Source organism: Juglans regia, chromosome 4, assembly GCF_001411555.2.
Source record: "Juglans regia cultivar Chandler chromosome 4, Walnut 2.0, whole genome shotgun sequence".
Lineage (NCBI taxonomy): Eukaryota > Viridiplantae > Streptophyta > Magnoliopsida > Fagales > Juglandaceae > Juglans > Juglans regia.
This window is the reverse complement of record NC_049904.1, coordinates 30,040,232-30,110,923: the sequence shown is the minus strand read 5'-3', so window position 1 is coordinate 30,110,923 and position 70,692 is coordinate 30,040,232. Positions and strand designations below refer to the sequence as shown.

Below are 70,692 nucleotides of genomic sequence, written 5' to 3'. Positions count from 1 at the left end.
TTTTTAAAAAATAAAATAAATTTAAAATATCATTAAAAAACACTTCCTTAATCAGAAAGTAAAAAAAAAAATCATTAAAAAACACTTCCTTAATCAGAAAGTAAAAAAAAATCATTAAAAAACACTTCCTTAATCAGAAAGTAAAATACAAATCATTAAATATTAATTTTTATTCTACTTCATAATTAAGAAAATATTTTTAAATAATATTATAATTTTTATTTTATTTTTTAAAATATTTAAAATTATTAAAAATATCTATATAAAAATAAATTTAAAAAATATACATAAAAAAATGCTACAGGCCCCAGCGGGAGCCCCCAGCGGGGCATGTAGCATTTTCCTTCAGAAAATTGAGTAAAGCCTCACTGACCTCCTCTCCCACAATGTGCCTGTAGGCTTGAAAAAAACAAGCCCCATACCCATCGGGTCCAAGGGATTTCAAAGGAGCCATCTGTTTTAAGGCAACCTCAATTTCCTCTCTAGTAAACTCCTTTTGTAACTCTACATTCATATCACATGTGACCCTTGGCACCACATTTCTCAAACACTCATCTATATTCTCCTCAGTAGAGGCCCCAATGATTCAATCAGCTGCTGGAAATGGCTATGAAATACCTGCTCAATCTTCTCATGCTCAGTCACCATCCTTCCTTCCTCAGTGAAAATCCCCTTCACCATATTCTTGCTTCTTCTCTGGCTAGCACAAGAGTGAAGTTTTTTTGTATTTTTATCCCCCAACTGGTACCAATTCCTCTTGGCCCTTTGCTTCCATTTCATATCTTCTTACTCAAGTAAAAGCCCCAGCTCCTTATGTAGCCTTTTAACAATATCAGCATTATGAGGACCTTCATCATCCTGCTCCTCTTTCAGTCTTTCTGTTTTTTCCTTGATAAGGAGCTCATCACTCTTCCTTTTCTATCTACTCCACAATAACAACTCCCTTTTGCAATTACAGAGCTTATTCTATACCACCCTTAAACGGCCCTGCCCACCAGGCCTTCTTGACCACACTCCAACTACAGCTCCCCCTTCCTCATCCCTGGCCCATTTAGCTTCAAATCTAAAGATTCTTTGACCTCTCCTTTTTCCCATACTCCCTTTCTCTATGCTCAACAACAGAGCTTTATGATCTGATTGTGAAGCTGTTAAAACCTCCACCTCATGACATCTAAAGAAATCTGTCCAGCTGCAATTAGCTACAGCCCTATCAAGCCTTTCCTTGGTGAAGGAATTATCCTCGTGCCGATTACTCCATGTGAATCTACACCCCTTCCATCCTAAATCAAAAACAGAATTCTCTTCCAAAGCTTGTCGAAAATCATTCATCTGCCCCTCAGGTCGAGGCCTTCCTCCACTCTTCTCCCCTTGACAGACCACCTCATTGAAATCACCTATCAAGCACCATGCCATCTGCTCTTGGGGTCTGAGCAGTGACATCAACCTCCAAGTCTCCCTCCTTCTACTCACCTCAGGATGGCCATAGAACCCCGTTAACAACCACCTAATCTCCCCTTCAATATACGCACTAATATGATGCTGTGAGAAGTTCAGAATTTCTAACCTCACTTCCTTCCTCCACAACAACACCAATCCTCCCTTCCTCCTTACTGGCTCCACTACAAAACAACCTTCCCATCCCATTCTTTTTTTAACTCCTTCAAATTTTTTAGCTACTAGATGTTCCAACCATTGTTAGTCTTTAGTTTTTTAAGGCTTTGAGAAAATACTTAACATAACATGCAGGCATAAAAATTTCTATATTCAATAATGTGCATGCACGTTGTTAGTTACTTTTTGGATAGTAGTATTGTTACAGAAGTCTGCTACAAATACTTATTGTATGTAGATACTTCCAGTTTTACAGATAATGCAGGTCTTTGCGGCATACATGGACTACCTACCTGTGGGCACCACCTTTCTGCAGGTGCAAAGGTTGGCACTGCTTTAGGTGCATTGCTGTCATTACTTCTAACTGTTATCTGTTCGCTGTGTTGGTGGAAAAGGCGGCAAAATATCCTCCGAGCACAACAGCTTGCCGGTAAGGATATTCATATTATAGTAGAGAAGATTGTTAGCGGAATGTTCTTCAGATACATACATATACTCTTCGTATTCATTTTTATGCATATAATGGAGGATAATCTGCCATGTCGATGCATTAATAAGTTTTGTATCGCTTTTTTCATCTTATAATGGCTTGGCATTGTATGGCCAAAATAACAGAAAGGAAAAGAATTTAATATCCAAAAATAATGCATCCTTATACTTTACCCCCTCGCCCCCAAATCCTGGTTTTTTACTAACAATATAGAGATTATTTTGTTTGGCATTCTTATATTGTTGGTTATTTATTTGGCCCTCTCTAAAAAGAGTTCCTGGTTTTCTCTGTGATGTCAAAACTTTCTGTACGAATTCCATGCATTCGCAAGCATGCTTTGTAGGTATTTTGTTCATCTCCCAGGGAAATTTACACTCTGCCTCCTTTAATTTTTGTACAGCACGAGATGCTCCCTACGCTAAGGCAAGGACAAATGTAACACGTGATATTCAGATGACAAGGCATAACAATAATGGCCATGCTCGGACTGCTGCTGAAACTGGGCCGATTTTGCTATCATGATGAGACAACACTCACCTTGGGTGGGTTCTATAATGCAGTCAAGATGCGCTCCCTGGAACCTTTACTTCGCTTCTAAAATTTCACTGACCGGTTAGTCGATTCAGCCTTGCAGATCTTGCTCGATTCATGACACTACCTTATGCTACTCTTGTCCTTTCAAACTCACCTTGCAGATCAGAGAATCCAGATATCACCTTGGTGGCAACAAACTCCCTAATATGAAAAATCTTGTAAATCTCTCCCATTATTTTTGTTCCCAGCTGTGAAAGAAAAACGTTGTAACTAATAGAGAATAGACACTGAACTTCACAATGTTTTCAAATAATTTCCCTTCCGTTTTTATGTCTTTTGTGGTTTGAAAGTAACCATCTGATCTAAGTGAAAGTCTGAGATGGTACTGAGCTATTGTGAACCTTTCTTCTCATTGGATGTGTTGTAAAATCATTATTCCTCCTAATAATATAAGAAAAGAAAAGGTCATTATTCCTCTTCCCCCAATTTCATTGCTGGTTTTGAACACGATACTACTTATTCTTAAATCTATGGGATGTTTAATTCACAATATGCCTGATCTGTATAATCAAGTCCACATCTCATAAATTTTCCCCCTCTCTCTCTTGATAACTCTCTCTCTCTCTCAATCTAGTCTACTGCCCTGCTCAAAATGAAAAAAAAAAAAAAAAAATCTGGGATACCCTTAACTCAATCAAAGAAGCATTTCCTGGACCTATGATAGCTATAGGGGACTTCAATTCGGTTCTACATCAATCTGAAAAATCTGGAGGTAAGCCAGTATAGCCAATACATCAACTCCTAAGGGATTGCACCTTTTCATAGAAAAACATGGGTTGATAGAGTTGGGGTATTTAGGCCCCAAATTCACATGGTCCAACAATAGACATTGTCCTAATAACATGTGAGAAAGTTTGGACAGAGGTGTGGTGAACTTGTAATGGAACACTCTTCCCCGATGCCTCAATCAAAAATCTCCCTAGAATTTCCTCTGACCACTATCCAATGACACAATGAATTCTTGTAACTCAAAAAAATCCTTCAAGTTCGAGGAATTCTGGACTAGAGACCCCACTAGTGTTGAGGTGGTCAGAAAAGTTTGAAACTCTCAATTCATGGGGACTCCTACTTATATTCTAACCAGGAAATTGAAAACTACAAAAAAATGCATTAAAACAGTGGAACATCAATTGCTTTGGTCACATCCAATCCAACATCAAAAGTCTTAGCAACTCCCTCAATGAAATTCAATCTTAGCCTCTTACTCCAAGTTCCATCTTATTGGAAGAGAACCTTTGAGAAAATCTAGATGAGCAACTTCGGAGAGAGGAATCCCTCTGGCACTAGAAATTCAGAATTACTTGGCTTACAACCACAGATCTCAACACCAAATACTGTCATGTCTCCACTGCAATAAAATGTAGAAATAATAACATTGAGAGTCTCAAAACAAGCACCAGACAATGGACAACTGACCCATCAACCATCAAGTTTAAGTTTCAAGAGCATTTCCACAATATCTACAAAACTACTAATCTTGAAATTTCTATCAACATGGAAAATCTATTTCCCAATAAAATTACTAACACTGACAATGAATACCTTTGTAGGATCCCTTCTGAGGAGGAGATCATGAGCACAATTAGTCAAATCCCCTCTACAAAGGCTCCTAGTCCTAATGGCTTTACTGGTCTCTTCTATAAATTCTATTGGGACTTAATTAAAGAAGATCTTCTTGTTGCTATAAACAGTTTCTTCACTAATGGAAAACTTTTAAAGGAACTGAACCACACAAACAATGCTCTTGTCCCCAAGACTGATGCCCCAATATTGTCCATCAATTTTGACCTATTAGTCTTGCCAATGTTTGTTACAAAATTATAGCAAAAATCCTTACCAATAGACTTAAGAGTGTTCTTTCTCATATTATCTCTCCATACCAAACAACTTTTCTACCCAGGAGATTAATACAAGAAAACACAATTCTGGCCCAAGAAGTCTTCCACCAGCTAAAAAAAAGGGGGGTAAGAAAGGTCTGATGGCCATCAAAATTGATATGGAAAAAACTTTTGACTATATGGAATGGTCCTTCCTCCTTTCTATTTTTCATAATCTTGGCTTTAATCAAACTTGGACAAATTGGATTGGGGAATGTATCACCTCTGTGACTTATTCCATCATTATCAATGGCTTACCAACCGGATTCCTACATCCATCTCGTGGTATAAGACAAGGTGACCCACTGTCTCCATTCCTCTTTATTATGGGAAGTGAAGTTCTTTCTAGGTTGAATCTCAGGGAGGAATTAAACAACAAAATATAAGGTATAAGTATCTCAAGAAGAGGGCCCTCCCTTACACATCAGTTGTTTGTAGATGATCTCATCCTATTTAGCAAAGCCACATCCTAAAATGCTCAAGCCTTTGCACAATGCTTAGATACTTATACCTCATGGTCTCGACAAAAATTGACTCTGCAAAGTCCTCCATACATTTCAGCAGCAATACCCCCACCAACATTATCAGAGAGGTAAGGGAATGCTTGAACTTTAAACTCTCTCTCCAGGAAAAGCTTAGATATCTAGTATTGACTCTCTCTATATAGGTGTGGCCAAGAAAAATCTTTGAAAATAAGTTTTGGAAAAAATCCATAATAGATTGCAGAGTTGGAAATCAAAAATTCTATCCCAAACTAGTAGAACCACTCAATAATTAGGGTTGTTGCCAATGCAATCCCTTCATATATCATGTCCACTCCCTGTGTCCCTAATTTAGTAACAAAGCAAATGGATAACTCCTTTTGTATATTTTGGTGGGGAATTGATACTCATGATATTCACAAATATGCCCCAAAATCCTGACACTCAATTTGTATGCCCAAATCTCTAGGGGTCTTAGTCTTAATAAACTTTCTTGGTTCAATAAGGCACTCATCTCTAAGTTTGCTTGGCACCTTATTAATGACACAAACAGTTTTTGAAAATATTTCTTAACTTCCAAATGCCTCAGGAATGCACATTTTTTCTAGGTTAGTGCAAAACCTACAAATTCCTGATTTTGGAAAAGTATCTTGAAGCAAAGAAACTTTATAAACTAGTATTTGTATCCAAATTAATAATGGTACCTCACTAGAGCTTGGGTTGACCCCTCGGTTCCAATCTTATCATCTTTAAGGCCACAACCCAACCTAAGCAACCCTTTCATTGATCACAACTTGAGAGTGTCGGAATTAACTCTGGAAGAACCAAAAAGATAGAATACCCTACTCCTTCAGACACTGTTCAATTTTGAATCAATCAATGGAATCCTAAAGATCCCTCTTTCAAATCACAATTATTCTTCCATCGAAGATAAGATCAATTGGATACATCACAATAGTGGCAATTTCTTGGTCAAATATGCTTATGTTGCACTGACCAACACTCCTAATTCCACAACAATGCAGTATAATGCAGATACTTGGAAGAAACTTTGGAAACTTAAAATGCAAGACAAACTTAAACTCTTTCTTTGAAAAGTCATGCATAATATCCTCCCCACCAGATCCTTTCTAAAAAGAGTAACACCCATAAAGGAAGATCAAATTTTATGCCCCCTATGCAACACTAAAGAAGAAAATCTCTCACATCTATTCTTCAATTGTCTCTTCTCTAAGATTTTATGGAGACAGTCCAAATGGCCCATCAATATCTCCTTTTTTGCCAATCATCCAATCTCAACTGGATCTCAATCATCCTCAATCCTTCGTCTGGAATAAAAATACCTGAAGAAGATAATCATTCTTTTCAACTCTTTACCACATTAGCCATGGATAATCTTTGGTTCCTGAGGAATCAAGTAATCCACAATTTTCCCTAGCCAACTCCAGAATGGTTTGTGTCAAAAGTTTCAAAACTCCATAATGAGCACAACAAAGCATGGAACACAAACTCAACAACAAGAGATCAGATGCAACTTCCACCGTAAGGTTTCTACTCACTCTCATTTGATGTGGCAGACAGAGATAATGACAACACTATTGTATCTATATGCAAATCAGGTAGGGGAGTCCCAATATTTGTTCAAACATATTTCATTCACAGCATCAATCTAAATATTGGGGAAGCATCAGTTGCATTAATGGAAATTCAAGAAGCAACAAACAAAAAATTAAAAAAGATTATCATTGAAGAAGACTCCAAATAGGTAGTGTAAGCAATTTTCAATTTAAAGTCAATATCAGGTTGGACAATACAATCAATTACACGAGACATACTCTATCATCTACACGACTTTGAAGAATGGAAAGTATAAAAAATTCATTGATCACAAAATCGCTGTGCGCATAATTTGGCACAATGGGCAGCTTCCAAACTAGCATTTGGAAGTATCCCTTTTATATGTATCCCACAATATCTTTTAGATTTCCATAGTGGGAAAGACCCTCCCACGAGTTTTGTATAATTAAAACTCTCTTAGACTTTGTGTTGGGTTCTTTGAATGAAACTTGCTTAGGAAAAAAAAAAAAAGTCCACAACTCAAAAGTCTAGGTTATCAGCTTCCATGTTGGTGGCATTTTGTAAATAAATGGAGATTAGATGTACTTTTACGTACAAAGATAAGAGCTTTTTTTTTATTGCTTCACAATTCATCCTTATTGCATCATCGATACTTTGTTAAGTGTTGTACAAATCTCATAGTCCATGTGTTAGACTGTATCCCAAACCAATGAAATATACGGAAGCGAGCATATTTTTCTTGGTAATGAATGCAGCCTCAAAGCTAAGAAATCATCATATCAAATTAGATCAGGATCACTGTTGTGGTCTATTTTCCCTCTCTTTTAATCCCATTAATCATTTTCTTTCTAATTGCACTGCACTGCACTATTTTATTTTTGTGTAATTGTTGAAGTCACACTCCTACTTTTGTATCTGGTTGATTATCAATACATCTTTGCTTACAAGAAAAACTCTTGTTTGTTACCTTTATATTTCTTTAAAAAAAATACAAATACAAATAAGACTTGTTCTGAAAACAGTATTACTCTCTATCGGACTTAGTTAGTTGGGGATGTTTTTTATTCATGAGGTAGTCTTTCAATCACGTGTAAGAAGACAGACAAACAATAAACCTCATCCATCAACAACAAGCTTCGTAAATGGACCTTGCAGGAAGACATGATCACAAGAAAATGTCACTCTTTAAGAAGGTGCTCGTCCTTTATGCTCTCCTTCCTTCTTTGTCTTACTGGGCAAAAAAAAATATACAAATTTTAATGGGATGGTGAAACTACTTACACTTTTTTTTTCTTCCTGAATGTAAAAGCATACAAAAGTCTTTGTGTATACACAGTTTTAGAGTGGGTAAAGTTTGCTTGAAAAACCTTTTTTTAATCAAACACAACTTTGATTATCATTAGATCTATTGTTTAGAAAACAACCTTTGTTCAAGATTGTAGAAAAATAGAGTTTTGGGGAATAATTTGGTGTGGACTAGGCTTGGACCAAGTGAGCTGAAAAAAATAAAAATAAAAATAAATGGGAGAAGCTTACTTGGGCTGGGAAAAAATGGGCTTGGATTGGGCTGGAGCAAACCAGGTTGAAGGAATGAGTCTGGTGCGTGTGGCACGTGCTGCGAGTGAGAAAACTCATCGACTGAAGGGATTGCACGTGCAGGGCTGGAATGAGGATTTGTTTGCACATAAAAGCTGAGAAAATTCTCAGGACTCCCTTGATGATCTGATTTGATGAAAATTTGGGCGATAAACGGACATAAATACATGAGAAGTCCACTCTCAAGTGCAGAGGAAGCTGATGTTGTTGTAGAACAAGGAATGCCAAAAGCAAGCTTGCACGGACAAGAAATATCAGAAACACCAAAGCTTTGATGCCATGTAGAAAAATATAGAGTTTTGGAGAATAATTTTTATATTTTATGTGCATCTAAAACTGTACAAAGTAGGCTTATATAGTTGAATATGACCAAAGTAAATAAGGTAATACAATGAAGAAATATTCTAACCTAGAGTAATTACAGAAAATTAATAATATTACCATAATATTTTAAGAATATCAGGTATAATCTAACACACACACACACACACACACTAACAAAGATCATATGAAAGCTAAGCAGCCGGTAAAACATATTGAAAACCCTAGCCAAAAGCTCTCTCTCCCATTTCCCTCCAAAAACTCCCCTAGCAAAAACCCAACCCAGGGGGGTGGAGCTTCAACTCCTCCCTCCCTCCTCCCATCTGATTAGACCAAAGACTGTGTAACCCTTTATTTTTTAATATTTTGGTTATTTTTCAGTCCAAAGTATGGCGAAACGCCAATCTGCTGTTTTTCGAAGCCCAACGACCACCACATGCTCTTCCGTAGGATTGCTAAGATGTCGATCATTTGGACGACCAAAGGTTTTCGTCGAACAGAGCAGCGAGTGAGTCACACATGCGAGTCATAGCAACGCATGAGATACACGCGCCACCGCACCAGGAAACTTCTACTGCCACCACGCACGATGTTTCTGGAACTAGGGACCTCGATTTCTTCATACTCAACTGGCCGCCACACTCCTAGCGTGGTGCGTGTCCCTCATGCGCCACCACAGTCTCTTTGTTTCTTGTATTTTATTTTCCTTCAAGCTGAAAATTCGGAACTACAGTTGTAATCTGTCAGTTTTACATCTATCTTTATGTTTATTATTATTTCCTTTTATTTAGGAAAAAATAAAAAAGATATAGTCTCTTGGACATTTTGTCCATAGAATGAAAGTCATCTCCTCCTCTGGAGGTAGGGTTTGAAATATCTGTTTTAGGCATGGTGTGGTCTTTCAGGCGGTTTGTCTGTAAAGAGTTATAGAAGTTAAGACCATATCAGTCACAAAGGAATTTGTGTATTGGTGAAGCTCTAACCGTGAGTAGTTGGCTTGTAATTTAAGATTTTTCCTGTAGGTATCAGGTCACGACTGTAACTTTATTTTCATGAATGAATGAAATTTATTTTCCATAAAAAACAAAAAAAAGAAAAACAAAGATTGTATTAAATGTAATTTTGGAGTTGAAAATGGGGGCGAAATTGAAGGAATGAAAATGCTTTCACATATGATGTTAAACCAATAGAAAAATGCTATATATAGCCATAGAATGTGCAAGCAATGTGCACTAGCATTGAAAAAAGCATATAAATATTGGACCTAAAAATTTTTTTTTTTTCATGATGGACTTCATTCTTTTTCAAATAGAATATGGACGGCGTGACGCTTACACACTTTATAGCTATATCCAATATTACTCTTACCATAAACATACTTTTAAATAGGCAAATTAGAACAGATGATAGCTCGTTATTGTACTCCTCATATTCACACTCCAATCTCAGAGGTTTTAGCCCAATGAATTGGCCTCGTTTATTTTCAGAGATGAGATGAGTTGAGATTAAAGTTAAAAAGTTGAATAAAATATTTTTAGAATATTTTTTTAATATTTTTTTTGTTTTAAGATTTGAAAAAATTGAATTGTTTATTTTATTTTGTGTGAGAATTTGAAAAAATTGTTATGATGAGATAAAATGTTTTTAAAATTTAAAATTTTAATCTTAAAAGCAAACTAATATCCAAAATATAAAAATTTGAGAGAAGGAAAAATGGATCATGCTAGTTGCCGGCCTACTCTTACCACGGGCCATGAAAACTAGTTCATTCTTTTTTTAAAAAATTAAAACAAAGTTTAGATAAATTTTTTTAAAATACACAAATTCTTTAATAAATTTTAATAATTATTTTAAACATTTTAAAAAAATTGAAAACAATTAGAATGCAGACAAGTAAGGACACTAGCATGGTTCAAATAAAATAAAAATAATGATAGACTTACAATTTATTTATAAGTTATATACAATTTTAAATATAATAATATATTTTATTAAATTTAAACCCTACAAATTAAAATTAAAATAATATTATTTTATTATAAACAAGTTGTTATACAGGTTAATCCTATCATTTTTCATTTAAAAAAAAAAAGTAGAAACAATCACGTGAAGAATGGGGCGTGGCAGCTGCAGCCTGCAGCACAGTGTTCAGTCATTAAACTACGTCACCACCCACAAACATCCCAGAAACAACCGTACGGATTTTGACATTTTAAACTTCCGAGTACCAAAACCCAGAACTTGGATTGGACCACCACCACCTCTACCCACTATTCCCCGTAAAATTAATTTCAGTCATTCCCAGGTACTCTTCCCTGATCAGTAGTCCCTAGCTGCATCCAACCGAGTCAAACACGCCAACTATAACTCAGCTTCCCCCATAACTCGCCCTGTCCCCTGCAACTCAGACACCTACTATCTACCTTCCACGTGGCGACTCTCTGACACGCCCTCCCATCTCTAAATTATAATCCCCCAACACATCCCCCCAAATCTCATCCAGGATCATCCCCTATTGACTTCAGCTCCACCGCTTATTTCTTTTAATAAAGAAAAGTAACGAATGCATGCGCCGTACAAAATCGGATAGGGCTGACGTCAATGCTCAAAACCCTCTCTCTCTTTCACACAAATTTCCATCAGGATCTTCTCATGGCCCTACTCCCACCCGGCCCCTTCCTGCCTAGCGCACACGTCTTATCAGGCGGCGGCTCTGTGCTTTCATGGTCCCACGCCCTTTTCCCCCTCTTTTCTTTTCTCTCCCTGTTTTCCACGAGTTCCTTCTCCCACCTTCTCAGCCGTCCGATCATTCTCTTGTCAAGGTGTGCGAGTCGAGTTACTATCCGACGGCGCATATATAATACCAGGTTATACATTACCCATCATAATTTTTTTTAATATTTCTTTTAATTTTATTTTTTTAAAATAATTAAACTTTTTTATTTATAATCCATATAATATATATTTGATAAGAGAAAAAAATTATAAAAAAAAATGATGTGTAATATATAAGGATTAAGAAAAGAATTTTTCTATATAAATTATATATACAGAACGGGGGAGATTATCAATGCGAGTAACGCAAGAGCAGGGCCGATTCTTTGCTTATATAAGCGAGAGGTCATGTTGTCCAGCCGACGATTACGGGAGACTTAAGTGGGTCCCTCTCCGTTTAATCTCCTAAAACACCAAAACCCACCCCCCCTCTCTCTCTCTCTCCCCTCTTCCTTCTCGTGTCTCTGTGTGTTTGTGTGAAGCTTTTATCCGTTTCTCATGGCGTCCGCTCGTGAGGGACATTATAGAGGGGTACGCAAGAGGCCATGGGGTCGCTACGCTGCTGAGATACGTGATCCGTGGAAGAAGACCAGGGTTTGGTTGGGTACATTCGACACCCCCGTAGAAGCTGCTCTCGCATATGATGGCGCCGCTCGCTCCCTCCGTGGAGCCAAGGCCAAGACCAACTTCCCTGCTCCGGTCACCGCGGGCCTCCCCCTCGACCTCAACCTCCCCTCCCCTGGCCACTGGAACTCCCAATCCGGTCGTCTCGCCCTCGGTGAGTTCTTGCAGCCCGGCCATGTCCTCAACGACATGAGCGGCGGCGTACAGTTGGACTCTTCATCTCCGCATAGGCGAGAAGCTCTTGTTACTGTCGCCGCGGGCGTAGCTCCGTTGCCGGAGAGCTCTGCCACGGCGTCTTTTCTTGGACTCGTACGCCGCGGTTTGCCCGTTGATTTGAACGAGCCTCCTCCGTTGTGGCTTTGAAGGAATGCGCGAGAGCTGTCTAGGGCCCTAGGTTTCTTTTTCTTCTTCAGTACTCAAGAGGACTGTTGTGCTTCTCTCATGCATGACTTAGATATCTCCGAGTTTTTTCATTCCTAGCTTCTGGTTTTCCTCTGATCCATACAATACCAGCGACTAGTCCCCCTTTTCTAGCTCTGTGTTTAGACTTTGAGAGGTAGCAACCGAAAGGAAAATTTACGAAGAAATGAAAAGGGATATGTGAATATATGATCAGTAAGTATATGTTTTTTTGTTTTTGTTTCCAAGAAACACGACGTTCCACTTCTGTTTTGTTCCGATTATCTTCTTATTCTAGAAAGTTGGTCTTTTTTTTGTTTTTTGTTTTTAACGCTAATATGTCATCGGCGAAACGTTTGTCGGTCCGATGGTTGATACGTTCGGTTTTTCCCACCGACCGCAAACCGAATCAAACGATGATAATGAAGGATTCTCGTTCAGGCATTCCTATATGATCTCGTAATAAACTACCAGAGCAGTTGACCCATGCTCTCGTACGTATATTAGCACGCGCCAGCTAAATGATTGTAGGATTAGAAAAATACTACCAAAAAAAAAAAATCGATTTTGTATGGGAGATTACGGGCATACTGCTACTTAGGTCGGGCCCTACGATAATATTTTATTATTTTTACTTTTTTTTTAAGAAAGTTTTGGGATAAGTTTGGTGGTTGTTTCGACGACGTTATTCCTTGTCCTTGATAGGAAATAGGGCGCATTGTTCATGTTTCGGGCTTTCTGCCGGCTTTTACTTCCTGTTTTTTTGCCCCTCCGGTCCTCTTTTCCGTCTTCTTGGAATCTGTAGTCCCAATTTAGGTATACTTCCTCAAACATGTACGTCCAATTTCATTAGAAAGAAAGGGGAGACTCTTATATTTCATCCTTAATTTGTATGTAAGTTTCAGTCCAACTTCCAATCAAAGGGAATCTCAAAGTCCAAAAACTCATGATGTTGCCTATTCTAATTGCCATATTTTCATGTCTTTTAAATCGTTAAGGGAATTTGTTTTTAAATAAATATAGTAATCATAATACAAAAATGGACTTATCATATGTTAAAATGAAACAAAAAAGTGCAAGAAACTGGATCCAAGAAAATGACACGAAAATTTAAAGTGAAATTTTGTTCTTTATTTAATTCACTCAATGACTTAAAGTACAAGACAATACCTACTTCTAAAATATCAACCTAATTTATCATTTCATCTTTGTTAACTTCTATATTACCCCAATCTAGACATGTTTTGTTTTGTTGTACATTGTACTATTTTTTTAATGGACTATCAAATTAAAAATAATGGTAGATCACATGTAGTAACTACTTATATATAATATATATTCTCTATTTTTCTACATAGTATAACCCTTAGGCCAGCACGGCCAACCACCACCTACCACTCGTAAGAATATATAAATCTTAGTACTATTCATCTGGGCTCCGGCTCGAGAATTCCGCGAGTATACTGAGACCGAAACTTTAGTTTCAAATCTGGACCGAAATCCAGTCTCGATAAGACCTGGATCAAAATTTGGATGAAACTGAGTTTAAAAATTCGGAACCAGAGTTTCCGGGTTGTACCTTTTTTCAATTAATTTTTACATTAGAATTCACAAAAAAATGATTAATCAAGATTTGGATCATTAATTGCATGAGAGATGGGTCAGCTTTAATACATACCGAGGCATGCAAGAATCTGTCAATTTTAGTATTCTTCTTATAAGTTAGATAACTACTACAGATACAAAAAGATTACACAAAAGAAAACTCATAAACTGATGCAGCTTCACATGATGCATTAGATCTACTTTACATTAAAGTAACTTTACAATCTGACTTACTGCATTAATCCATATCAGTTTGTAAATTTATTTTTGTGTAATTATTTTGTGGTTAAAGTAGTATTTCTCTATAAGTTAATTACACCCATCAGTCTATGTTAATGAAAGTTGGGTACTGTAGATCTTACATGCCAGTTGTATGTCTATATATGTAAATATACATAAACTTCGGTAGGATGGTAATTATTTTGTTAGGTGCATCAGAAGGATGGATCGAACCATTGATAATATAATTTATTTGACACCTATAATATAATTTGCGTACATATTTTTAACTTTTACTAGTCATTCATTGTTTCTAATTAAAATGTACCTTTCATATCTCATGTGTACTATCTACTATGAGCTAGAAATCCTAACTCTTGAATATATATATATATATATATATATTTGTGTATGTATGTACTATACGCACAACTACATTATATTAATGTTAATTATGTCTAGATAATTTAGATATGGATGGAAAAACGGATTAGGCAATTGCAAAGAGTGTCAACTCTCGGATCGTTGTTAAATGCCATGTTTTCAAAACATTCAAAAAAATATATATCAAAACATTAAAAAAAAAACTAGGCCTAATAAATCCTATTCACCTCTTAATTACCATTCACTCACCTATGACATCAAATGGTCAATGATAAATAATAAATAATTTTTGAACTTTTTAATATCCTATTAGAAGAGGCCAGCTGAAAGGATAATGATAAAAGAAATAATGTAATAGCATGTAATAGCACGTTTTGACACACACGCATACCGTACCCTTAAACCTCTCAATAAAAATTCAACTTAAATCTCCGAACATGATGATATCTTGATAATGATTCATTACTAATTATATAAATTACTATTATTTTTTTTATGCCATTTTTAACATTTTTCTCGATCTAGTAATCTCAAACTAGCTAGTTATGAAGGATATATAAATATATATATATATATATTTATATATATATGACGAACCTAAGAAGTCATGAAACACGAATTTTAGGAAGTTGAATTAGTGTAGGCGGCTAACATATGAAAGTAAACAAAGGAACAAACTTTGGGTAATATTATATATTATATATCTTTATATGGCTTATGTCATCCGTTTGATGTTAATTTATTAGCTTAATCAATCAGCAACGTTCTTTTGGATAAAGATAACAGTGGATGAGATGGGTGAAGATGGAAATAAATATTAATGTTTCCTGTTAAGACGGCGGCTGTTACAAATACAAAATACAGAATTATATAAAATCAGAATCCCAATATTCTAAACTTAATTTAGTGTCGTTTTCAAATAAAGCAAAAGCAAATGTTCATTCTTTCATTTAGATTTGTTTATTCTTATATATATATATATATATATATATATATATATATATATAGTGCTAGTACTCTAGTATTCTATTATATTCTATATGTGATGTCAAGGACATTGCCTTGATTTAATGTTTGGACTTTGGACGTAAACATGTCTTTTATTAAAACGACAAGCGAAAGTCTCCCCTCCCATCATGACTCCTTAGCTTAAATATAAACTTTCATTTCAAATAATTATATCTATAGCATACATGTGTGTATATATATATATATGAAAAATGTTAGTATGCTACTTAAGTTTGCCCTCTCATTTTAACCGCTCATGTATTTAAGTTTATTTTTAATTTTTTTTTACTTTATGATTAAAAAAGTGATTACAACAACAAACAAAAATGACTGATGGTGGCCAGCGAATAATCTATTTATTTTTATTTTCATATATTTTTTTATATCTTTAAATATTTTAAAAAAATCACAACATTTAAAAATACTTCCTTAATCACTAAATAAATAAATAAAACACATAATCGGTGGCTACCAATATCGGTGGCGTTTGTATGTGGGATAGGATTTTCATATTAATATATATATATATATATATATATATATATATATATGCGCTTATATTCCATTTTAGCCTGCGCCCACTGCGGATTTTATTTTTAAGCGTTGTCAACAACATCTGCCATTGAGAAATATCTTGGAAGCATACCATGCAAGTGAGATTATAATATTTATTTTATTTTTAAGCGTTGTCAACCAGATCTGCCATTGAGAAATCTCTTGGAAGTCTGCCGTTGAGAAATCTCTTGGAAGCGTACCAGCAAGCTGTGAGATTATAATATTTATTAAAAAATTAATACTATATATCATAAAAGGTAATTGAGATCATTATAGATAGCATGGTCATTACGTTTTCTTTTTTTAAAGGACGTCGCTACTCTAATTCCCTACTTTTATTAATAATCTTCACTTAAAACATATGAATACCATATTACAAACAAATTTAGGAATTAAAGAAGTCCCTAACCAAGATTTTCAAAACAATTATATACTAAACAATATATGAGCAATGAAAGCAATAATTATTTATAAAAATCAAGTCTATATATATTACGTTACGAAACCAGATTTATCAATAATAAAAATTCTATAAAAGTTTTCGAGGGGGTTTATGCAGAGCAGGAAGAGAGATATAACGTAATATTGTTGCTGAATATCGAAACTCAAGAATTTGTTAAAATAAAGTATATATATATCTCAAGTGAATCTTATCTTTCATGTTGCTATTATATTTATTTATTTATATATGATAGATATTTATTGTTGTAAAGTGTATAAGTGTTACACATTTTTTTTAAAAATAAATATAAAAATTATATAAAAATTAATTTTTTAATAATAAATCTTAATTTTTTTTTAAAAAATATGCTACATTTGTATGATTTTGACTTTGTTATGATCGAAAAATAAGATGAATTGAAATAGTTTATAAATAATTAAATTAAATTTTGTTAATAATAATTAATAATAAAATCAACTTAATTCAACTATCAATCTAAATCTGCTCTATATCTCACCTTATTCTTTATATATCTTATTTTAGCGAGGGAAGCTCGCATGCAGTCATTTTAATTTTTATGTAAAAAACGTGGAGGGTGAGGGAATAAAAGCAGTGAATAAATTATAATATAAAAATAGAGATAGAAAGAAGCAGAACGAACACCCACACACGTAAACTGCCTCTCTGGCCTGTTTTCTTACAACTTCACCTAATACTTGCGTCACTGCTGCTTCTGCTCGCATCATTAGGGCTGCTGGCACCTGCAACTTGCCGGTCGTCTGTTCACCTCTCACAACGATCGATTTGACCCTGTGGTCCCACTCTCCCTCTCCATTTTGTTTATAGATTTATAAAAGTCGGTGGATGTTTGGATTGCACTGAAAAATTTAGGTCTAGTTTAAGTAATAAGCTGTACCATTAAAAAATATTTATTGTTTGAAAACGATGTATTTAAAGTAGTTTTAAATATATTATATTTATTTAAAAATAAATTTAAAAAAATACTTTCTAAAAGCCGAACATTTGATTATTTTTTAAATTATAATCATATTCTTAAAAATTTTAAAATTATAATTATCTTAAAATTATATAGATATTTTTTACTATTTTTAATATTTTTAAAATTTAAATTACGTTTTACATTATTCGAAAAAAATACAAGTGAAGAACATACTTTTTAATTTATTTAAAATTATAAAATATTTTAATATATAACACTTAAATAATTTAATTTTTTTTCGTTAAAGAGATTTTAAAGCTAATTAAATACTTTTTAAAACTCTTAATGCAAGAGCAATTATGCCCTCAATGCGTGACATTTTACATTGCTCTTTAATTAATTTAAATTTGTCGTGCGATGCTGGACTGGGACCCATGGGTTGCACGTGGCGAAACTGTGCTGCTGGTCAGGCTTTGGAGTGGGGCCCACCCACGATCGATTCTTGTCGGCAGCAGAGGCGTCACGGCGGTCTAACGTTACACGACAACATTACGGAGGAAAAAAAAACGAAAAAGAAAATTACGTGGTGGTTGCATGTTGGTGTCGTTTTTGGTACAGATACTTGCCGTCACACTTGTCGGTGACGGCGGCTACGCTCCGACGTCGTTCTCGAAGTCGTGTTGGTCCAATCAAGCTCTTTAAGGTTAGAGAAATTCTATTTACAGTCTTAAAGTAGAGACTGTATATGCAGGCACATATTTAAATAAAAAAAAATATTATTTTAAAAAAAATAATTTTATAATTTTATAAAATTTTAAAGTTAAAATAACCTAAACCTACATATACAGTCTCTACTTAAAAAATTATACCTAGCATTGCTCTTAAAGTTAAACAGCACCGTTAAGTTCGGTGACGAATGTGTATACGGGACCAGTACTTTTATGGCGCATGCATTGGACATGGTGTCGTGACAATCAATCATCATGGTGCATGGATGTATCTTACAGCCATCATCATCGTGCATAATGAATGTGTGAAAGCACTGCAGACTGCAGGATATACGTGGCAGAAGCAGCAGTCTCATTATTGAGGGGTCTCTCTCTCTTCCCAAGTCTTGCTTGTCACCATCTGCTTTTTTATTTTTTTGGCCTCTCTACAAAATGAATAATAATAATACGTAGAATAATGAAGTGCGTAAGTCAATCGTTTAAAAAAAATATATTATTATTAAAAAACTAATTTTTTTCACATATATTTATATTTATTTTTTTTAAATAATTACACAACACTTACACATTATATATATCTGTCTATTATTTAAAAACGCCTATAACATTATTGTTCATTACTGTTCATCATGAACAGTAAATCTAAATCAATTTTTTTTTTCATATCTTATTACTATTCATCGACAGTATGATAAACGGTAATTTTTTTTTTTTTTTTTGTCCGTATGAATGTCAATGTGCGACGTAATACCACAATCGTGCGTAGGGAATGAGAGAGAGGAAGAAAGAAAAAGTGAAAAAAATATTAATTTTTAAGTTTTAAATGATCAATAAAGAAGCTGTTTTTTTTTTTTTTCGCATGTTTTTTTCGCATATCCTATTACTGTTTATTATATCATACACTAAAAATCAACTTTAATTTATAAAATACTAATTTTTTATCATTAAATAAATGATAAAATTTTACTGTACATTTTTAAAAGAAAAAAACTATCTAATTAATTTGAATTTTTAATATAATTTAAATTTCATAATAAATGATGAACATAAATAAATAATAATTTTATTCTTATACATTAGACTATTTTAATATTTGAAATTACACTTTATTTTTTTGTTCAATTTGACAGATGTGGCAAACATGCTTTTTTTTATCAATTAGAAAATCTTACGCCATACTGGATTTTACACAAGTACCACTAATTTCAAAATAACCAAACCATTTATAAAATACTAATATTTCATCATTAACTAAATAATGAAATTTTGTTAAATATTTTTTAAAAAGTATAACTATATAAATAATTAGAGTTTTAATATAATTTAAATATAATAATATTTTTAATTAACTAAAGAGAACTGCTACAACTAATAAAAAAGTAACCTGAAAATATGTCATGAATGTGTATTTTATTTTTTTATTTTTCTTTTCTTTTTTTCATGTATTTTTTTAATCATCATAAACATTTTTAAAAAAATAAAAAATTTACAACATCATTGGGTCAGGAAGGAATTGACAATCTATCTCTTCCCCAACAAAATTATTGAGTTCGAGGAAGAGATTAATAGATTCTTAGGTTTTCAGAAACTTTTATATATTTTTTAAAATATTTTTTAAATATAAAATATTTTTTAATTTGTTAATCTAATCATTACAATTTTCTTAAATATAAATTTTTTAAATTTTAAAACAATAACTACATTAAAAAATTATATTCTAATAATATTTTAACTTTTATAATATTTTTATTTTAACTTTTTTTCTCTCATTTTCTAAAATCAAATAAAACATCTTAATCCAAATAATTTTATATATTACTATTCACAAACCATGTCACTACTATTAATACATCGATCCAAATCATATCTAAAGATATGATGTCTACGTGTGTTGTTTTTTGAAGGACGAGACTGCTGCTGGTGCATTAAAATTTTTAAGATTTAAATTCAACCCTTCATTTTACCACTTCTCATTTTTTTTTCTTCGGTTGGATTGCTTCGATTTATGCAGTGAAGTACTATCACTATCACAAAAATTTTCCACATCTCTTTTCACTTGTTAGGTGCAGAAATTGAGTTCATAAAAAATTCTCTATATATTATTTATTTTACTTATGATTACGTTTTTTTTTTTTTTAACCCAAAACATATTTATATTTTATAAAATAAGTTATTTTTCAACCGGGCACATTGCCCAACCGCTAGTATATATAAACGCATCGAATTCTTATGTTCATTTTAAGAAAAAAAAAAACTGTAACTGTATTAATAAGAACTGGTTGGAGACAGCCAGACAGATACAAAGCTTCTGGTATTGGATAAATTTCAATTGGATCCAAACAAAGTTAATAAAAATAAATAATGAAGCCCCAGAAAAGAAAACCAAGTTCTGAAGAAGTTCTTAAGCTCCACAAGTACAATTCGTCAAACTCAATTATTATTTGTGAATAAAAATAAAGAGAACGAAAAATACTACGATCACGAAGAAGAGATTATATAAAAATAAAATTCAGAAAACGAGAGGTGATATGGCATCCGTCCACATACTTTTTTTGGTTAGGATAGTACTGAAATAAACTGTGGTCCAGACCGTCCCATATATAGGCTAGATAGGATATTCGTGTGCATATATGATGGGGTTGGGATTAAGGAAAATTCATCAAATCCCATTATTCTTACATCTACGAATCCTATGGAATAAACTGTACTCAAAGGTCCGGTCTTTTAATAACCACCCATTTGGTATTAACTTCGTACAATAAATATTATTATCAAGGGTGGTGGGTCAATAGTCTTCAGATTATTGTCAAGTGGTTCAACAAGTACTAGATCTTGGAGTCGAATCTAAATATGAATTCACCTTAAATTATTGGTATTAGCCGCCTAATGACTTGAGAGAGTACCTAAGATTTCCCATTGTTTACTGCTCAAATAATAAATATGGTAGGATAAGTTTTGGTGACCCAAAAGAATGGTACCGTGGTACGTTAGGGTGCGTAGGCCTAATAATTTGACCTTTAGACTGTGTTTGGATGTTAAAATGAATTGAATTAAACTGTGAATAATAGTATTTTATTGGTTCCATTGAGATGAATTTAACTTTTTTAAGTTGAAATGAGTTTAACTTTTTTAGGAAAAATTGAAAAAGCAGTGAGTCTCATCAATAATTTGTTTGAAATGAGTTTAGTTGGATTCATCTTCCAAACACATAATAAGTGGGATAACAAGAAAAGGTCCCTAGTGATCGAGATTTGAACATTAGGACCTGTGTTTGAAGATATGTTGTCTATAACTCTTAAGATAAAATCATTAAAATAACTAGCTAGGACATAAATACAAGAAGATCTAGCATTGTCATGACTTGAATCTAGCAATGAGACTCTGGCAATATCTACTCTATAGTTTAATTATTTGGTTTTTTTTAGTAGTAGTAATAATAATAATAATATTAATAATAAAATAACTTTCTAAGGATTTTCTGGGTCACTTGAAACAGGGCGGGCATCCGAATTGAATCCCTCGGTGGCCTCTTCAATGATCCTCCATCTGTTAAATGTATGAGCAGGTATTTTGTTTATATGTAGAACTTGATAGATATGCAAAGAAATTTAGAAATTCTACCTTTCAAGAACAAACTTTCCTTCCTTGTATTTTTGGTTCTTGTCACTTACTTCCACCTAAATGGAATTTAACATCAGTATCCATCCCACCATTTCGCATCTAAGCTTTTAATATTAAAAAAAATAATACTTTTCAGCTTGTGAAGTTGGAAAACTTCCATTGAAAAGCTTGAAAAAAAAGGGGACACACACACACACACACACAATGTATGGTGAAACAATCCAAATGTTCCATGGTGGTTGACTTTGAAGAAGAAGGTCATTTAGTTCTATTAAAAAGACCATATAGCTTGAAAGAGGGAAGCTTATATATTTCCAACCAACATATTGCCCACAGCAGCAGCAAAAGATATCTTCTACAGTATGCATACCAGAAGTCATCAGCCTCTCTTCTTGGGATCCAAGTGTTATATTTACCCTGAATGAAACTTCCAAAGGTCAGAAATTTTGAAGGACTATATATGCATTCAGATTTCCTCAATTCCCATGAAAGATTTGCATCTGCAAAATTACCACAGTTGCATGCAACTTGGGGTAGAGTTGGAGAGCCATGCTAACTTGAAGGTAGAATCATGTTTGGATAATGAGACTGGATTTGGAAGCATTTATAGAAGGGTAAAATTTGGTGAGGAAAAAAACGACCCCCCTTTAGCAATGGCAGATGTCAACGGTAACCTAATGTGGTGTTATTCTGATCATCATAATAGAAAGACTGCTCAGGAACTGGCTCATGAAAATCAAGTCTAAGGTAGATAAAGAACAAACACTAAATAACTTACACATTGCTGATAAGGTATGCCCTCCCATGATTGCAATTGAAAGACTGATTACATAACAGAGCAACAAGCTAGAGTCAGTCAGATTGCTGAACAGCAAGGCATATCAAATTAACTTGCTTTCCAGAAATAAAATAGCAGAGACTATATGCAAAAAAGAAAAAATCAGACTTATTCCATGAACAAAAGGTAATTTGCATCCATCATTAGCACTAAAGTCCCATATTGTTACATATTTCCGTTCTTTATGTAGCTAGTCATTCAAACTGGAGAATTTGTTTCTAACAATATCGTTTGAACTTCAGGTAGCCTCATTGCAGAAGGGAGCAGAGATAAATGTATGGAGCACATTTTCAATTCTATGAAAATATAGCGAACTGAGCAAACAGTTGGACTGGGTCACTGGAGAAGCATCCGGAGTAAAATTTAATGTCTCTGCCTCTCTTTTTTTCTCGAGTAATTCTACATACAGTCGTGAAGTACGTAAGCGCATTTCACGACTATAAATATTATTTCTCTTTTTTTTCGGAGGGCGCTAACACTTCTACTACTTGCCAAGGAAAACTACCACTCCATTTATTTCTACATGCCTGGGAAAATGTCAGGTAGAATATATATCTTTTCTTATTAGTCACTACAATGTAAAATGCCAAATAAAAACTACAATCTGGAGAAAGGAGACAGATATGGAGATTAGAAGTGGCAAAAAATAGGAAAGAATGTTGGCACTAATCAGGTCTGATACAACCTGCATTCCAATCCCAAAGCAGGTTTGATTGTCTTAACCCTCTTTATAGTGTCAGAAACATTATACCCTTCTGTGCATTTTATTTCAAAAACAATATGTTCATTAGCATTTAAATATACATCAATAAGAAATTAAAAATATACCTAAAAAAACTCAAACATTGAGAGGCAAAATGAAAGAGAAACTCTTTTAGCTCTGATGCTCAAACGAGGCTTCAAAATTTCTCCCTCAGTCCCAACTACCCTTAATTACCTGTCCTGACTCATAACCTTGTCCTATAAAGGAAAATTGGGAGTATAATTAAAACTAGAATCTCTGCTAAACAGTCCCAAGGGGCTTAGTCTCTCTGCTATCTCTGCTTTGTGTCTGTGGATAGGACAAACCACAAAAGCTATGTATCTAATAACTATGAATTACTAATAACTCAACAACTGTTCCAAGAGCAGAAGCAGAAAAAATGGGAATAAAACAAGCCGATTGCATAGGGAAATAGGCCGACCAAGGGGGATCCTCAAGTCCAGCTCCAATGAAAACATAGTATATTGATTTTATGACAGTAACCACTTAATTTTGTCCCATTTTTCCATTCTTATTATTAAACTACTCAAATACTTTTTTTTAATATATCAGTAACCACTACTCAAGTCTCAAACACTTGCGAGCAAACAACAATGCATTGGTAATCCAGAATAATTTAAGATTACATTTGAATGTTGAGATGAGTTGAGTCGTGGAGAGTAGTATTTTGTGAGTCTCATTGAGATAGGTTTAACTTTTTAAGTTGAAATATATGAAGTATGTTAAGATGAGTTTAACTTTTTTATAAAAAATTGAATAAGTAGTAAGTCTCATGAATGACTGGTTTGAGATTAGTTAAGTTTGGTTTAACAACAGAAGACAACTTAAACTAGTCGTTTCAAAACAACTTAAACTAGTCGTTTCAAAACAATTTTTTTTTTTTTAATTTCTCAGCTCCACATAAACATAATTCAAACTCAAAATTAAAATTAAAAAATTTCAACAAAATATAAAACATGTAATTAATCCAATACTATCCCATTTTCAACCAAGTTTCAGAGACCCAATTAGCACCTAGTAAGGCTCTACAAACCCTTCAGTCTAAAACTACCAAAACAAAATCAAATGGTTTGACAGTATGCCTCTGTTCAGGTTTTGATCTATTGTAAGATATTTAACACAGATCAAAGGTACAAACTTCTGTGCATGTGTTTAATAAGTAGAGAGAGAGAGAGAGAGAGAGTAGTACCCTAGAGAGGACGTGGTCGACGAGAGCAAGAGCGCTCTCACAGAATTTGCATCGGTAAGCCCTGCCATCAAGGTCCACCAGAAACACCCTCCCCATCGCCACCGGCACCCTAAGTCCGCTCTCTCATACAACAACCCAACTCCGAATTATAATTTCTGTACCAAAACGAAAACAGACCGCTAATCTTTCGCAAGTTTGGCGGTTGACGTTTCTACAACCGGAACCGGGAAATTCATGTGCCTACCCTTTGTGCCTTGGAAAATGTTAAATGTAATTAATAAAAAATTATAAAATAAAAAATTATTTTTCTACGTGTCAATAGCCGCCGCAAATCATAAAATTTAACAAAAATTAATCAAATAAATATGTACAATTGTAAATGCATATCACACTACTCGTACGTGTTCTTTTCGGCAGCGATCGAGTGCATTTCGTTGCCCATCTTATTGGGACAGTCTATACATGTTTGGTCCTCAATAAAAGATAAATGATAATACAATTTTTTTTTTTAATTATTGTATGAGAGGAGTTTGTAGGTTATATTAATCAAGCCACGTGCTTTTGACGATATATATAAGTCTTATATGCACAAAATTTGAGCTAATATTTTATAAAAAAAAAAAAGTGAATTACACCATACAAAATATAAAAAATTCATTTTTCTTGATGAGAGTTATATTTTTATAAAAAAATTATACATTTTAAAATTATATCTAATATTACTTATCGTAAAATTAACGTTGAAATGACATGCCTCAAAAAATATTTACTTGTCAATAAATTTATTATCCCTAACCATTTGCTTTTCATTTAATTAAAAAAATTCAGAATTTTGAAAAAGAGACTAGAAAATAAGCTTTTTATTCAAAAGTAAATTTTAACTTACTGATTTAATTGTCTTTATGAACATATAATCTAAATGGTGGCACAGCGACATAAAAAGTAAAAATCCTTTATTTTTACCTTACAATGTTGACAACTTTAAACTCATCTATATTTGGGAAAATCCCAACTTTACTCCTTTAAAAGTATCGCTTATCTTTTAGTTAACACGAACATTAAATTATTAAGATTAATCTAATCATAAATTTTTATTTTTAATTTTAATTACCTCTTATTTTGATCTAAGCATCAAAATATTTGAAAAATAAATAACCTGGCATAATTCTCCAAATACATGTATAATAATAATAATGACGACGACGACGATGATGATGGTAGTTTAATGTAATAGGAAAAAAGGAATAGCAATGCTAGACATGATTTTAAAGATATGCAAGTTCTTCTTACCTTTTTTTTTTTTTTTTTTAAAGAATGATGCTATTATTAAAAACATAATTTTATGTTTATGTGAACCTTATTGCATTTATCTATTTTTTAAGAAGTGCTGAGATTTATATAATTTATAAATCATTTAAAAAAGATAAGAGGTTTTTTTTTTTTTTCAAAAAAGAAAGAGGTAACGGAACAGAGCAATCGTTTAAATTTTATCATTATATTGTTATATTTTAGGAGGGAATATAAATTATAATATGAAAAATAATATTTATAATTATAGAATATACAAATATTATATATTATTTTTTTAAAAATAAAATAAATATAAAAAATTAGATAAAAATTAATTTTTAAATAATATACGAAAATGAATGCCCAGTACAACCTATTATTCTATTCTATATAGTCTTCTAAACATTCCATCGGATAGAATCATGCAAAACTCGTGCGCCAAAAAAGATGAGACTGGAACGTGCGAACAGCTTCTCATCACGTGGAACACTGACATACCACACACGGCTGGCTTTTAGCGGGTATGACTGACGCGACAGACACTGCCTTTAACCTTATCCTTTTCAAATCAATCTATTTTCCATTCCTTTTAAACCACAATATTCCATAACCTCGAACTCTCTGAAATGACCTAAAACCACCCGTCAGACGGGACCGCACGCGCCGTTTGAGCGTGCAGAACACGAATCTGGAAGCCGCGTGAGGATAGATAAGAGACAAGAGGTTACGCAATAGTCAACTTAAACTAAATAAATGGAGCAGCCGCCCACACCTAACTTACCTGTTATTCGGAAGTCGCCTTTTTCTTTTTAATTGTGTTTTTTAAGAGCAACGTGGCGCATCTCTGCTCTCTCTCTCTCTGTGGGAGAGGAAGGATGGGCCCACCCCCGCCACCCGCAATGAATCTTTTTATGCAAAACACGCCGACCCGCCGGCGCAACTGTCTGTCCCTCCTATCCCGCACGTCAGCTTCCCTCACCTCACTTTCATACGCAAAAAGGACATCTTTATTTATTTATGAGTAATGATAGATGTACAGGTTTTTTTATAATCTTTTATTTAATTAAATTTTAGAATAAAAATATTTTTATAAAATAATATTATTTTTATAAATTACTTTACAAAAAAATCATTCATCATAATTATAAAAAAAAAATTTGTAAAAAATATAGTATGTCTATCATTTCCCTTCGTCTATACCTTTTGCCAAGCACATGCACATGCCCAACCCCGTGTATATGTCATACCGCACTTTCTAGAAGAAGTCATGTAGGTACAAATTTTATAAACTTTAAAGAAGAGTTTGTACAGTGAGTTAAGCTGATGAAATTAAATAAAATTTAAAAATTTAATAAAATATTAATAAAATATAATTTATTAATATAATTTTTATTTTGAGATTTGAAAATATTTAATTATTTATTATATTTTGTTTAAAAGTTTCAATAAATTATAATAATTATATGATATTAGATGAAATAAGTTAAAATGACTATGAATCCAAACAATCCCTAAATATATTGAAAATATTTTAAAAGTAGGGTAGTGGGTGCGGATTGCGGAGATGCAAACCCCATCGCCGCCCATACGGGGGCGAAGTGCTTAAGGGGTCGACCCCGTCCCAGGAGCGTGTAGCATCCCAAATTTGGTAGAATTTGTTCTATGCATTAGAGGTGAAATAGTTGTTCAATCGTTCGGCTATATATGTTTGTAAATACAAATTATTCAGAAAATAGTTTCTTCATTACCCTTTGATTTGTCACACTTTTTTAAGGCCACCATGGCCAGCTATATTGTTTAAGCATTGATTACAAGTTTCTCTTGATCCTCAACAAATAATTTGACCGAAAGTTTCATATTCTCATACATTTTCCTTGTCTCCTCCTATTACCATGTATATTTGGTATCCCATCAAATGCACTTGCACTATTTTTACTCTTTTCCTTATTCGGATGTTTCGTTTTCGACCTTACTATTCAGTAGTCTTTCCAAATCTGCAAAGCCATTAATTTTCATTATAAAAATGTTGCATTCTTTGAAAATAGACACGCATGGAGACATAGTGGATTTGAATTGCTGTTTGATTTTTTAAGTTTTAGACTGGAAGATAAATATACATATAAAATAGGCTCAACAGCATTTATGATTGCCTTAAGAAATTTTTATGATAGTGCTAAATGTTAAGTATATATTAAGACTTGTCTTTCACCGTAAAAAAAAAAAAAAAAATTTGTAATAATATAGTGCGTAAGTACTATATATTTTTTTTAGAAAAATAAATAAATTTAAAATTCATATAAAAAATTTGACATTTTAATAATAAATTTAATTTTTTAAAAAAATAAATGTATGACTGTTGAATAACCCATAAATATATATAACATTACTAAAAAAAAAAATGTTAGTTTAATTAAGCAATATGACATGTTGGACTCTGATTTTATAGTCTTCTCGGAGAAAATACTTAAAAAGAAGAAAAATAATATTTTATTCACTCAATTTTTTTATTTTTTATTTTTTTTATCTACTCAACTTGTGATACTTTTGTGTATTTTAATTTTTAAGAATATTTCACATACGGAATAATCCGTTTGAGATGGCTTATATGCCTGTAATAAAACTCATCATCATCCACAAAGTTGCTGACACACAGCCCCAAGCCCCAAACAGTAATTTAATACTGAACATGAAAAAGAGACAGCGACTACTACTATGAAGGTAGAAAATCGGGTCCCGTAATTTAGAATTTATGACGGATTTCTGTCTCTCTCTCTTTTCAACATTAAGAATAGAAAAGTTTTATGTCTTAATTGAGGTGCGCGTAAATTGATCGGGACATATATATGATTATAAAAAATATATATAGAAAAGTTTTATTCATTATTTTTATCTTATACATAATTTTTTTTTTTTTATTTTTTTCTCTTATCAAATAATCAAGTATCAATGATAAATAAAAAAATTAAATTAATTTTAAAAAATAAATGAAAAACTTCAAAAAAAATAAAAATAAAAATAATGTGTAGTATGTAAGATTATGATTAGTAAAATTATAAGTTTTAAATAAACAAATTTCATTCAACTCTTTTGTAAAAAGATAAGTTTTAGTAATAAAAAATAATTTTTTATACTTTTTTAGATGAGTTTCTATTTTTTACAAGAACTTATAAGTTAGATGTGATTTATGTATTTGAGATTTATATAAATTATTATTTTTTCTTTCTTTTTAATAGAAAATAGAAATCGAATTCCTAAAAGACCGGGGCCCACCCAATAGCGGCAGCCATGCTTCGCCCCCACATCCACTCCCAGCACCCGCGTCCATGCGGGCCCCGTTTGTGTCTCCTGTCCCCACATTTTCCTGGAGTACGCAACTACGCACACCCAAGGTCAACGTAGAATTACCTCTTCCGATCTCACGCGCCCTACACCCTTCTATTCCCGTCCGGTACTTTTACACGATTGCCACTCCATGGTTTCCTTTTTCACACATTTGCCCCTCTCACGGAAGTTTCCGTGTGGCGTAGGTAATTAATTAATTAACGAATAAAGCGAATTTGTACGAAAAGAAAAAACACCACCTGCCGATTAATTCCTTCACTTTTATCACTATCACGTTGTTAATTTATAAAAAATAATTTTATCATTTTTTTTATTTATTAATAAAAATAGAGAATATTTTTTTATTGACACATGATGTCCGAGAACAACATTTCAACTAATTTGAAAGTACAAAAGCTCAACTAAAAAAATTTTCTACAAGTATACATCAAATAATAATAATAAAAAAATTCAATTCATAACCCTAGAGATTATATACATTTATTTAGCGAGATTAGAATCTTGTATTTTGGAAGAAACATACCATATACATGGAGACCAAAGTTTATATCGCTTGAAATAGTATTAAAATGTAGAGTATATGTTCTGTAGAATGCAATACAATTGAGTAAAAAAAATAATGTTATATATAATTATAGAGTGTGTAAGTATTAAGCAGCTACTTTAAAAAATAATATGATTTATTATTAAAAAATTAATTTTTTTTATGTAAGTTTCATATTTATTTATTTTTTTAAAATGACTATATAATACTTATATATTTACGATTGTAATTATTATTTTTTAAATAAAAAGCAAGCTTTTTGGTCAATAATTTAAGTCGAGAAAACCAGATTCAATGTGGAGGACTAATTAGCACATAGATAGGTGCTTCTTCCTTCCTGGCAATGCACTCCAATAATAATAATAATAATAATATTAAACTACTTGTAATGTCTTAACGAGGGAGTCCTCGATCCTAGAATTGGCCTGGCCGCCTACTGTTTTTTATTTTGGTCAAAAAAGCTGATTTTTTTTGGAAGCATCATAGCATAGCATAGCATAGCATAGCATATATATTATGACTTCCATTATTCCTTCTTTCGCCCCCCAAACAAAAGAAAAAGTGCCCTTTGTAGAAAGCATACTATTAATTTGCTGTTTAAAAGGCGAAGCCTCCATAGCAGTAGTGTTTTCTCTGCACTACGCGCAATATCCTGGTCAAGCGTGACAATCTTAGCAGATCCACTGCTGCTTGTTTTATATGGGGAGAATATCCAGAAATTAATTTGATGTTAATAGAGTATTAATTATCAAATTTTCTGTAAATTAATATTTAAGATCCTTGTATTTATAATGTTTTTAAACTGATAAATACCCAATCATTTAATAAAGATTTAATTGATAAATATCCAGAACTGTATATAACATTATTTAATTAAAAAGAAAAACACTCTAGTCACAAAATAATTACATAAAAATAATTTTATAAACTGATTTGTAAAATAGATCTAACGGATCACATGAAATCATATCAATTTAAAAAATTATTTTTGTATAATTTCTTTATAACTGTATCACCATTCAATTAAAAATAAGTCATTATTATATAAAATATACAACATAAGATAAAGGTATCCAATGTTAAGACTGGTTAAAAATAATACCTTATTGGTAGTTGTCACAGTAAGTTCAAATTATTGAAGATGAAATTTTCATTTGCAGGACCTGCTTTCTCCCCATTCAAAGAACCTTTTGCATTCGCTGTCCAATTTATAATTAATGATATCTTGGGTGTCAATATATATATGTTAATTCACTGTCATCTCATGATGTCTTCGTCTCATTAATCCACTTACTAGCAAAACAGTTGAATATAATGGGATTTGGGAAATCAACAACACGTACAATCTTTTGCAATTTAAAATACTGCACCTAGCTTTACTTTTTGTTTCTATTCAATATTATTTTGTTATTATCTCCCACAGCAGTCGTTATTAAATAATTTAAAATTTTTAAATTATTTATTATATTTTATATAAAGATTTTAAAAAATTATAATTATGAAATAAATAAAAAATTATTTTTATATCCAAACAAAACTTGTATACGACAATATCACGAGGGATGATCCATTTACATCCTACCAAACGAAAGTGGAATCCTAATATATATACATATTTGAATTTATCTATTTAGAGAGAACGTGTTAGAATTCGAGCATGTTTTCACAAGATCATTTAAATACAAGCTCAAGTTAAGATATGCAGCATATATACCGCGAGAATATGATTTCTGTTATCCACTAAGATGTTAAAGCCAAACGAACATTGACGAAACGACGTCAAACTAATCATAATAATAAGAGAAAAAAATTCAATCGTTATCTGTTTTTTTATATTCTTTTCATCATTTTATAATATAGTATTAGATGATAAATTTATAAAAATATATAATAAATAATCTCCAACTATTTAATATCATATCATAAAATAATAAGAAGATTATAAAAATTAAAATGATGAATACTATTACTCTTAATTTATTTTAATAATAATAATATAAATACTTAAGACGGAAAAGAAGGATAAAACTAATACTAAATGCGGATGATGGACACCTGTACTCACGTTACCCATTTGAATTTTGGGGTCTAAAAATGAATGCTATGACACGGCACAAGTCTAAAGCTGTGTTTCCTTCACAACCAAACAACGACACTCGTGCGCAGTCCGTACTAACATGGATCCCACGTACCATTCAACCCCACCCGAAACTCCCTGATCTCTCTCTCCGGCTAAGTTTTCCAGCAGATCCACCGGCACATAGTGAATCAGATATAGAAAAAAATTGTGGAAAATTGCACGTAATGTAACAATTTATCTGTCTTAATTCACTGCGAAAAAAAAAATACTGCAAAAACGAGAGATTACAACTGGGGAAAAAAAGCAGACTCCTGAATAAATTCGAACAACAGCAAGATCGCTGTTGCAAAAAAGGAGATCAGCAACGTATTCACATGCATCTAGCTCTGATTCTTGCTCACGTATTTTTTGATACTTTCCCTAACTTAGAGAGGAAAAGGAAAATAAAACTAAAAATCAACGAAATGAAGAGAAAATAGGTTACTTCCGACTCTTGTTAACGTTGAAAAACTCAGGCGACTTCGGGTGGTGGAGGGAGGTTGAGATCGAGATTGAGGGCTCTCCGAGGCTTGAGATCCTGATGGTTCAAATCAACGACGGACGAGGAGTCGGAGTCGCTCTGGAAACCACGGGCGAAGGCCGCGGCATGGAAATCGTTGGCTGCAGCATGAGCACGATCGAAATTCAGCCTTTGATAGGGCTGAGCCTGAACCATCCCGGCGCGAACGACCGCGTCGAAATAGATCATTTGGTTAGCTGCCGGCATAGCGCCGGTGAAGACTTGGACAGCCGGAACCTGGCGGCAGTGGTGCTGCTGGAAGGGGAACCTTAAGCTGGCAGGGCTGGATGCGCCTCCATGACCGGTAGCGAGGTTGAGATCCAACGGCGAGGAATCGACCATCAGAGCCGGCTCACGGCTCGAGGACTCCACCGTGCTGCTCTGACTCGGACTCTGGTTATGACTAATACTAATGTTCTTTTTGTTATCCACATTATCGGAGCCAAACGGGAAGTTGGTTTTAGCCTTGGCGCCACGGAACTCTCTAGCGGCAGCGTCGTAGGCTCGAGCGGCTTCCTCCGCGGTGTCGAAGGTCCCAAGCCAGACACGGCTCTTTTTGCCTGGGTCTCTGATCTCGGCCGCATATCTTCCCCACGGCCTCTTCCTCACTCCCCTAAAATGCACCTCCTTCCCATTACTGTTTCCGTTACCTTTAACGGCAGCCGCCTTCCCCCTTGGAGCCATATTTTTTTATTCTATTCCAGAAAGAACTGTGAATTACGCAGCAAGAAAGCGAAGAGAAAGAGAGAACGTGCCACTGAAGGGCTGGTGACCCAATTTGTGAAGTGGAGGGCAGCCTGCTTTTATAGAGGTTCAGGTAGGAATCGGCGAGGAATTGAGCAGAGAGAGAGAGAGAAGGCCCAGTCAACGAGGGCATTGACTGAAAATTTGAGGGAGGAAAAACAATTAAAGGCAGCGGGGGCGGCTGCTATGGAGAGCGTGGCGGTGCCTTCTACTTACGCGGCACGTGATTTTTCTTTTTTCTTTTTTTCTTAGAACTATTGAAGTTATCCGTATCCGTATCATGATCATTTATCGAACGGCTGTAAAATCCAGAGTTCTTTGCGTGCGTGGGTCGCGTGAGAGGAGATTTAGGAGCGTATGTGGCAGGAAAGAGGGGGAGGGGGGCAACTGGTAATAGCCGGTTGAACAAGTTGTCGGCATAAGATTCTGCATTCTCGCCGGGAGTGGCTGCTGTTTGGTGGCTTTTCTTCGGAGTCTCTCTCTTTCCAAAAGCCTTTATTTATCGACCCTTTGAATCGCTCGCTTGGACCAACGGGTGTTTATCTCCCCTGCCCACTCATCACTCGACACGCATCCTGTATGCCTTTTACTGACGCGAGCGGCTCCCTACCACGCGCCTCTCCTCTCCTCTCCTCTACTCGCATTTCACCATCCATCTAATATTAAACAATAGATACGCAAGTAAAATTTTAATATCATATCATACATGCTAAACTAAATAACGAGTATGATTATTCATCTAATATATATATATATATATATCTTTATTATATTAAAAAAAAACGTGAGCTAATTGGGGGTGATGGGACCAGTGACAATAAAGCGATTTTCTTTGCAATAAACAAGGCTAACTCACGTATTGTCCCTCGTCCACGCGCGTCTGTCCCTGACCAAGTAAAAAACATTGGAGGAACGAATACGCGAAGGAGCTTTTGTACATTTGCTGATGGTATCGTAAAAGAAAGGAAATATGAAATGGGAAAATTACTAATTGACGAGAATGTTGTTATATGTATTAAGATACTTTCCTTCTCAACTAACATGATATTGTCACACACGCATACATACATGTATATATATATGTACGTATATATTGAGTTTACATCACTTTGATATGATTATGACATTCTTTGTGATATACTATATGATAAAAATAATGATAGGTGGTATATGAGATATTATATTATTTGAGAATTTAAAGTTCTTACTTTTTATAAGGATCTATTGAAGTTCTAATTATATCATTGATTACTCATTTTAGGGCATAGATTATGTAGTTTAGGTTTTCTATTGAGACGTTACATTCTTTATATTATTGAGAAATTTGCATGTGTTAGGAACTGTTTATGACATGTTTCTTCAATATTGTTGGATGGCTTTAATATTGGATGGCTTCAAGAATAAATACATATGGATTGATTTAAATTGACATAATTTTATTTGATATTATAGATCTATTTTATAATAAAAAAATAGTAATACAATATAATATATTACATCAAATCACCTCAAATTATAAATTTAATTTTATAACTAAAGTATTTTCAATTGATTTTTGTTTTCCTTTTCTGCAAATCGATTTGCGATTTGCAAAATAGTAAGATAAACCTTTTTGGCTAAGAAAATAGATAGCTATTGATATCTCTCCAACATTTAAAGTTTTATTATAAGTCTTTTTTCTTGGCAGTAGCCTGTAGGGTTTGTTATGTACCAGAGTTTCAGGATGTATTTAATTTCTTAATTCTTGACCATAAAATTAAAATTATAACTTGGAAAAAAAAAAAAAAAACAGCAATAAATGCTTAATTTGACCTTAGTGCCGAGACATGAGGCCACGGTGGTGTAAAAAGTCATGTATGCCAAAAATTAATGCTGCAGATCATCGGGGCCGCGTGCGTGCATAGTACGTCACTACAAGAAAACTGCTTATTTGTGATTATTTAATTCCAGCGAAATGACTATTTACAGTTAAAATGAGTCTGGTTTGGTCACAAATAACATTTTCATCGCAATTAAACGGCCACAAAATCCCATTTTTCTTGTAGTGCGTACAGTACTCATGTGCTTAATAATACGTGCAATATACGTACATTGACTGAGAGTCGTTGCCGCCCTACGGTCATGCATGTTTCCGTTACGGCAGCTTGCTACGTACTCAATAAAAGATAGTACTTCAATTATTTGTTAGGAATGGAAGTGGAAGTGAGGATCGATCGATGCAGATCATGGTCCTGATCATCTAGTAATTCAATTTGTTGGATAATTATTAATCATGGTTCCTATAATGAAAAATAATGCTACCTATAAACTGGTCAAATTAAGCATAGTCTTAAAGGAACTTCAATTTCTTAGTCGATTATGGAAATTTATTATAATTGAGATATATATATACCCGTGAAGTTGATTCTACAATATTTATTAAATATTTAATATTATTTAAAATTTTTATATAAAATATAATAAATATTATAATATTTATTTCAAATCTTTTATCTATCTTCAATTATGGTCAGTTACAGAAATTATAATTTTTTATTAAAATAAATTTATTTTTATTATAAATAACTCGTTATAAATATTTTTTTTTTATTATTTTTTATTATTAGCGTCTAAACATATATATTTTGATTGGTCTACATGAGCTTCATCATTACTCATATCGCTTTTTAGAAGGTAGGTTCATCGAAGTGCAAGTACATAATCTCACGCAATGGATCGGAGCTACTCAATAACTTAGGAATACTTTTAATGCGCATGCATTGGACAAAATTGGTTTCTACTATAGCTAGTTTTATAAAGTACTTCAATATTTTTTTTTTACGAGTAATATTAAATATAGTCATAGAGTATATAAGTATTGTACAATCGCTTTGAAAAAAAACATAGTTCACTATTAAAAATTATTATTTTTATGTAAATTTTATATTTATATTTTTTAAAGTGATTGTACGACATTTATACACTCACAACTATAATTATTATTTTTCTTTTTTTTATTTGGATCATATAAGCATGTGTAGAATCAAAATAAAAAAAAATAAGAAATTTGCCCACTTGACCCAAAGAGACAGGGAAAACAAAAATAATGTCCGCGTAACAAGATTAATAAAATAAACGCACTCGTCTGGCCTCAGATCATTGTATCATGTTTTGCACCTAACTTTCACTTCAATCATATTCTATAACCATGTTTTTTCCCTCACCTCAATCGTAGCTTGGATTCAATATTTTGTCCCCAATCATAGTCGTGCGAAATGACAATTTAATCATTAAAAAATCATCCATCCTTTATTTTTATAAACATTTTTTGGTTATCAAATACCAAATTAGAGCTGCATTAAACACTTGGGTCTGAGGCCGGATATCCTGACCCGAATCTGAATGGACAGCACTCGTATACACAGTATCACTAGTCAATTATCAACCCCTATCTTTTATTTTATTTTTTTTCAAATCAAGTTAATTCATTAAACTAAAAAAGTGATACACGAGGAGAGGGTGAGATTCTCCAACAATCATCCCAAAAAATAATAGAAAACAATATAAAATAGTGAACGGATCTATTTGAGACTAATTTCTTAATCCCTACAATGTCCAATTATCAACCCCTATCTAGTTCTACCAACATATATATCACAAAAATTTGACAAATAAAATAAAATAAAAATCCAATATATATATATATATATATATATAATCGTTTCTCTCTGATATATGTTTCCCATATAACAAGCAGTACCACATATAATATATCTTAACTATGACCCTACGTACCATATATTCAATGGGGTAACTTATTTCAAAGATTTATGCTGAAAGAAAATCCAAAACATTATTTATATATATATATATATATATATATATATATATATATTCCCTGACGAGGTTTGGTAGGAAAGGACCCCACAAAGTATCCGCGTCGATTGGAATCGATTTAAGTTGACTTTGGAGATCTGTTTCCTACAGTATCCATGCATGCATGAGGTCCAGAAATCCAATAATTACGATAATAATAAAACCTAAAGAGATATATAATCTTAACAACTGATCAGAAACGTGTCACATAATGAATGGAAGAACTCATGATGATGGAGATAGGGAAGCGAGCTAGCTAGCTAGCTAGGGGAGGGGGAGATTTTGACAGGAAGATGTACGTACAGTAGTAGTAAATTAACATGAATCACGTTGGCCGGAGTAACGCAGTACGCGTGTCCTTCCCTTTAGGTGTTGACGATCTGGATCACATGCAATTCTTGTGGACATGAACATATATTATATATATATATATATATATGTATATATGAATGCAAGGCAGTTAGTCACAGCAGTGCAGCCTAATTATCGTTGCCGTCAATTTCAGCTTTTTCATTCTATTAAACTGATTGTGTGTACTATAATATTTAATGTTGATCAGGAAATTAATGTGCATGTATTGTCCATTCCTCATCAGACATGTGGTGGTAGACATTAATCATATATAGCGTTCATACGTACTGTGATCCCATTGCAAAAAAAAGGGGGGACATTTTAGAAGACCGATCCTAGAAATGGAGGAAACCACGTGCAATTCCTGGATGGCATGTTTGGAAGTAGTTGATGTCCGGCGAGGATTCCGTTGTCGTTATAACAGCTTATAACGTCGACACTTTGTCTGTGTAGTACTATTTTTTTTACCCTTTTCTGCGTCTATACATGCAGGATCGTTCGACTTCAAACTATTTGTACGTTTAGATTAGCATTTATATAAGAAAAAATCAGTATTTAATTATGAAAAATTATTTGTAACGAAAATGAGTATTATTTGTGATGAGAATAGATTCATTAATTTTGATAAGAAATACTAATTTTTTTTAATAAAAAATAACAAACAACAAATAAACATATATATTTTTCTCGAACTTTAGTACTACATGAATTAAATATTTGTTGACTATAATATGCATATATATATATAATTTTTAAAAAATAGAGAATTATGAAGACGATTCTAATGACTGATTTGCATCGTTTAGTTTTGATATCTGACTATACAAATTAAAGGGATACAAATTAAAGTAAAAAGAGTGGTACTTTCAAAACTAATAAAATATCGATAAAAAAGCACGATGATATCTCTATATTTTATTTTTTGGATGTATTATGTATTAACTATTATTCGCTTTTACATTTTATATTTATTTATTTTTTTTATAAGATGTGAAGATATTTTTTATAAAATATGTTAATATTTTTCCGTAAGATGTAGAATGAAAAATATTTTTTATTTTTATGGAATGATGTCTGTATTTTGAATGAACGGTACTTGCAGTCTTGCACAGTACTAATATATATTCTTGGCAGTTTCCGAGGCAAACAAATTGAATGTAGGGTGTGAAACCGAGAAAACAAGATGAGGCGAGAGGGATATGATAAGGAAGGGGGAGCTGCATGTACGTACGTTTTTTTTCTTGCAACCGATCGCTGGCTGTAGTCAAAATGCGCATTTTGCATGTTGGTTTATGTTTACTTTATTCTAATGGAGAGCTATTTAGTTAGCGTGTTGACTATCAAGTATCAAGTCATGAGTACTTTAATCTTCATCTTAAGCTTCCTAGGACTTGCTATATATTGGTATCGTATTTTTTTTTTTTTTTTGGCTCGGATTGATTAAGGGTAGGTTTGGAGGTGAGATGATAATTTTGTGTTTTATTTTGAAGTTTAAAATATTATGTTTTAATATTATTATTATTTTAGAATTTGAAAAAAGTGTATTGAGATTTGAAAAAGTTGAATTGTTTATTATATTTTATATGGAGATTTAAAAAATATGTAATGATGAGATGAGATGAAATGAGAATTTTGTGTTTTGTTTTGGTTATCAAACCTGCCCAGTGCTCGTTTGTTTTTAGAGATGAGATGAGATTAAAATTAAAAAATTAATAAAATATTATTAAAATATATTTTTAATTTAATTTTTGTTTTAGATTTGAAAAAATTAAATTTTTTATCTTATTTTATATTAAAAATTAAAAAAATTATAATAATTAAATAAAATGAAATATTTTTTTAAAAACCAACTAGACCTAAACAAAAAAAGAAACTTTGAGTAAACTTTAAGCCCACGTCTTTGACATATTCAAGCCACTAAAAAAATAAAAAAAAAAACATCGGCATTTGGTACCATTAATGTCAATCATGAAGTTTCGGTCCCCAATATATATCATTCAAGAAGAAAATAATTTACACGTAATATTTTTTATAATTTTTTATATAATTTTATTTTAAATAAGAAGTATTTTTATAAAATATTTTATAAAAATAATATTATTTTATAAAAATATTCTTATTTTATAATATTATTATACAATATATTATAATATATATTATGTCTATATCATTACTCCATCCATGGGGCCAAGATCAGGACGTAAGAATAAGCTGCCAATTAGATAGTAATTAGGACTGTTTTGAGGAAATTATTTCAAGCACGTTTTTTTTTTTTTTTTTTATCAAAAAATATATATTTAAGCATGACAGGCCACCAATTAGATAGTAATTAGTACCCTATTTGACTGTTTTGAGGAAATTATTTCAAGCACGTTTTTTTTTTTTTTTTTTATCAAAAAATATATATTTATAGATAACATGACAGGCCACCTATTAAATTAATCAAAACTGCTACAGGTATCTCGGGTTGGAGACATTTCGGGGAATCGGCTGCCACGTAGCAAATATATTAAAAAAAAAACAAAATCAGATGAAAATTCAACCGAATCTGCGTCCAATAAGAAAAACATCTAGCATCGCTCAATAAATCCAGCCGAAGAAAAACTTTTTCTAAGAGAGAGAGTGCCGTCACTCCAGGAAATGGCTTATATTAGTTGAATTCAACTTGGAATTTGATCTTGGAGTCTCCAAATCAGTGAGAACCTCCCAAATTATTATTAATTCAATTAATATGAATCTGTAATGGTGATTTTAATAGTAAATTATCATTCTTTGAGTTTAGTTTTTTTTCCCACTAAATGAGTAAATGTTCCTTCACTCTTAATAGGGGAGTGAATTGTGAGTACTGAACAAGTGGTAGAATTCATAGTACATCAATTTACAGCTTGTGGATTAATCATCCATATGTACCAAGAAAGATTTTTAGAAAGGAAAATGTATTCAAATAAGCTATTAATAATTTTTTAAGTTAAATTTTATAGACAAGAGCTTGACCTCAAATTTATGCAAACTAGACTTCCATTTCTTTTTTGATATATGTTTACATATCAATCTTCTACTTATGAGATGTTAAGAGATATATCTTAGTGGTTAGTGTGTACTTTTTAGACAATGAGAAGACAATAATAGAGAGCAGAAGACCAACGTCTGACTTCACCATAAAACGAGGAAAGAGGGAGTGGCTGTGGGTTCGTGGAGAAGACGAAGGGGTAGGAGGCATTTGTGGGTTTGTGGAGGCGTATGGGGTAGGAAGGTGAGGAAGGCTAAGAAGGAGACCACGAAGGGAGATGAAATTGCAGAATTGGAACACAAAGGAGAATACGAAGTGGAAAACCAGAGCTTGCTCACGTGGCAAAAGATGATGCGAAGACAATGCTACGAAGATGAAGGACTTTGTTTGGAAGATGCGAATAAGCTGAGAAGAAGAAGTTGCGAACTCGAAGCTGCAGAGACGAAAGATTCTGTTTGCCGTTTGGGAGGAAGGCTTCGAAGGATTTTGTATTACTCTGTGGGTAGAGGTAGGGAAGGGAGGGAGAAAGCAAAAACGCAATCATTTGGTGTATATGAAATGCACTGTTTCATTTGTACACGTGGAGGGACGGGTATGTGGGAGTTCCCCTGGCGTGTACAAGTAGAGTTTTTGTAAATTTATAGACAAGAACTTCTGCATGCAAAGCAACCGTTGAATAGGTCTTCATTTTTCCTGGTTGAAGGAAACTAATTTCTTCAAATTAAGTAATTATAAAAAAGACAAGATGGCCAACTAATAACATGACTAGGGGATCATATATATATATATATACTTGGCAATTTTCAAAATGGTTTAGAGTAATTTTCCTCCAACCCAATTTAATTAGAGGAAAATTAGTCAGTTCAATAAATATTATTGATGTCCTACTCACATTCTATCAATATAATATGTCGTACTCTCTATCAAGTACCCTTGCATTAACACTTTTATTTTATTTTATTTTAAAAAAAATAATTTTAAATTAGTTTTTTTTTTTTTTTGAAAAAAAGTAGTAGCAACAATTGATGAGCAATACACAACAACATAGTGAGACAGGAACGAGCTGAGAGTGTAACTTGTGATGTTTTTGCGAAATAAATGTTAAGACTCTATAACACGCAGGCATAATAAATATATAGTCTAATGCAAACCATAGCAAACAAAAAACATAAAAAAATCATTTGTGCATGTCTAGAAGTGCAAGTCTTATGCAGATTATTTGAGAAAAAGTGGGACTGAAACATCTTAAATTTATATCTAACGTTATTCTAAAAATACATCATTATTATAAAAAAAATAAATATTTATGATGATAATAATTATTTATGACGAAATATGTTCATTTTAATAGAAAATAATAATTTTTATAATAAATAACTAGTTATATATAAATAATTTTTTTTTGTAGTGGGCCTTAGACTACTCTCACGTGGCGCACTTGAGACTTTAAACATATCCTTAAATGCATAGCGTAGCGCCGTAGATCTACTTGAGACTTTCTTACAATATGTACTTATTGGCGAGAAGAGGATTAGTTAAAAGAGTTGTGCTACATAGAAGCCTCACATCCTGCACACCCACTTAAAAACATGTGATTTTATTTTTTTATCTTCATATTTCATATTGAATTCAATATGAAATATGAGGATAAAAAAATAAAATCACATGTTTTTAAGTGGGTGTGCAGGATATGGGGTTTATATTTAGAATTAATTCAATATGAAATATGAGGATAAAAAAATAAAATCACATGTTTTTAAGTGGGTGTGCAAGGTGTGAGACTTATATTTAAAATTTTTCTAGTTAAAAATATGAAGTTATGTTCTCTTTTCTTTTCTTTTTTCAGTCGTGGATATTTTAACTACCCACATAGTTTTTGGGTTATAAATGAGGGAAACAATTGAATCATGAGTCGATTTCAGAAGCCACTCTATCTCAGGCCGAGTATCACATGAATATATTGGACCTCAGTGGCCCAATACAATGGCTTTCCATTTGTACTCCAAAAAAGTAACCTTTAGGAATTCATGCATGCATGATTTGCGTAGGATGGTTCAAAGAAAGTCCTTTATATATATGAGTAACGATAATATAGTTATAAGATGTATAAGTCACGTGTATTTTTTTTTTTTTTAAAGATGACGTCTGTGTCATTAAAAAATAATTTTTTTTAATATAAGTCTTATATTTATTCATTTTTTCAAAATAAGTGATATAACTGTAAATATAATTTTTTTATTATATATTATTGAATTATATATATATATATATATATATAGTACTCTTGATCATTAATTATATATTGTGAGAAACTGAAAGTCATTAGCAAACACGTAAAGAACCAAAGCGAGAGGTGCAATTGTCGTCGGACGTGGAAGTCTACCATAAGCTGAATTAACATACTTTGATCAAAGTCATTGGCAAACGCGTAAGGAACCAAAAGTTGGGTATATATTAACTAATTAATGTAACGTGGCGGACACAACACTCAAGAGATAAGAATTTTACCAAAATTAATATATATAAATACAATAATTCTTTACAACTTGAAGAAAAAGTAATGATAATCTTATAACTTCTATTTTAATGTTATTGCTAATTATTGCTATAATTAATGTTATATTCTCTACGGTTGTTCAACCGGACCTTAATTAATCCTAATCGTCTACCCATAAATATCCTTAATAGATGCCTTTTTTCATTCATTAATACTAGAAATGGATGGCCTGATATTTGATTGGAAAATGATATTATTCCGTCTAAGTTTACACTCTTAATTTGACTGTTCACGTATTTTATTTTTAATTTTTAGGGTGAGGTTAGTAAGTCTAAATTCTGTTTGGATGTTAAAAGTATATCAAATTATCTGTAAATAATAGTGAAATAATTTATAAATATTAATAAAATAATAATGAAGTAACCTGAAAACAGTTATACTCCTTAAACATACACTAAGCTCTTTATTTATGTTTTTTGTATGTCCGATTCTTCTTTTTAGTTGGAGAGAAAGGTTTATGCATGGAATGAGTTTTGGTTGATGTCAATTGTTGGTTCATTTTTTCAATGCATTGGCCAACAATTAATCGTATGATCCATCATCCATAGACGGCAGTGTTGATAATTATGCATACATCCATAGCTTGTTAAAATAAAAGGAAAATTAATAAACTTACAGTTAGTCTATAACTATTTTATAATTATACTTAATGAAGAATAATCATGTAAAATTAAAATTATTTTTTAATAAAATTATTTAATAATTTTGGTTGATTTAATATGAGTTGGAAAAATGTTATATGCATATCAATATGAACGACGAAAACTAAAAATAAAAAAAAATAAAAAGATTTTATTTGATTTGATATTATAAGACTCACGTCCCAAAAAAAAAAAAAAGCTTAAAAATGATTTTAATCAATAATGCTAGTAAAATAGTAATAATATCTCTAAAAAAAAATTATTAAATAATTTCAAAATTCGACCGCATAATATCTCTAACATTCATATAATACAATATTATTACAAATTGGATAACGATAACCTGTTTATTATTCATCTTGAAAAACCGAAACGACAAGAGAAAGGAAAGTAGATATAGCACATACCGTGTTGACATGTGTCGAGACAGCTGCCAGCCGACAGCCGCCTCCTAGTCCCAGTCCCAGTCCTTGTTTAGATTAGCTTTGTCCGAAGTCCACCGTTTGAATAAAAAAACCTGTCGCTATCAGTAATAAAGAAATGAAGTAAAAACTAAAAAAAAAAAAAAAAAAAAAACCGCTGTGAAGGCTGAAAACCCCAAGACCACGCCAATGGGTCGTCGTCTTCCTCTTCTTTGTTCAACTAAAACCCTAGAAATTCATCGAGAGGCGCACAACCTCTCCCGTGCAATTGGGCATCAATGGCTCTCAACGGCCCTCGCTTGAACCCCCATTTCGCGGCCGAAAAGGCTGTCGCGGCAATCGGACTTGGCTACGATCTCTGCAACGATATCCGGCTGTCGTCCTGCAAGTCGGGTCCTTCCGGGACGAGGCTGATCGAGCTTGACCATACGGAGACTCGAGACCTCGTGATTCCCGGCGGGCTGCTCGTCCCTCACGTCTCTACCTCCATCAAGTGCGACAAGGGCGAGCGCACCAGGTTTCGCTCCGATGTCGTTTCATTTCATCAGGTACCCTCTTTTCTTTTGTTTTGTTTTCCTAATTTAGAAATTCATATTATTATAGACATCTTTAACAAAAAGATGCTAATAACTTACTTGCTTCATAAATTATGCAGGGTGTTGAGAATTATTATAATATGCTAAGAAAAAAATATATAGAATTTCTCTTACTCAACGAAATCACCTGTTTACTGGATGACTAAGTACTGAAAAACATAGAAAACGAAGGAGCTGAAATCGTCATGCTTTTAAAATTATTATTTATTATTTTCAGCCTTATATCGGGCAGGTTCAATTATTTCAATGGTGTGCGAGGCATTTGTTGCTTTGTCTAAGGTTGGGTATTATCTGCTAATTTATGCCAGATGTCAGAGCAATTTAATCAAGAAATGTCTTTATCCGGCAAAATTCCATCTGGGTTATTCAATGCAATGTTTGATTTCAAGGGGTGCTGGCAGAAGGATGCAGCTGCCACAACGAGTCTTGCATTCGATGGTTGGTTCATAGCTCTATATAACATTGAGCTAGACAGATCCCAGATGACACTATCCAATCACGTCAAGCAAGAAGTGCCTTCTTCATGGGATCCTGCGGCCCTTGCCGAGTAAGATCTTTTATACTGAAAATGCTTGATGTATCAGTGACTCGCAATTTGTTTATTATAAGAACTTTTTGCATTCAAAGGACCAAAGATTCTCAAGTTAACACAAGCTCGAAGAATGAATGGCTTTACTCCGGTAATTTAAGGAAGTCCACTGTGGTCTTTGGCATAATGGTCTCTTTGAGATTACGGTTTTAAACTTCTAATTGGAATGTTTTCCCAAGAATATTTCAATTTATAATGCTTGGTAACATAATTTTTCAGGTTCATTGAAAAATATGGTACTCATGTGGTTGTTGGGGTAAAGATGGGAGGTAAGGATGTAATTAGCGTAAAGCAGTTGGAAAAATCAAATCTTCAGCCCAATGAAGTACAGCAATTGTTAAAGAAATTTGCTGATCAGAGATTTTCTGAAGATGAGAATGAAAGTTTCTTACCAAACACTGCTGAGTTATCGGGAAAACTAAAGGTACATATGATCATGAGGTCAACATCATTACCATATGGTAACTGATAGCATCATCTTTATTGTAAAACTGATTCTAAGATGCATTGCAACGGTGAGTAATAAAAAGAAGCAAGAGAATATTTCCAAAGGATTGGACGTGGTAATGTCTGACTGCTAAGTAAAGCAAAACCACTTAATTTCTAAATTCTAATATTTCCAAGTTTCCAGTCACGGGGTGATGTTTATGCATTTTACATTATCCAGAAATCAATGAGAAAAATACCGTACACTCGAAATGAAAAATCAACTTCTGGAAAAAAAATCCCAAATAAGGTTTCTTAGTTTCTAAAGCATTTTGGACACTTGACTCTTGCCACTCCCACTTATCAAAGAGCAGATTTTACAGCTCCCTGAATTCTCAGAAAATTTCTATTGCACCTATGGCAATGGTCAAATTCTTCAATAAGTTCTTGACTCCTAAGATAGCATAGGGCATTTTTTGTCATCACTTCCCTATCTAATTTCCACAATTGGTTTCCCCCTTTTCTTTGAAGCTAAAAACATGACTTTATGCATCAAATGGGTCTAACATTTATTCCCTCCAAGTTAGATAACTTACTTTATACTCTATGATAATTACAGGCTTCCGTTATATTAAAATTTTAAACCACGGATATGTGAAAGAGGAAGTTGAGAAATAAGGAGAGTCCTTGTTCTGCTTTAATATTTCTATTTATTGTGCAGGAAGAACATTCTATCCCCTTGGACCTCCGTAAAGAAGCTTTTGCTGCCTCTGTTAGGCCACCAGATATCACATACTCAAAGAACGATGTAAGCCTTTCGCTCTCTAATTTAGCCCTGCTTCTTTTATTGACCATGATGGGAAGCAGGCTACGTTAAAAGTGTTTAAGAGATGTATTTATTATTCTGCAGGATATAGTGCGCATCTGTATTCGAAAGGGAGGTGTTGATGTCAATCAAAGTCATAAGCAGTGGCTCTCAACCATATCACAATCTCCTAATGTCATATCAATGTCCTTTGTGCCCATAACCTCACTCTTGAGTGGTGTCCTAGGCAATGGATTCCTAATGCATGCAGTAAATCTCTACCTTAGATGTGAGTATGTAACTCTAGTCTCTGTTTCACGAGAGCACTCTTATCTTCCAATTTTGTAAGATGGAGCAATCGTTATCTCTGAATTTGTTTTCCTGCTTATTGTGCAAACTAAGGGGTTGATACTATTTATATTCGATGGAATAGTATTAAGCTCCATACCCGCAGAAAGAGGTTAATATATTTTTTTTTTAATTTCATATTTAATGGAATATTATTGAACTTACTACTTATGGCACCAAGATAAACAATGCTGGACGCACTGGAGGTGACTCCTAATTCTTTATTTCTCTGGAAAGTTTGTTGTGTGAGCAGGACACTTTTCCACTAGATAGACCCAAAACTTTTTCTCCTATATTGCTAATGCTCTCTGCTTTGTTGGCTGCTGTTCTGAATTCATCTCTTAATTCTCTTGATGCCCATACATCCAACTTGATGGCAGATAGGATTGTTATATGTTATTGCAGTTTTTAGTAGACTATTGCACTTAACATAGCTTTATTATTATTGTTGTTGTTGTTGTTGTTATTATTATTTTGCTTCTGCTATGTTTTGGTCGTAACCTGTGCATGACTCTGAAAGTCTTATATGTGTAGTACCTGTATTGGTCTTCTGATGGTTGATAAATCATGCAGATAAACCCCAAATTGAGGAGCTCCATCAATTTCTAGAATTTCAATTGCCTCGGCAATGGGCTCCAATGTATGGTGATTTACCTCTCACTCTTAGGCACAGAAAACAAGTGTCTCCATCCCTTCAGTTTAGTTTAATGGGCCCCAGGCTTTATGTCAACACCATTCAGGTAATTCCTTCCGTTGCAGCTCATAGAAGTAATAATACGATTAAGCTTAAGTTCTCGAATTTCCCATGATCTCATTATTTGGACTCCTTAGTTTTAGAAAGGACCATTCAGAAACTGTTGTCATACGTGATAGAATACTTGGTCTTGGAGAATGATAACAGTGACCATTTCTCTGAGTTGATAAGTTTATTTGTGTACTTCACAAATCCATCTGAACTGCAAAGGTGCATTTCACTTCTAGCAAGAATTAATGCTTATAGGTTGATTGCTTTTTAATCCATTAGGGATTCAAGACAGCTGCATATTGTTCCCATTTGTGAACAAAATCATATAATGAACTCTTATGCAGCTGCATATTGTTAAGCTTAGGAACAAAATCATATAATGAGCTCTTATGCAGGTGCTGCATGGCTCTTGTCGCTCTGTGTCATGTAAATTGGATCCTTCCTGCCTAAACATAAAAAAATTTTAAACTCGTGACTTAGTTCAGTATGCTATTCTATTTTATCAAAAACTAATTTTGTTTGGGGAAAGCTATTGATCTTACATACAAGAAACCGTACAAAATATTTGCACTATATTTACATACTATTTTCCTCATCAAGGACTGCACGCTGGTCATTTAGACCATTATCGAAACAAATTTATGAATATATTTCTAGTATTCAAGCATGTTGCCATAATAGCAATAAATTGCTAGTCATTCTGGTCAATAAATTTAAATTTGCAGGTCGACTCTGTAAATCGGCCAGTGACAGGGGTCCGTTTATACTTGGAAGGCAAGAAAAGTGACCATCTTGCAATTCATCTTCAGCATCTCTCAACTCTTCCTAAGATTCTCCAACTCTCAGATGACCGCAGCTGTGAGCCCTTTGAGGAACCAGCTGATCGAGCCTACTTTGAACCTGTCAAATGGAGCATATTCTCGCATGTATGCACTGCCCCAGTACAATACAATGGTGCACACATTGATGATTCGGCTTCTATTGTGACAAAGGCCTGGTTTGAAGTTAAGGTTATTGGAATGAGGAAAGTTTTGTTCTTGAGGCTAGGATACTCCATGGTGGCATCTGCAAAAATACGTAGATCAGAATGGGAAGGATCTACAACTTCATCTCGAAAATCAGGATTTATCTCAATGATGATTAGCACAAGATTTAGTGCAGGACTGAATCCACCCGAGAAGCCTGCCAAAGTGGATATGAATTCAGCAGTTTATCCAGGGGGGCCACCTTTACCACCAAGGGCACCAAAAATGTCCATCTTCGTTAATACGAAGGAAATGGTGAGGGGCCCGGAGGACCCACCTGGATATTGGGTGGTCACCGGAGCCAAGCTCTGCGTAGAGGGTGGCAGAATCTCAATCAAAGTGAAATACTCACTGTTGACCATAATGTCAGAGGATTCAATAATGATGATGTGAGTATACCCATTTTCCCCCCCTGCTGTAAATGCCAAATGGATAGTGTACATGTATTTAAATAGGCTCCATTAGTATTATTTTGCCCAAAGCCATTTTGACGTGATAATGTTCTTTATTATTCATTCCAAGGAAACCACCTCTCTTCTTTTGATCAATCTTGCTGGCACAACTTTTTCCTGATGACCCATTGTGTCTTGAAAATATTATCACCTCCATAACAGAAAAATTGAAACCATATGCAGTCTTGTATTTCCATTATTGATGGGTTTACATATGGTTATGAACTCATTGCATGCATAAAACAAAACACGAAAAAAGCACCACCTTCTTGCAATTTTGTAAGGTTGGTTAGCAAACAAAGATTGGCAAATATCTTATTCCCAAACTTTCTAACTAAAAAAATCCCTGAGGTAAATATAAATTATTAAAGTTTCCACTCCATGTACAAAGGAGATCATCTATTTAGATTTGTCCCATTTCGATTGAGAAACCATTTTAACTCATCTCATCTCATCATTACAACTTTATTAAATTCTCACACAAAATACAATAAATAATATAATTTTTTCAAATCTCAAAACAATAATAATATTAAAAAATAATATTTTAATAATATTTTATTTAACTTTTAACTTTTATCTAAAACCATCTCATCTCATTTCACTATTCAAACGGGGGCTTCAATATTACTAACAAGTTCTAAATTTGAAAGGAAAATTATTTAACTTGTGAAGCCAACCGTTCAAACATATTTTGGAACACTAATAAAACAGTCATCAAGATTCATGAAGCGCTAAAAGAAAACATTCATACATTGGCGTTTGATGTTGTCGTTCGTGTCTGATCCAGAATGTAATATGTTTCACCCTGGGCACGCTTTCATTTTTAGTTTATTTTTAAGCGTGGCTGAGAGACTTGCGTGGACTGGAATGTTATTGTATTGTTTATCACTACTAGTGTAACGTCTATATAATTATAATGATACACACGGTTTGGTAGGTTGCCAAAACCATCTTTTCTTTTCATTATCTTTCATGGTATCGTGAGCCAATCTAGCTTACGCTTTAAAGATCCTGCTTCCGCTTTTCTAAACATGGTTGAGTCTGGTTTCTCCTCCTCATTCCATTTTGCTTTTCCGAATCCAACGCAACTTATCTCTATCAAACTTGATGAGACAAACTATCTTGCGTGGACTGCCCAGTTTAAACCTATTCTCAAGAGTCACAATCTACTTGGCTTTATTGATGGTTCTAACCTCTGCCCTGCTGTGTTTGTTGATGATAATGCTGCCAAAAATGAGTCCGTAAATCCTGCCTACACCAGTTGGCAGAGTCGTGACCAACTTTTGCTAAGTTGGATCATCTCCTCTATTTCTCCTGCACTAGTGGCTTCCCTCTATGGTTTGGACTCTTCATTTTTGGCATGGCAGTCTCTTGTTGCTTGTTTTGCTTCTCAATCAAAATTCCGCATCTCCCATTTGAAACGTCAGCTACAGAATCTCCAACAAGGTTTTTTGACTTGTGCTTCGTATCTGGCTGAAGCCAAATTCTTAGCGGATCAATTATCTGCTGTTGGCAAACCAGTCGATGATGACGATCTCATATCCTTTATTATTGGGGGTCTTAATCCTACTTTTACACAATTTATTACCTCTTACTCCTTCCACACTCGGGAAGCTTCTATGTCATTTTTTTATTTCAGGTCTGAACTGTTGAATCATGAAATAATTCTGAACCGTCATGCTCCACTAAATCTTGTGCCAAAAACATCCTCCTTTGCTTTATTCACCAATCGACCAAAGTTTCAGCCTGTGAAACGTAAACTCCAATTTTCTGGGTTTTCAAACACCGACGCTACAAAGCTAGACTTTTCTCTTAAACCTGCCCCCTCAATATCTACCAAGGACGTTCGTCCTGTTTCCAACTCTGGTGGCCGTTCCCCTTGCCAGATTTGCAAAGGCAATAATCATCAGGCGTTGGATTGTTTTCGACCAATGGATTTTTCTTACCAAGGATGTCATCCTCCTACAGACCTGGCATCTATGGTTGCTGATATTAATGCAGAATTTCTGAATTGTCAATGGCTTGCAGACAGTAGGGCTAATGCACACGTAACTAATAATGTTGAGAATCTTGATTCCAAACGCCCGTTTGATGGTAATGAGACTATCAGTATAGGTAATGGTGCAGGTTTGTCTATTAAACATACTGGTTCATCCATTGTCCACTCTCATAACAATCATTTCCTTCTTAAGAATATTATTTATTGCCCTCAAGCTGCTACCAATCTCCTTTCTATTAACAAATTTTGTGTCGAAAATGATGTTACTTTCCATCTCACACATAATGCTTATTCGGTTTAGGACAATCAGACGGGAATCATGCTCCTTCAGGGTCCGAGTGAAAATGGGATCTATCCTATCAATCTCGCCAATTTATCACACAATAAGCGCAGAGGGCTAACTGCTTTTATGGGAACCAAGGCACCTAGCTCCCTTTGGCATCAACGTTTAGGTCATTCATCTAAGTCTGTCTTGCGTCATGTCTTATCTAAGTCTAATTTACCTCTTGTTGGTTCGGTGCGAAAGAGTTTTGTATGTGAATCTTGTCAACTCGGCAAGTCTATTCAACAACCTTTTTCCTCCTCTCATCATGAGACATTAGGTCCTTTATATCTGGTCCACTCGGATGTTTGGGTTGCACCTCTTGTGTCACCTAGCGGTTTTAAATTTTATGTAACGTTTATTGATGATTTCAGTCGATTTACATGGTTGTATCCAATTGCAAATAAATCTGACGTCTTCAATTCTTTTGTTCAGTTTTAGCTACTTGTGGAAAAACAATTTTCATCCCCTATTAAACGTTTACAAACCGATAACAGTGGAGAATATATTTCCTCGCTTTTTACTCGGTATCTCATGGAAAATGGTTTTTACATAGACGAACATATCCACATACTTCTCAACAAAACGGTATTGCCGAACGTAAACATCGCCACATTGTTGATATGGGACTCACTTTACTTGCATAATCTGGCCTCGCTAAGAAATTTTGGGTTGAATCATTTTTAACTGTCGTATATTTAATCAATAGGTTACCTACGTCAGTTTTAAATAATGATACTCCTTTCTTCAAACTATACAAAGATGCACCTGATTATTCTTTTCTACGAAACTTTGGATGTCGATGCTATCCTTTGTTACGTCCATATGCTGAAAATAAATTGTCATATCGTAGTATCCCGTGCATTTTTTTTGGTTATTGCTCCAGTCAAAAGGGTTATAGATGTCTTGATCCTTTAAGTGAGCGTGTTTACATTTCTCGTAGCGTTGTGTTTGATGAAAAATATTTTCCAACCAAAATAAGGATGCCGAATCACTCCCCTGCTGGTGCCGTGATCCCTACTGGTACGTCTTCTTCTCCCCTTCAAATTCCAATTTCTCCTAATTTTTTGGGTTCACCACCTACCAGATCTACTGGTACGTCTTCTTTTCCACTTCAAATTTCAATTTCTCCTAATTTTTTGGGTTCACCGCCTACTCATCGGATAGACTCTTCCGCAAATCCACTTGTAACAACTATGCCTTCCGTGTCAACTCCACATGCTTCACCCCAGCCACATGAGCCCCTCGATTCACATGTGTCACCTATCTCATCCTTTATTCAAATTTCAATCGTTCCCCCTAATCCTTCGCCCTCTCCAACTATCGTTGAATCGCCTGCTCCTTTGGCATTTGTCGAGCACTCCCATGTCCACCATATTGTTACTCGCTCACAAACAGGGCATTCTCGACCTCGCCAGTTTCCTGACTATGTGACCCATTATTCCTCATGACATCCACTTCATCTATTCCATACGGTTGCCATCCCTCCTAAGCCTAACATTTTTACACAGGCAGTCTCTAAACCGGAATCGCGTGCAACTATGGAATCTGAGTTCAAGGCATTATTGGACAACGGTACATGGTCACTCTGTCCATGGCTTTCATCTCATCATATCTTCCGCAACAAATGGGTTTACAAGATCAAACAGAAACTTGATGGCTCCATTGATCGTTACAAGGCGAGGTTAGTCGCCAAATGATTTGATCAGAGGTCTGGCGTCGACTACTTTGAGACCTTTAGCCCAGTTGTTAAACAGACAACTATTTGCATTATTTTAGCTTTGGTTGTATAGTTTCGATGGACTACACGACAGCTAGATGTCTCCAATACTTTTTCTCCAAGGATACCTTGATGAGGAAGTTTATATGGAGCAACCGAAGGGTTTTATCAGTGCTGAACGTCCTAACTTTGTATGTCGATTGCATCGCTCTCTTTATGGCCTTAAACAGGCACCACGAGCTTGGTTCACTCGTCTCTCACAGGCATTTTTTGATCTTGGCTTCTCTGGTTCACATGTTGACTACTCCCTCTTCACTCTTCATAGAGATAAATTGCATATTTATATATTAGTATATGTCGACGATATCATCTTCACTGGCAATGATGATTCAACAATTTTCTCTATTATCTCACAATTAAAATCTGAGTTTGTGATGAAGGATTTAGGTGACTTGTGCTATTTTTTGGGGATAGAGGCTGCACGTGATCATACAAGGTTGCATTTACGTCAATCTAAATATATTGCTGATTTACTTGACCATGCTAATATGGTAGGTGCTCGACCTTACAAGGCTCCCTGCATTTCTGGTTCGAAGCTGTCAAAATTTGATGGTGATCTCTTAGTTGATCCCTCTGAATACCACCATATTGTTGGGGCCCTACAATTTGTTACTATTACACGTCCTGATATTGCATATTCCATCAATCAGTTATGTCAACATATGCAAGCACCCACTAGTACCCATTGGACTTCGGCCAAAGAGAGTTCTTCGTTACTTAAAGCATACTGTAGATTTTGGTCTTCACTATAAACCAAGTACTGTTGCCGTACATGCTTTTTGTGATGCGGACTGGGCAGGTAATCCAGATGATAGACGTTCTTCCAGTGGCTATGGCATCTATCTTGGGCAGTGTTTAGTTTCTTGGTCCTCTAAAAAACAACCTGTTGTATCCAAATCTAGTACTGAAGCATAGTATCAGAGCTTGGCATTAACGACAGCTGAAGTATATTGGATCTGTATGCTTTTGCGAGAGTTGCACATTTATTTATCTTCACCTTCTACACTTTGGTGTGATAATCTCAGTACTATGTCTTTGGCCTCTAATCCTATTTTCCATGCGTGTACCAACCATATCGAAATTGATTATCATTTTATTAGAGAAAAGGTTGTTAACAAAGATGTGGTTGTTCGTTATATTAACACCTGCAATCAAGTTGCAGATATCTTCACCAAGGGCCAAACTGCTAATCGGTTTTGTATTTTGCGTGACAAATTATTAGTCTGTTCCTTACCCACTAATTTGAGGGAAGGTGTTAGGGATATCAATCCCGTGCTCGCTACAAACCAGGATACTTGATTTTTAAACGCCTAACTCTGTTATGTTTAAACTTGTACTCTGTTGTGATTATTCCAAAAGTTATGGTTGCCGTTATTGTAATGTTTATTACTACAACTGTAACGTCTATATAATTATAATGATACACACGGTTTGGTAGGTTGCCAAAACCATCTTTTCTTTTCATTATCTTTCATGGAATTGGATAGGTGGAGTGGGTAAAAGGAGGTTGATGCACCGCAGCTGTCGTGGATGGAAGAAAATCAAATGAGCTGGATCAAAGATTCCCTCCTGAGTTCATCCGCATTAAAAAAAGGTTTCTACAACGCAACACCATAACCATTTCATGAATTAAAGTTCTCCATAAACTGAGATCTTTTTGGAATATTTCTTCAGAATGAGGTACATCACTGGGAAGGGGGGAGAGAGAGAGAGAGAGAGAGAGAGAGAGATGTATTAACACGAATGGGATACAATCACCAGACATAACAATGCTGCTTCAAACAATGTATACTACTAGCATCCCACCCAAAGACACCCCTCTTATCAAGACTTCTTAATAACTCAATCAGTTATTTATGACGCAACTTACTCCTACTAGTCATTCAACAGAGTCGAGAAAATAAGATCTTGCATAAAACCAGCTCTCCCAGCAGCTTGTCTCATCCTTTTTTCCCGTTCTTCGTAACTCAAAGAAGGATCAAAACTGCAAGGGGAGAGAGAAGTTAACAGTTTGATCCAGAGAAGGGTTTTTACAGGGGTTTAGGTGTGCATAGAGCATAAATAATTGGACCATAATGGTCTATGGCGTGCTCCTTGGTGAATACAAAAGTGATGGACCACCTTGCCTAAGAGATCAAAATATGTACTGCATTCTCATAGAGAAACTTGTCCAACATATGATGGTCCAAATATCTCGATCCAAACCCCTAATCCACATGGACAATGTTGGCAAACAAAAGGGGTGGGCCACAATTTTCAAATCTTATATAAAAGAGAATAAAGAACTCAGTTTTTTTTTTTTTTTGAGAAAATAAAGTGAGAATCTTGGAAACAAGGGAGAAAAAGTGATAACATATAGGAGGGTAATACATCTCACAAGAAATTTTGGAACGAGGAAGGGACATTACAAAAGGGTAATTATTAGATGAAAATTACTTAATGCATCTTACGTAAAAAATTAAATGAGTAAACAAGGGGTTGATAATTCAATGGAAATCACAGGTTTCCAAAGATCCTAACAGAAAATAAATCTAAACCAGTACCTTGATTTCCATATATGTGCTGGTGCCGCATGTTTTGCAGAAGTGTCCTCAGCACTGTTTACCACAGATTTTGATATTTCTTCTGTTTCAGATGCAGGAAAATTCAAAATAAATGATGATAAGAATGGATCAGCGGCTGCAGCAGACACATTAGCATTGTTTGACCGATGTCCACCACCCCCTAGAAGCGCCTGCAGATGAGCCTCACGAAGATCCCGTCCCAGTAGTGATAGTGCCTGACTATTAGGAATTGCTACTCTACGTAACCTGCGACGTCTCTGCAAGTAATTCTCAGTTAAAGGAAACTTATATAACAATTTAGTTTTGTGTCGATAAATAGCCAAGAACATAAACAAGCATATTGTCTTCAACGTCGTATAAAGATAAAACATCAGTGATGAAATTTCAGTCTAAAGGATATCTTGAACAGGTGTCCATGATGCAGTGTGATATGACTTAACATGTCCCGAGCAACCTTAACAGAGCAAATAGGACAAACCTGCAAGGAAAGAGGCAGAATGAGGCTCTACTATCATGGACTGCCAATCAAAACTAGAAACTAAACCACTCAATATCACCCACCCTCAATTCTTAGAAATATGAACATCGACAATAAATAACTAGATAAAACAAGATTTTCATTTTGTTCATTTCCCTTCCTCCATTCTCCCCCTCCCCTTAATTTCCATTGATTCATTTTGGATGTGTAACTATATCAAAGAAACCAACATAATTCTTTGTCAATTCGGTACAAGGAAAAATAAGTTCCATCACAATGAGGGCATCAAGCACAAATATGAATCATATGATCCAAGATTTGAATTCATCAGCACTATGTCTTTGGACTTAATTAAATGGCACCCTCTAGTGATAAAACATCTTCCTAGATAGATGAACCATCTAGCAATTACAGCCTCATTTTAAATGTTCCTAGTGCAGTAACTGCAGGAAGCTCCTGAAGTTAAAAAAAAAAAATATAATAACAACTTTATAAGTAACAAATTCTCACAAATCCCTAGTATATCAATTGCAACCTTGAGCTCTTTTTTCCCTGCACAAACCTCACCATACCAGCTCCTGAAAGCCTCTTACATTTTTCAAACAGCCAACCAATTCGACCAATAGTTTCCATATTATTGGTTTTTTTTTTTTCAGGTTCCTCTTTGCAGCGACTAAAATCTAAGTTTTCAATGACAGCAATCTATAAGCTTCTTTAGCAATATATAGTGGGGAAGGATTATGACATCAGAACGACAAGTTGGCAATACAAATATAGCTCAAAAACAGGGAACGATATAATTTGAGGAAGACTGCCAATATTTATATGATTGGAGCACCGTATCTGTTTTATTACACACAACACACGCACAAACATATGTATGTTTACAAATATATAAGAGGAAATACTATTTTGGTCCCTGCGTAGTCGGTTGATATAACAAGATATATCAACCAATTGCTCCGAAAAAGGCATACACAACTTTTTTACCAACGGAGATTGTAACCCTCCAACATGAATCTAATAAGGAAACCAACCGTCTACTCTCGTGGATCAAATAACATAACAGGCATCGTAGAGGAAATTTGAAAAAATAAAATAAAATCGGAGGTGCATCTAAAGAAACACGTACGGTGACTTTGGACTCGCACGAGTGCTCATCTTCGAGATGCGAACACAGCGACACGATGTCGAAGTCCTCGTAGCAATACGGGCATGTAAAATCAGGTCGGACATCGTCCTCTAGCTCAAAATCATCGATGCTCAACCGATCTAATCCAAACACACAGCATATTTAATTAGACTGAGAAATAAAAAATAAAAAATAAAACCGAAAATAAAACCGAGAGGGGGGGGGGGGGGGGGGATAAGATACCTAAGTGGGAACTCGGATGGTTGTGCTGATGCGTGTATTGGCGCTTGGCGGCGGCGAGACGCGAGGTCCAGAAGTCAGAATCCATTGAAAATATGGAATCAAAGATGAAGCTCACTTTTTTCTCTATTAATTGACCTTTATTTAGCTACCTCCAAAGAGGAAAAAAGAAATAAAAAACTGGCCTCCGATCTAGAACCTCTTGGGTGCTTTTATACTGAAAAATCAAGACTTTTTGGCTAGATATTTGTTCAAGTTGATCGTAGGAAGTTTCAGAAAATGGGAAACGCAGAGGGTATAGTCTTTTTATTGAAAGCTCGATGAAAATTTCCCAATGAGCTACGAATTTGACTTTTTCTCAGAGCGCTGTATTAATGGGAGGAAGCTTCATAGATGACGATTAGTTTAAGGAGAGAGAGAGAGAGAGAGATGGGAGGTGGGTGTTTGTGGTGAAGACCGGAGGTGACGTAAACGCTGTGGGAGGAAACGTCGGGTTGCTGTTCGTATTTATTGCCCTTTTTACTTCCTTTCAACGCACATTGCAATGGCACTGTTTTCGTCGAGTCACAAGTGGCCTGCAGGCCACTATATATTCTAGAAAAATTCTACTTTTATTTTCAGTATATAACTTTTAAAAATATTCAATCCAAAAAATTATTAAAAATTATTTTAAAAACTATTCTGAATATATAAATATTTTCAATTCAATTTATCTTATTATTATAATTTTTTAAATTTTTATATAAAAGATAATAAATAATTTAACTTTTTAAAATTTTAACATAATACTAATATTAAAAAATAATATTATAACAAAATTTTATTTAATTCATCTAAAATTATTTTATCTCATCTCATTATTTAAACGAGTTCTAAAATTTCTAAAAAATTAAAAAAAATTTATTTATTATCTCCACACACAACCTACCATATATCACGTTTTTTATTATTTTTTTCTCTTATTAAATATGTAATATATGAATAAATAGTAGAAAAATTTAATAAATTTAAAAAAATAAAAAATATATATTTTTAAAAATGTGATATTTAAAAATGATGAACAGTAAAAGCTCAAAAATTGAGAGGCTCTAAAAAGTCAAAAAACGTCGATCTCGCCTTCTTAAATCTTAACGAAACGACGACGGGCGTGAACAAAGAACACGAATCAAGGTACAAACCGAGGACTGTTGGGCTACGGCTCGTTTTCCTTTCTACGGAGTACAGAAGCTTTCGGATTCTGTCCATGGCGACTACACAACAGCAACAACAAGAACAAGGAAGCGTGAGCAAACCGGAGAAGAGAAAGCCTGTTTTCGTGAAAGTGGATCATCTCAAACCAGGAACGACTGGTCATACACAGTCTTGCAGAAGGGCCGCGCTGCCTCTCAGAACCTCCGCCATACCCGCATTTCCTAGTGCCTTATCGGAGACGACACCGCCACCATCATCTTCAGCGCTTGCAACAATCAAGGTCACTAACCGTAACCTCTTTCTATCTGTTTATAGATATTCAATTAGGTGTATGGAAATGATTGGTTATTGTATGGATGTGCTTGTTAATTTGCTCTTAGGACTCATAGTTTTGCGTTTTTTCTTTGGGAGGGGGGGGGCGCGGTGGGAAGTCTACAAACAGATCCTTAGTTATCCTCTTTTGTTTCTCTGGTGCATCCGTCCAAGCCGAACCTGTGTCATGAGTAATCGAAGAAAGGCGCACTCGTTTGAGCTCTCTAGGATGAAGCCTGATATATTTTTCATTTATTTTTAATGATTGGCACCCGGTGTCCGATAACAAAGTACCAACTAATCTCGGAACTGCACAAACTCTCGGCAATATTTTTCATTTCTTTCCTTGTAACGTCTTTATGATCTGGAATTTTGTTTCTCGTCGAGATTTTTTTCCACAATTTTCTTTGCCATACTCTTATGTTTCACACTCTTAGTTATCTGGAAAGTAATTCCTGATTGATTAACCTTAGATAATGCTATTTGTTACTCCTAAGTCCACACTAGCTTAGGAGGCACATCTAGAACTACATGCTGGAGATTATCAGTTCTTCTAGCTCTTGTCGTTTTCAAAGTTGATTTGTCTTAATTTGATTATGATTCTTGCAGTTAAGATCCCTATTGTGTGATTCCGGATTCTCAGCTTCCTGTGAGCAAGAGCGTGTGTGACAGCTTTAGAATATCCTGGGATTTGTAGGGGTGTCTTGGAGTCCCATGTAGATCATGTATATGTATATTCATTTGATTGAAATCCTTATGCAAGATCTTCTCCAACCCCCACCCCATTGAAAAATGGAAAGGAAAAATGGCAAACCACAATGAATTGATTCAGCCATATCTTTACTTGTTTGTGACAATGATGGTTGCATCTTTTGTGCAGTTAACTTGATGAAGCCGGGCACCACTGTAATTCTTCGTAACGCAAAGATTGACATGTTTAAGGGATCTATGAGGCTACTAGCTGTTGACAAATGGGGGCCTTATTGAAGTTACTGAACCTGCTAAATTCAAAGTTAAAGAGGATAACAATCTCTCCCCGGTTCAATATGAGTTGGTGAATGTAAGTAACTGAAGTGGGATTGTTGTGAAATTAGTAGCATGATACTTTTTTGAGTGTTTTCTGTAGTTTAGAAGTCCAATGATTTTTACCCAGAGTCCTGCGGCATGGGGGTTGCATTTTCTTCATGACAATAGGGTGTGTTACCGTGTTTGCGAGCAGTCAAAGTTTGTAAACAAATCATTGCCTTTGCTTAACTTGGAATGTTGAGCTGGTTAACTGAGAAATTAGGTAACAGTCATAATGGTAGGAGTAGATGTTTTGTTTTGTTTTTCTTTCGACTTACTCAGGACTTGGTGGTAAGTCATTAAGGCTTAAGCAATGTAACAGGGCACCTAACGCAGCAGACTGCCCGGTACTAGATTAGTTGCTTGATTATTAATACTTCTATATTTTACTCTGTGATGAACTTTTGGTAGACACGAAACTGTGTATGTAGCTGAAGAGTGAAATAAAGGCAACTTCCTAGTTCGTCTAGCTTTCTTTTGAACCGCCTCAATTTGTGACTTCTAATTTTGCTTTGCTAGATTTTAGAGACCATGCTTAGTTGCTTACATAAGGGAAGGTCGGGGGACTTTGTCTTAAAGCCTACCAGCGCCAGGCATGAACGCGGTGCTGTATAAAAAAATCAAATCTTCCTTTTATAAGATGGGCGGCATGGCATGCTAATAGACGTTACTGAATTACAACGATAATCAGTAAAATGATAGGGAAAAAAAGTTCATCAAGCCTGTATGTTAAGTGTTCGAATATATAAGAACAATTTAATCTCATTATGATGAGCAACATTTTAACCTTGTGTTTTTCAAATCCGGCCAGCGAGAATAATGTCCCAATCAAGTCTTGCAAAGTCCATCGAAACTCGAGGAAATTATTATCAATGTTCGGCAGCCCAACAAAACAATCACCCATCTACAACACAAGAACAAGAAAAATACTAATCAAGGGTAGAGCAAAATGCTTAGTTACTTATACCTGTAATTCACAACCAAGAACGAAAAAGGTTGATTAACTTCATAACAACAGCATATTTATTTTCAGAGTATGGAATATGGGTACAATATCCGGAGAGAAACTTCCGGCAAACTAAACAAAAACAGAGGGAACATGGCAAATCTCTAGACTGAAAGTCAATTGGCAACCATTACACCCTAAAAAAGCAACAACCCAAGCCAACGATGATAAATTATGTAGGGGCTGCAGAAACTGGCGATGCATGGCCAGAAAGATTAAACTTCACTATCTAGGCCGAGAAAAGTAGATCAAGATAAGGCAAAGGTGGGAGCAAAATCACATCATCCTTAAAGCAAACTTCATTAGGTAGCAGATTCTGCCTATCATTTCTATCTTGGAGACTTGATAGCAAAAGTGATCAATTTAAGGAAACAACAGTAGGGGAGGGTCAGTTGTCAGATTTGAACATTCACAATGTCTATCTCACCACCTAAAGACACTCTCTCATGTGTCTTCTCCTCGCACTTTCCCTCCTTTACATGTCAACACAAATATCGTCTTTGCATGTGTCCACAAGTTGCAGCAAACATTTGCAAATTTCTTAAACTTTCTTATTTTTCAACTCGCCAATAACAATCTTAACTTTTTTTGCTTTCCAAGAATTTTGTGTTCTTTTGGCACTACCATACATGTCAAGAACCTTAACTGTAAATATCAAATTTGCATATACAGGTGGCCTATGACCTGACTCTATTATTTATTCTTTAAAAAATTTTGGTAGACACTAGGCTGGTTAACAAAAGTAAACCCAACACCAATGCCACTAAAATTTCCAGTAAAGCTACAAGATCATTATCATTAGCAGAAAAACATTTTCTTTGGATCCATGGAAGTATTAGGAACCCATTAATTGAAATGGAAAGCAGAAGGCAAGAAGCATATCGAATTGCAATCATAAAGATGAAGGAACTACTTGATGAGGGAGCATTACTATCATCATTGTCATACCCAAATGGATCCAACTTCTTTATATAGAAACATCATTTTGTAAGCACACAATTATGAATTCAGTTACTGCCTACTGGAGTTATTAAAATTTTCCTTCAACACCTTGGCTGGCTTTGTAAACAGGCAAGAAACATCTAGAATCCCTACTAAAAATGCTTTATTTCACCACCTTGTCTTAGAGTGCATGTACATAAAACTTTGCTCGAACCCTCTGACGTTCATCATACATCATCATTGCAATCTGAGTGAACACCACAAATCAGTACCATCCTCATGATCCTATCAACATTAATATCAATGAAAAAATGGTTCAGCCTAAATTAAATATGAGGAAACACCTTTCTCTTTCCATTCATTGTTTCAAGAGTTTATAGCAACCAAAATAATTCAATTAACTTACTACCAAATAACTGAAAATTACATGCATCACAGATACACAAGCAACACTACAAAAATGAACAAGCAAATTTGATGCATAACAGCAGCCATTTCTGCAAGATAATATGAAACATTGCGGCTTTTTGATCCTTCCCCATCTATTATGGGCTTCTTCTGGGGGAGAAAAAAAAAGATAAATGCTTGGTCTAGTTGTCAAAATGATGAGGAAATGCTGAACATAATTTTGTTCCAAGAATCTTTTTTCGTTGATAAGGAAGTCAATTTTATAAGAGCACAGAGGGCACAACACAACCTAAGTACACATGGAGCAAATGAGATTTTCGTTTCAAGAATCTAGTTGGAACTCTGTAAACTTTATTACTTTCTCTAACTCCATAACATTAGCATTCAAATTCTCATCTCTCTACATGAATTTCAAATGAGACTCCACTCACAAAATCTACCGAAGATGACATTCACCAATACTTTCAAAGTACAGAACAAAAACAAATCCAAGGAAATCCATATTTGATGCTTGATCTTCATCTAGTCTTCTCTTGCCCTACAAAAGGAAAGAGAGTAGGCATTCTTTCATTGAGAGAGAGAGAGAGAGATAGAGAGAGAGAGAGAGAGAGATGGGATTACCAAAAAAATTTGAATATAATAAATAAAATTACAACCCAAAAGTGGGAAACTAATAAGGCAGAAAATTACTTGATTTCAAACCCAAAATCTCCATCCAAAGTATGTAAGATGCATCAAACTCACCAGGGGAAAAATACACATTATATATGGCCATCCTGGTAAGTGCCAATGGATTGACATCTCAGTGCCACAAAGTTCCCATTATCTATACATCTTATGTAAAAATGATATTCAAATGACATATATACACCTAGTTGATGCCATTGTCCTTATATACTACGGTGACAATTCACCTAAACGGTGTTATTACTATGCCAAACAATATCATCATTGATTGTTTTGCAACTAATCTCTGTCAAGACTAGAAAAAAACGAATCCATATCAAGATCGCATATTCCAAGTATGGAGACTATCAAGTATTAGTTGCTGACAATAACAAAAACTATCAATTTTTAGGCCTTGGTATTGATACCCAGCTATCATTCAACTGATAATGAGGGCAGCAGAGGCTTCGTTATTAACCAGAAGGTTCTCATACGAATAGCCCATAAATGTTAAAAAGCATCTTCCTAATAAATCAGTTAGACTTCCTAATGTTATCGATTTTCAAGTTACAAGAAGGCAAAGTAACGAGCTTGGAGAAAAGTATGAATTGATAAAGGCCACTGGGCTCCCAAATTCGCTGGTGTCACTACTGACAAACAGTGATGCTTAAATAAACCAAAAAGAACTTAACCCTTTCAATGGTTAGATCTGAATTCGTTCTCAAAAGGCAATATTTTTGTTCTTAGTGAAAGCTCGATTCCCCTCATAGATTAATTAATCAAGTGATTCAGGTCAAACCACGCAAAAATTCTCATATATGATTCTTTAGCAATACACAAATCTACAACCATGAATTTGGAAATTGATATCCCAGAGGTCCCAGAACACAAACACTGCAAACGAGATTGTAACTTGAAAAACTCATACGACGGCATATCTTATATAAATAAAAAAGCAATAACCACACCACCAGAACGACAAGCAGTAGAAAAATCATAGTTCAACAAAGCAGGTCCAGTGCCACACGATACTCAATCAAATAAAACGCCATAGAGAATGTAAAGTCCAAATTCAATGGAAATGAGTAAAATATAGTGCAGAAAAATGAATGGGAAATTACCTTCAGGGGTCCAACCGTAGCGAGAGACGGAGAGCATGGAGTTGAGTAATGCGGAAGCAGTGGCGGTGTGATACGGAAGCAGCGTTTCTACACAGAAGCTCATCTCCACAGGCGATCTTTTGCAACAAAACACATGGTTATTAGCTCAGACATCTACATCCATATATATGACAACAAATTTCACACATTGCACAGAAAGGGTTTATGTATTTAGCGTGTACCTGAAAATGCGATGTGCGAGAGGGTTTTGTTTGGGGATGCGAAATGGTGAGCACGTGGGTCTGGCTCTGGCTCCAGCGCCAGCGGTGAGCCTCGCTGCTGCGGTGGTTCGGGACGAGGCGGAGCGAAGGACGGACCTGACGGCTGTGGCGGCGGCGGCGGATGACATGGCTTTGGGTTGGATAGGGACTATGAGGGGCTTCGTTTTGTTTTAAGGGTTTTGCGTTTTTGGGGGGTTTAGAAGTCCCACGCCAGTGAATGCGTATTTCTGTGAGATCCTCTGCTTACCAAAGGATATTGCAAAATTCTTTATAATAAAATTAAATTTATAATCTCATCAACCACATCTTAACAGATTATCTATTTTATAATTAAAAAATTTATATTTATAGGTTATTTTGAATTCTTTGTCGTGTTAAAATATCAGTCCTTATAAATTTATGCTTAAAGTTATTTATCAAATCATCATTTATATATTATTAATTTTTTTATTGTTTAAATTTAAAATTTAAGATGCGAAATTATTCTATTCTCAATCTGATGTGTAGACTTTAAAATACACTATCTACATTATTTAAATATTAAGATTTAATTTATAAAATTCAAATTTAAAAATTTATATTTTAAATCAAATAATATCGTAAAAGTACTTTATTAAATATGTTCTATATACGGACTTAAAGAATATAATTTTTTACATTATGAGTTATTGAAGAGAAATAAATTTTTGTCTTTTATAATATTAGAACTAATTCCATTTATATTCTCAACTAGACTTTTTGAAGTACAAGCTTAAAGAAATCTTGTAGTTTGACCTGATTTCCGACCTTCAAGGACCCCAAGGATCAAAAGTCGACTTGCTTAAAAAGGGTCGAGGAGGTCCGGCGGAATTGGAATACCTTCCAACAAACGTCGAATTGAGTTCAACTTGCAACCCAAAGAGGAAACGATTATTATGAACTTTGTCAATCATTATGAACTTTGTCAAATTACACTGAAATCTCATTTTTTACATACAAATCAATAACAGCATCGTTCCATGTCGTGGAAGTTTGTTCCCCTTTCATGTCAGAAACAAACAAACATGTGATTGGCTGCCTTGCCAGTGCCAGTGCCAGTGCCAGCCAGCATTACTTTCTTGCCTTGCTCTTACTTCGGCTCATCTTTACAAGTGCACCAAGTAGCAGCGGTATGCAAATTCCCTGTGACATATCCACTCTTTGTCCTCTAGAGACCTCAGATTGTGCATCCCTTTTACATATATTTTCCTGCTCTTCGAAACCTCCGATTGAGTCTTGGAAATAGAAGCCTCCTTTTTCACCTGTTCTAAGTCCAATTAGCCGCCCCAGCGTCACGCTATGGTCTTGAAAGAAGGATGCTGTGGACTGTTTGATCTCGCAGCAGAAGCATAATCATTAGTGGGAAAGTTGGACAGGCTTGCATCCAAGGCCTAAGGGTATCTCAGGAATCGACATCGTTCATACATTTTGCATAATCAGTTCTTATCAGAGATGTTTTAATTGCTTTCACCATATATAGAGGCAACTCCAGCTCTGGCAATGAGAAGAAAATGCAAGGTTCTCTCCATGTATTAATCAAAGATAATTTTGCATCATCAGTAGCTGCAATTATCTGTCTGTCTCTTCAAGTGATCGGTTTGGTTGAAGATTCATTTATAAATTTCAGCAGAAAACTTACTTTAGTTTGGAGCAGACTTTAGAAAATTCTTTCATCAAATGGTTATTTGGAATTGTGTATGGATGCAACATGGCATGTTTGTAAAGCAGAATCTCCAGATAGTAGATCTCACAACTCTTCTATAAGCCTAAACATCAAGTCTAGAAATATAGGAGTTGAAGCAAAATCTCTGAGTGTTTCTTGTTGAAAAATCAATGGACAATAACTTGGGAGGTCAAACTGCCAATTTAAAAGTAAAAATTTCACTTGAATGAGAGTTGAGGGAATTTTCTGCCAAACACTTGACACAAGATTGGCTCAAAAATTTAATTGAACCAACCAAGTTAACTTAAGTGAGTTTCAAGCTAACCTTCTGCCTTAAGCTCATAGAGCTCATATTGCAAATTTGCTCACAAGTTAGACTCGAGCAAAGCTCGAGATTGTCTTTGGATAAAGCAAAGCACAATAATTGAAAGAAGGACAATCTGGTATACATCATGTTATTCATGTATCAACCAAGCATTTTACATAAAACGCAAATGCATGCACAAGCATATGTTGGGGAGCAAGAAAAGGATAAGGTCAGTTTAGTTACCTCAGTATCAAGGTTGGAGGATGACAATGAAGAAAAACTGGCCGATTGCATGTGTGAAGAGTGGGGCTCAACTCCAGCAGCCGGTAAGCTCTCCACTACTCTAAGTCTATTCACAGTCCCAAGGCCGAGCGGCCATCCATTGGGTATCTCATGCTCCTAACAAGAGTGGTGATCAGTTAATTCATGGTTTCAGAAAAACTTGAAAAAAGTTTTGGTAAGAAAAGAAACTCAGCAGTTCAGATAATGGCCAAAGCATTGCATCTCTAACTTTAGGGAATAGTTGTCAAATAGGAAGTCTGCTCTTTGATAGAGCTTTGTTCACAAATAAGAAATCCCTTCCTTCCTTTCGAGAGCAAAAACCAAAGCAATTTGGGTTATTGCAATCGAGAGTTCCTGCATCTATCACCCCAAAAAAGAGAGCCCTCCTCCTTTTTCAAGGAACGGAAAGATTGCAACAAGACCCTGTATATTGAATGAGGGCATGTCTATTGCAAGAGAATAACAAAGGCAAGACAGAGGTTTTGGATTTGTAACAAGATGACTGCTAGTCAGTGGTTGGTGCTGAAATCAAACCCTCACATTGCTACTCGCATCATGCCATTGGATTTTCAAAAAAAGTCCCAGCAAAAATAGTTCAACTTCTTCTGTAAACGGAATTTAGCCAAAAGCAAAAAATATCTTCTAATAACCCGAGAATACTATGAGACCAATCAATCCCATTAAAGGATGATTAGTTTGCATAATGTGGAAAGAATCATAATTTTGCATTGCTCGGCCAACAGAGAGAAAGCAAATCAGTTAATTATATATATATATATATATATATATATATAAAAGAGATAAAGAGAGAGAGTAAAGAAAAGCGAACTGATCCGAGGGTTAAAGTACCGATATGATTGCTTTTTGGTGGTCAATACCATACCTTTTGAGAGGGTCCTTTCCCGTTGATTCTATAGATAAAAAGTTCTATAATTTTCCACTCTTTGCAATATGTATATGGTTGTTCTCCAATCATTGTACTATCTATGTCTATAAAATATAAAAAAGAAAAGAAGAAGATGAAGAAATCTGCATATAGATTCTATGAAAGTGATAATTCTCTCAAGTATATATACATGCTGGTTTGAGATTTGGGCTGCAGGCAGGCTAACAATTCCCGCCACTACAATTTCCTCTGCATATATTTCATCTAAAGGCAAATGCATCATAACCCTCAACCTTTTTCCTGGTATTTTACAAAAAGAGATATTGGGGTTGCTTTGTTTTATTTATCAACGGAAAGGATGATTAAGCAATTTGATTCACTCGATCACTTTCTGAGCAGACTAAACCCACAAGAACATTAAGAATTCAGTACTATCTGCATATATCAGTTGTACTTCCATTATGATGAGGTTAGAAAGAACACTTATCGGCAACAAAAGGAGAAACTATAAGAAACCTCCCCTGATAAAAAGACAACAGAGCTGCCTTTCACTCAGAAGACAATCCAACAGTGTTCGACAAAATTAAGTAAAACCAGAAAAACGAGAGGAACAAAGCTTCTGCTTCCGATCCAGTTAATCCAATCCAAACAATGAAAATTAAATGTGTAGAGTAATACCCAGAAGAGAAAAGGTAACAAACCCAGAAGGAACAGATCTTTCATTCGCCAAAAAAAAAAAAAGTGAAAACAGACAAAGAATTCAAGAAAACCACCAAATTTAGCTTTTCTTAGCATAAAAGAGTACCAACAATGAACATTACCTCTACGATCATGGCGTTAACGGCTTCCAGAAGAAAGAAGTGGGTAAAATTGATGATCAAGGAGAACCCACAAAGTGCAAGAACATGTTCTGGAAAATCATATTGAAGAAATTAGGAGTCTTTCATGTTCTTCCTTAACCAGGGCACGGTTTTAGGAGCTTGGGTCCCACCGAGATGTTTAGCCTTAAATGTCGTCGAGAAATTCTGAAAACGATTTTAATTAGCAACTGATAACTACTAGTGTTCAGACAAACAACAACATTTTAACCTTTAATTTACCGCCATATTTCAAATCATATTAGGGGCACCAGATTGATGGCTCTCAAATGAATGATCTTTATTGAAAAAGCTCTCAGGATTAGATTTTGGGCATTCAGAACAGTGTAGAGCCTAATAGGTGGGATCAGATAGAACAATAAGAGAGGGAATATTTATTAGAGAACATGAAGGGTGATGTGACTTTTCAGCTGTCCCTCGTACATCTTTCTAACTTATCAGTGGCAGTTGAGGTTTAATTAAACTTTCTTTCTAAAGGTTTGATTAAACTGAGACATGGGTACAGCTTCTTGTTGCTCCCGAAATGATTTAAGCGTGTAATGTGTCAAATTGTATGGTCACTGATATTGACTTTGAAACGTAAAATGTTTTCTTCAAGGGAGTGTATCTGATTGATTTATGAGTAACATGTATCTAAACAAGACATGAAATATAAGAACATGGGTACCTGATTTCTGAGCACCTCATGCTCATCTGTGCCACATCATTCAACTCCGCCATCATTAATCATCCAGTTCCATCTAGAAGAGCCGTCAAAAGAGTCAAAAGATTGGTGTGTAAAGCTCACAGTCGTGACTTTATCGAATTGAGGAATTAAAGATATGAAAAATATGATTAGAAAAAGAGATCTATATCAACAACAACAAAATACATGCTACAATGGTCTCTCTTTTTGGTTGCAGTCTCAAATAACAGTTCTATAATCAACCAGTTAGACTATGTATAAACAATTTTTCTGGCATTAATTTTCTTAGATTCGGCCAAAGAACAAGGATTCAGATCCAATTTTATATGGTTTGTTCGATGAGAATTAGAAAGCATTTTGTCTCCTTCACACTCTCTAATCATTCTGTCATTGTAATTGAAACCGATCGAGGCTTACTAATTAGAGTCACTACAAAAAAGTGGCCAACTAACTATCTCACCTCACATTAACAAGATAGGAAATGCGTGGAGAGGGTGAGGAGCTGACGTGGATTACACCTCATTCATTGAGCAGGAGATGGAGACTGTTGTAGAGAAAGGGTGGAACTGAGTCGTCACAGGCTTCACAGCAATCATTTCTTTCTACTAACTTTAGTTGAGAGAGTTTTCTCCCCAAGATACAGAGAGACAGTACGCATAGCCATAAACACAAAGCGAGATTGGTTGGACAAGTGAAACGTGCCTTTCACCACGTGGCAATTAATTATGTTGAACACAGAAAAGTATGGTTTTGGTCGCTACCTATCCCCTCCTAGTCCTCACCTACGGATGCCGACACCGCCCCGTTCTTCAATCCCTACCGACACGGCACCTCCAATTCCTTTTTTTTTTTTTTTTTAATGTGAACATAATCTTTTAATATAAATTAAATAGTTAAAAAAATATTTATTATGTTTAACCAGACATTTTCTGAAGGCCTTTCGAGTAGTTTTCAGTTCTTAAATGCTCATCCGCATAGTAGATGTAATATGCGAAAAACTCTTGATCTTTTGACAGTAATAACATCAACGGGGCACCAAAGATATTGTTTGGGAGAAGGAAATCAAAAAATCATATTGCATTAATAGCACTACTATCCGAACTACACGCCACATTAATGACGCTGTCGCAGAATCACATCGCATTAAGAAATTCTGACAGAGGGAACAATACGACGGACGCAGACTCTATAGGGGCAGGCACGATCTGTCTCCCAGACTTATAGTATAAATAATAAGTCTCAGGTAGGAGAATACATCTCTCTGATCCCTAGACTTCGTTACTTATTTACAAACTTCTAAGAACACTTACTAATTTTGACATCGGAGACTCTCCAGTCTCGAAGCCACTCTCTCCAAGTTGTCTTCTCCCTTGTCTTTTGTAGGGCCCGTTTCGGAAGAACTAAACTGTCGGAGTCTGGCCCAAAGGTTATGCGAAATACGACGTTAACAATGACAATAATTAA

The 70,692-nt window shown here is 34.5% G+C and overlaps 8 protein-coding genes and 1 pseudogene across 19 annotated transcripts in view; 4 read left to right on the top strand and 5 right to left on the bottom strand.

Annotated features, from left to right (window-relative positions):
- LOC108979533 (receptor-like protein 4) overlaps positions 1–3,126 on the top strand; it is a 20,800-nt gene extending 17,674 nt beyond the window's left edge. For 2 of the 4 annotated variants that reach the window (XM_035689452.1, XM_035689454.1), the window contains exons 8-9: positions 1,860–2,041; positions 2,502–3,126. In XM_035689452.1, the coding sequence (XP_035545345.1) occupies positions 1,860–2,041; positions 2,502–2,623 (304 nt within the window). In that variant the 3' untranslated portion in view covers positions 2,624–3,126. The remainder of the gene's footprint in view (positions 1–1,859; positions 2,042–2,501) is intronic. The other 2 variants (XR_004801354.1, XM_035689453.1) reach the window with 2 other exon arrangements.
- Positions 3,127–11,689: 8,563 nt separating this feature from the next.
- Positions 11,690–12,615, top strand: LOC108983244 (ethylene-responsive transcription factor 12-like). The gene has a single exon (XM_035689728.1). It carries the CDS (start codon positions 11,823–11,825, stop codon positions 12,309–12,311), a length of 489 nt encoding a protein of 162 aa, XP_035545621.1. The 5' UTR covers positions 11,690–11,822; the 3' UTR covers positions 12,312–12,615.
- An 8,752-nt stretch (positions 12,616–21,367) lies between these two features.
- On the bottom strand, positions 21,368–24,902 carry LOC108983242 (protein yippee-like At5g53940). Of its 2 annotated transcripts, none has more exons than XM_018954823.2 (5): positions 24,640–24,902; positions 22,628–22,671; positions 22,158–22,266; positions 21,850–21,905; positions 21,368–21,774 (listed from the first exon to the last, which is right to left on the bottom strand). In XM_018954823.2, exons 1-5 carry the CDS (start codon positions 24,733–24,735, stop codon positions 21,696–21,698), a joined length of 384 nt encoding a protein of 127 aa, XP_018810368.1. In that variant the 5' UTR covers positions 24,736–24,902; the 3' UTR covers positions 21,368–21,695. The 2 variants fall into 2 exon arrangements, 1 of the variants encoding a protein (XP_018810368.1); XR_004801322.1 differs by having other exon boundaries at positions 21,450–21,774; positions 22,220–22,266; positions 24,640–24,886.
- Positions 24,903–32,117: 7,215 nt separating this feature from the next.
- LOC108983254 (ethylene-responsive transcription factor 4-like) lies at positions 32,118–33,316 on the bottom strand. The gene has a single exon (XM_018954835.2). The coding sequence runs from the start codon at positions 33,136–33,138 to the stop codon at positions 32,407–32,409; it is 732 nt and encodes a 243-aa protein (XP_018810380.1). The 5' UTR covers positions 33,139–33,316; the 3' UTR covers positions 32,118–32,406.
- Positions 33,317–44,173: 10,857 nt separating this feature from the next.
- LOC108983248 (MACPF domain-containing protein NSL1-like) lies at positions 44,174–49,116 on the top strand. Its single transcript, XM_018954828.2, has 7 exons — positions 44,174–44,582; positions 44,939–45,177; positions 45,439–45,643; positions 46,367–46,453; positions 46,556–46,739; positions 47,372–47,538; positions 48,269–49,116. The coding sequence occupies exons 1-7, from the start codon at positions 44,313–44,315 to the stop codon at positions 48,959–48,961; spliced, it is 1,845 nt and encodes a 614-aa protein (XP_018810373.2). The 5' UTR covers positions 44,174–44,312; the 3' UTR covers positions 48,962–49,116.
- A 5,607-nt stretch (positions 49,117–54,723) lies between these two features.
- On the bottom strand, positions 54,724–58,090 carry LOC108983251 (protein DEHYDRATION-INDUCED 19-like). Of its 2 annotated transcripts, XM_018954830.2 has the most exons (5): positions 57,542–58,090; positions 57,299–57,438; positions 56,089–56,166; positions 55,668–55,951; positions 54,724–55,108 (listed from the first exon to the last, which is right to left on the bottom strand). In XM_018954830.2, exons 1-5 carry the CDS (start codon positions 57,624–57,626, stop codon positions 55,000–55,002), a joined length of 696 nt encoding a protein of 231 aa, XP_018810375.1. In that variant the 5' UTR covers positions 57,627–58,090; the 3' UTR covers positions 54,724–54,999. The 2 variants fall into 2 exon arrangements, with proteins under 2 accessions (XP_018810375.1, XP_018810376.1); XM_018954831.2 differs by lacking the exon at positions 56,089–56,166 and having other exon boundaries at positions 55,668–55,945; positions 57,542–58,070.
- Positions 58,091–58,641: 551 nt separating this feature from the next.
- Positions 58,642–60,549, top strand: LOC108983247 (annotated as a pseudogene).
- Positions 60,550–60,718: 169 nt separating this feature from the next.
- Positions 60,719–64,767, bottom strand: LOC108983239 (protein NUCLEAR FUSION DEFECTIVE 6, mitochondrial-like). Of its 6 annotated transcripts, none has more exons than XM_035689061.1 (4): positions 64,471–64,750; positions 64,250–64,365; positions 62,230–62,301; positions 60,719–61,010 (listed from the first exon to the last, which is right to left on the bottom strand). In XM_035689061.1, the coding sequence occupies exons 1-3, from the start codon at positions 64,635–64,637 to the stop codon at positions 62,282–62,284; spliced, it is 303 nt and encodes a 100-aa protein (XP_035544954.1). In that variant the 5' UTR covers positions 64,638–64,750; the 3' UTR covers positions 60,719–61,010; positions 62,230–62,281. The 6 variants fall into 6 exon arrangements, with proteins under 6 accessions (XP_035544954.1, XP_035544956.1, XP_018810366.1 ...); XM_035689063.1 differs by having other exon boundaries at positions 62,230–62,339; positions 64,471–64,737; XM_035689062.1 differs by lacking the exon at positions 60,719–61,010 and adding an exon at positions 62,894–63,000 and having other exon boundaries at positions 61,963–62,301; positions 64,471–64,737.
- Positions 64,768–65,418: 651 nt separating this feature from the next.
- Positions 65,419–69,240, bottom strand: LOC108983241. 2 transcript variants are annotated; one of them, XM_035689318.1, is made up of 4 exons: positions 69,211–69,240; positions 68,487–68,690; positions 66,741–66,896; positions 65,419–65,853 (listed from the first exon to the last, which is right to left on the bottom strand). In XM_035689318.1, the coding sequence occupies exons 2-4, from the start codon at positions 68,496–68,498 to the stop codon at positions 65,599–65,601; spliced, it is 423 nt and encodes a 140-aa protein (XP_035545211.1). In that variant the 5' UTR covers positions 68,499–68,690; positions 69,211–69,240; the 3' UTR covers positions 65,419–65,598. The 2 variants fall into 2 exon arrangements, with proteins under 2 accessions (XP_035545211.1, XP_018810367.1); XM_018954822.2 differs by lacking the exon at positions 69,211–69,240 and adding an exon at positions 68,766–68,855.
- Between the last annotated feature and the right edge of the window lie 1,452 nt (positions 69,241–70,692).

Excerpts from the sequence above, each read along its gene's own strand:
- LOC108983241 (XM_035689318.1), bottom strand. Across the intron at positions 65,854-66,740 it reads CCTCCAACCTTGATACTGAG|TCCACAGCATCCTTCTTTCA; the intron begins GTAACTAAACTG and ends GAGATCAAACAG.
- LOC108983239 (XM_018954818.2), bottom strand. The coding sequence starts at position 64,637 with ATGTCATCCGCCGCCGCCGCCACAGCCGTCAGGTCCGTCCTTCGCTCC. Across the intron at positions 64,366-64,470 it reads CTCGCACATCGCATTTTCAG|ATCGCCTGTGGAGATGAGCT; the intron begins GTACACGCTAAA and ends TTGTTGCAAAAG. Across the intron at positions 62,302-64,249 it reads CTACGGTTGGACCCCTGAAG|ATTGCAATGATGATGTATGA; the intron begins GTAATTTCCCAT and ends GTGTTCACTCAG.
- LOC108983251 (XM_018954830.2), bottom strand. The coding sequence starts at position 57,626 with ATGGATTCTGACTTCTGGACCTCGCGTCTCGCCGCCGCCAAGCGCCAA. Across the intron at positions 56,167-57,298 it reads CGTGCGAGTCCAAAGTCACC|GTTTGTCCTATTTGCTCTGT; the intron begins GTACGTGTTTCT and ends CTTTCCTTGCAG. Across the intron at positions 55,952-56,088 it reads ATCATGGACACCTGTTCAAG|TTGCAGAGACGTCGCAGGTT; the intron begins ATATCCTTTAGA and ends ACTGAGAATTAC.
- LOC108983254 (XM_018954835.2), bottom strand. The coding sequence starts at position 33,138 with ATGGCTCCAAGGGGGAAGGCGGCTGCCGTTAAAGGTAACGGAAACAGT.
- LOC108983248 (XM_018954828.2), top strand. The coding sequence starts at position 44,313 with ATGGCTCTCAACGGCCCTCGCTTGAACCCCCATTTCGCGGCCGAAAAG. Across the intron at positions 46,454-46,555 it reads TCACATACTCAAAGAACGAT|GATATAGTGCGCATCTGTAT; the intron begins GTAAGCCTTTCG and ends ATTATTCTGCAG. Across the intron at positions 46,740-47,371 it reads AGTAAATCTCTACCTTAGAT|ATAAACCCCAAATTGAGGAG; the intron begins GTGAGTATGTAA and ends TAAATCATGCAG.
- LOC108983244 (XM_035689728.1), top strand. The coding sequence starts at position 11,823 with ATGGCGTCCGCTCGTGAGGGACATTATAGAGGGGTACGCAAGAGGCCA.
- LOC108983242 (XM_018954823.2), bottom strand. The coding sequence starts at position 24,735 with ATGGGGAGGGTGTTTCTGGTGGACCTTGATGGCAGGGCTTACCGATGC. Across the intron at positions 22,267-22,627 it reads GCATACCTTATCAGCAATGT|GGTAAATATAACACTTGGAT; the intron begins GTAAGTTATTTA and ends AGTTTCATTCAG. Across the intron at positions 21,775-21,849 it reads GGAAAGTTTGTTCTTGAAAG|ATGGAGGATCATTGAAGAGG; the intron begins GTAGAATTTCTA and ends TACATTTAACAG.